Source organism: Actinia tenebrosa, unplaced genomic scaffold (assembly GCF_029948245.1).
Source record: "Actinia tenebrosa isolate PJP-AT-01 unplaced genomic scaffold, QUT_ActTen_1.0 PGA_scaffold4__44_contigs__length_22323623, whole genome shotgun sequence".
Taxonomy (NCBI): domain Eukaryota; kingdom Metazoa; phylum Cnidaria; class Anthozoa; order Actiniaria; family Actiniidae; genus Actinia; species Actinia tenebrosa.
The window spans coordinates 16,918,406-16,990,494 of record NW_028292581.1 but is presented as its reverse complement, the minus strand read 5'-3'; the positions used below and the strand labels follow the sequence as shown (position 1 = coordinate 16,990,494).

Sequence of the window (72,089 nt, the reverse complement as noted above, 5' to 3'; positions counted from 1 at the left end):
TACTTGCTGATCCAGACAATAGCAAACGAAAAGGAATCTTTCTTTAAGGCTTTACTAGAGTTTGAACAAGTTTTAAAATTATGTATTCTGATGTTGGTAAGTTTTTGTTGTCTTCATAACCTTGTCTAATATTTCAGCCATTCAACCACTTTCTTGGAGGTCTAAGACGAGGTGTGCCGCTCACTGGACTACCAGAGTGACAAGCAACATGTACAGGCAGGTCCAAATCACGTAGGCAAGGTTATAATATCAAATCAAACAAAGTTACGCAAGAAACTACACTGAACAATGGATGGAAAACCAAGAGAATATGTTACCAAACTGAATCAATGTTGCAGAATTAATGGAAGAGAATTAATGAAGACATTAATCTCATTGAAAGACATCTAGGAATTGATCGTTAGATATAGCAACTGCAGGGTATCGCCTGGAGCGATATGCCAGTCATGTGGAAAATAATGAGAAATAAGCTATGAGAGAGTCCTATAAAGATATACAAAGCACTTTGAACAAAGAGTGTTAATAAACATAGACCTAATTCTACAGCTTTTCATAAGCTGTGCGTAGTTCAAAAGTCACTAACAATTTATCCAGAATCTTAGTCATTATAGGCTTAGAAAATACCAAGTGATGGATATTTGTGGGAAACCATGAGGAGGGAAAGAGAAGAGTTTGAAGAAGCAGAATATTACTCATGTTCATTTTCTCATTTTATTTTAGACACATCAAAGGAACAAGGAGATGATCTTGATATATCCGTCAACATAAGGTAAAACTCTTGCATGTGTAATGTCTTGAGTAGATAGAATTTAATCAATCAATCTTTATTTAGTACCATCATTCCAAATAAACACAAGATAGAATAACGAAAAATAACATACTGTATCCTTGGACCTGGTTTTACGAAGGGTAGATGGTGCTATTCAACAGATAAATCCTTATCCAGTGGTTAAGTCGATGCTGTTATCCAATAAATTTGTCCACTGGATAAGATTTATCTGTTGGATAGTGCTATCCACCCCCTGTACAACCGGTTCCTGTAGTAGTCATAGGCAAGCAAGACAGTTCACATAATTTAATATGAAAGAAAAGATTGTTAGACATCTTGCAAAAATCAAGATAGTGACCTAACATTATCCAACCAGGGCAAAAAAATAAAGGATGCTTATTGTCCGAACATGATGACTGACCACAATGCACTAATCAACATGGGACTGGTCGATAGGACTGGCTTAAGAGGCATTTGCCCAGAGAAGTGCCAATCTTGGTTGGAAATTGTCTGTTGACAAGCTTTCTTAAATCATGCAAACATGGCTACAAGTTTTCCAACCACTCCTATAGATCTCGAGGAGCAGACATGGAGGATATTACACGGTGGCATGAAGATAAATTATGAAGTTTATCTTCAAGTGGCGAAAATATTTTATGTGAGCGCAACAAAGACTGAGATATTTTTTAACGAGAAAAGATAAACTTCATATCTTCAAGTCAATGTGTAATTTTCTTTTTATCATATTGTCATTCACAAACAAAAACTCGTTGCAATGTGCGTTAAAGTGAACCAGATAACATCAGGAGTGGCGTCATCGATATCTTCACATGTGAGGATAGAGAAAATACCTCACTGAAGTCCTGGATGAGTTCGTATGAAAAATACGAATGCCATATTTCCCAATAAAACACTAGTGTCTATAAAACAAATCACTTTATATTGCCTTAAGAATTAATGCAAATTTTGTATCTAGGAAAGTTAATACAAGGACCTTACCAATAATTGTCCTTTTCTTTCTTTTTCAGTAAAGTGGAAGAGGAACCTGAAGTGGAGCTTGATGATTCCCTGGTTGTTTTGGACAAATGTAAGGAAAATTGACTAGTTTGACTTTCCATTTCAACACCCTGAAAAAACCTCCGGGCTGATCAAAATCAGGGTATAGCTAGCTCACAGATGGAACTCTGATACAACCTCTGGTCTTGCGATACAATATTCTTGTTTTGTGATACTATAAACTTGTCTTGCAATATGATAAAACCTTAATATTCACGTATGTGTGAATGTTAGGGCATAGTGAACTTACTAATCAAACCCTAAAACAACCTCTGGGCTGATAAAAGTCATAGCATGGCTAACCCATAGATGGAATTGAAATTTAGCTTGTTTGATTTTATGGAGGGAGGAAAATCAAAACCTGGAGAAAAAACAAGGGAGAGACATGACAAACTCTCCTCACATGTCATTTTGAGTCCAGGAATATTGAAGCTGAGATCCCAGATGTGAGCAACTAGTGCATTTACGCTGTGCTACCAATGCTATGTTAGCCAGCATAATGACCAATAAATAATGTCTTTGTTTAGCGAGGGTGACATGACAGTAGCTCTGATAAATTTGTCACCCTCTTTTAACGTCTCTGAGTGAGATGGGACCAACGTTTTCCATGGTCATCTGAGCCACAGCAACAGTGTAACCATTTGCAAATATGATAAGTTTTCTTTTAGAGCGAAGGAAGCACCTTCTACTCAGTTATTTTAGTGTTAGTCTGGCCGAAGCTTGAACCACAACCTCCCACACAACAGAGCAATGTTCTTACCAACTGAGCTAACTGGGAGGCAGTTCGGAGGAATGTGAAAATAGTGAATAATCGTTTTTTTCTCTTCAGACAACAGTGATCTCCATGTTAAGATCAGCCCACATGCCCTGAGCCTTAGCACCCTGAAAGAAGAAGGCTTCACATACCTGTGTGGTGGTGCAAAAGCAACCTGGGGGGTCACCAGTGGCAAGGTTTGCTATGAACTCAAAGTGACAGAACTGCAAGAGGTAGACCTGCCAGATTCAGAGGAGCCAAAGCACTTTGTCAGGGTTGGATGGTCTGTGGAGGAAGCCAGTTTTCAACTTGGTAAGCAATCATCTTATCTGTTGGAGTGATTTGTCTGACAAATACACCAATCTAAATTTCAACCATTTCATTTCAACGAAGCTCAAAGTTGTTTCTATATATGTATTTGACCAATTACTGTACTATGTTGGATGTTCTCATTGTGTAGGTGAAGACACCCTCTCCTTTGGTTATGACAGCACAGCAAAGAAGTGTACCAATTCAGAGTTTACAGACTTTGGTCAGACATTTGGCAAAGATGATGTCATAACATGCTATCTGGTAATCATTACAACACTTATTTTATTGTTAAATAATGTTGTAGGCACTTTGCTGCTCAGTTCATAATTAGCTGTTCCAGATCTTTAGAAATGTGTTGTATAGGACGTTTGTGTGATGACGTCATTGGCCTCTACTACCACACTCCCTTGCACACTTTCTTTTGTTTATTCAATTAGCACCAATAGACCTATCCCGAATTCGCTTGACTGACCAGTGGATAAATCTATTGGAAAACAGCATTGACTTATCCACTGGATAAGGATTTGTCCGTTGGATAGGAATATCCATCCTTGGTACAACCGTGCCAGCTGTACAGAATGTTATTATTAGTTTGCCTTAGTCATTGAATAAATATTGTATGGATTGGTTTGCAGGATCTGGAGAGTGAAGCAAAGAAAATTTCCTTCAGCAAGAATGGTGAAGATGTTGGCGAAGCATTTGACCTGCCTGAAGAAGTGCAAGGAAAGGCTCTCTTTCCTCATGTACTAATAAAGAATACTGAATGCACCCTGAACTTTGGTTCACAGGTATGTATTTTAAGAATAAAACACGGTAGATTTTACCATTCTTTGTTTAGTAATACAGCATGCAGAAACTGACAAAAGCACGAAAGAAATGTGAACAAAAGCACTGAGCCGCATTCTGAGAAAATATAAATCCATTGTAGTTTTTAATGTTGTTTTCTCATACAAAGTTGCCTGCTCGCACAGATGGTTTCAGCAACCATGCTTTGTTTACTTAATACAGCACAGTTCTCAACCAATCAGAGTGTATCAAAGCTACAAATTAAATACTCAATAATCAATATGATAAGCCAAAAGTGTGTTTTCATCTTTGATATCTAAGTTATTTCATCTAACCATTGGGTTGTAGGATGAACCTTGGTTTGCAGCAAAGGAAGGATTCACTTTCATTCAGAATTGCCCTGAAGACTCCAAGGTCCATGGAGCAAGAGGACCAGAATCAAAACAGGACTGTGAGGTCAGTAGTGAGAGTGCTGCCAACACTATAGGACTTTAAGTCATGAAGTATTTCCGGGTCCAACCACACAAAAAGATCACTAAAACCTTGCCAAAACTTATTCCCAGAATTTATTCTCACTTTCAACAATTAGATACATAATTATAAACAGAAAATCCTGCTATGAAAAAAAAAATTAGAAAAATATCTGTAGACGTAATTATAAATGTTTTGGACCTGGAAATTGTTTTTTGTTCGAATTACGCCACACTTAACAGCTCCACAGTACATAATGTAAGATGTGTAGTTCCAGAAATCATCCATACCCACCCCACAGAGGAATTTGGAATTTCCGAAGAGTAGGGGGGTCAGAGACAACAATAATTACAGAGTATGTATGGAAGAAAATTGGAATTTCCAGGGGGTAGGGGGGTATCAAACATTTTATAGGCGCCACTCAATCACAATGAATTGCAGAAAATCTTTAGATGTTTTATTTTTAGCTAACTCTGTGTGAACTAATAAACACTGGCCCGATACTTTAGAACTCTTTTCCTGATAGCAACAGTAGAATTGATACTCTAGATCTATTTAAGACATAACTTAAAACATTTTTGTTTTGAACAGCATATCCATATTAATTCCATATTTATTTTTCTTTCATAGTTTAAATATACATATATATTTATTCATATCTAAATACATATACTACTCTATAATTATCATTTTTATTATTTTGCCTCACTTTTATTGATTACTTTTTTATAAATTTATTTATCGATCTATTTATAACTTTAAATTACGTATTGTAAAGCGTATCGAGGTTTCAGGATGCGCTATATAAATACTCTTATTATTAGTATTCATAATTTGATGGTTGTTATTTTACAGGTAATGATGATGATTGGACTGCCTGCTTCAGGAAAAACAACATATGTAAAGAATCATGTCAGTGAAAACCCTGACAAGAAGTATAACATTCTAGGAACTAGTACTGTTCTGGATAGAATGAAGGTAAGATACAGTAGAATTACTTGCCATAGTCCAGCTGCAAGTTAGTCTCCTACGCAGCCATCATTGGTTTCAGTCCCAAGATCCTCATAGGCCCTCTAATGACGGCTGCAGAGGAGACTAGCTGCAAGTATAATACTCCATTTTACAATTCCATTCAGTGACGATGAATAATAGCTTGATGACGAGGTTGGGGTTTCCACGCATAAGAAAACCACAGTTTATCTTGCGTGGCAACTTCAGTCTCGGCTTGGGACTGTTATTCGTGGTTTCGTGGTTACTGAACAGAACTGCAAAATGGAATAGACATAGTTCTCCCTCCGACATTAGTGAACCAAACATGGATGCAGCAGTTTTCTTAGTGGAATAAAAATATTGTGCCACAAACGACTACACAGTAGTAAAGCTTTATTAAATCATTTGTAAAGCATTTTAGAATTTTTTTGTTTTGTTTGAGCAATCATGACACGATACGACTGATCAAAGAGACGTTAAACATACAGTTGAGGTCCTGTCACTCACTACGCTCTCTAAATAAATTTGATTAATTAATTTTTTTAAAGATATCAATACTTCTTTGTACAGTTCATAAATTTTCCCACAAAAGTAATGGATATCTCTTTAGCATTCATCTATTTTGCTGTTGTGTTTCAGTTGTTGGGTGTTGCTAGGAAACAAGAGGTTGGTGGGTACAACAAGCACATGGACAAGGCTGCTAAATGTTTACATCGCTTGTTTGAAATTGCACCATCAAAGAAGAGAAATTATATACTTGACCAGGTAAAAACGTCTTTATTTCTTGATATCAGCCTCTTTCTACCACTACTAAAACTCTTGCAAACTATTACTGCATTTCTCATAAACATGCGAACTCTGTGTCTCTGAGCTGCACGCCGAAATTTGGTTTTTCGCTACTGTCAATCAAACCTAATCAGTCGGTACCTTTCATATTTTTGACTGCCGGCAGCAAAACGGAGACTTGGAGTTCACATGTTGATACAAATTGCAAGAAAGGGCCCCTAATGATCTACCTTGTGTAAATAGATCCTTGGATGGAGTGCGCTACTAATGAGCCACCTCACCCATGCGACCAGCATCCAAATTGCTGCTGAGTTCCTTGATTACAGACTCATTTACTCAGGTTTAGCCTCGAATCAGTGTCGGTAAATATTCACAAATACCAACGGTGAAGTAAAGAATGCACAACGTCAACAATACACTTTGAAAATATTTAAAAGATATTCTACACAAATCGAAGCTAACCCTGAGCAATAGAGAACTCGTAACTGGAGTATTGACTTCCTTATGTCCACTTATGTAGATGTGCACTATTTTTCTCACTTATGAAGGCCGGAGCTTCACTGAGCAATAAGATTCACGAGGTTCTTTTATCAAAGTAATGGAATTATTCTTGTTTTAGACCAACGTGTATATGTCAGCCCAGAACAAGAAGATGCGTCCGTTCGAAGGATTCAAAAGAAAAGCCTTCATATGTGTGCCGGCACAGGATGTACTGAAAGAAAGGATGGAACAGAGGAAGAAAGAGGGAATGGAGCTGCCATTTAATGCAGTCTGTGATATGAAACGTAAGTATGAGAAAAGATGAGACATTTATTTTTATTTTTAATTTTTATGCGAAATGTCATGGGGGGGGGGGGGGGGGGGTGGGGGAAGTTTTAATCGATACCCCTTAAACAGTCTCAGATTGGGTCTGATCTAAGTTGGAGCAGGTTTTGCGGTGAGAAGAAAATAGGAGAGTCCAGAGAAATTTCATACGAAAGGACAAAGAGGGTGGGGGGCATCAATTTTATCACTACCCCCAAAAACGTCTCCAACCTAAGTTGGGACAGGTTTTGCGTAGCCTCCTTTGCAGCCGCTGTGAGGCGCTTTCGGTTCACGTCAATCCCCCACTACCGTCTGCTCAAACTTGAACAACATTCCTTTCTTCAAAATTGACTAATTAGAGAGAGCCCCACAAAATCTTGTGGGTATGACCTTGACCTTGGTACTGTATTCGGCGTAGTCTTGAAGGTCTTTCAATCCACCAAGTCTTTCTAATATACATGGAATATCCAACTGACTTTACCAAATATTCTTGTACGGCTTTTCTTATATTCCTCTTTCTTACATATAAAACATATATTGTTAAAATTCGAAACTTTTTTGGTCGTATTTTTCGCATTTACGTGATACATGTGCAAATATAAACTGCAAACTTTCTTATCCCATTTTGCACGGGAAAATAAAAAATTTGCATATCACCTAGCAATTTGATTGGCTAATAGAAAACAATGAAGAAAGGAATGTTGTTCAAGTTTAAGCAGACGCTAGTGGGAGAATGACGGGAACCAGAAGCAAAGGAGGCTAGTTTTGCGGTGATCAGTAATGTTATTTGAAGATGGCGTGCTGGTCTTCCCAGTAATAAAGGACATTGCTGTAAGATAAGTGGATTAAACATGCTATATATTCTCTATTATTTCAGGAAGTTTCTCGATCCCCAAGGTTGGCGAGGTGTTTGATGAGATAACCTACGTGGACCAGGATGAAGAAACGTCTAGAAAAATCATAACAGAATACGTTAAAGACGGCAACTACCAACGACGACGCACCTTCAGTGGAAGTGGTAGTGGCGAGCCTGAAAATAAACGACCCCGCTATCACGATCGACCCCGCTATGGAGGACACGGTGGCGGGGGCGGTGGTGGTTATTACGGTGGTGGTTATTACGGTGGTGGTGGTGGTGGATGGGGCGGTTCACCCAGAGACTATCGGTATAATGACAACAGACGAGGTGGTGGCTTTCGTGGTTCCCCTCAGAATAGAAGAGGGGGGTCTCCTCAGTATGGGCGTGGTGGCCGTGGAGGATATAGGGATAACTACCGAGGAGGGAGAGGAGGATATCAAGGTGGAGGAGGGAGAGGAGGCTATCAAGGAGGAGGGAGAGGAGGCTATCAAGGAGGAGGATATCAGGATAAAAGGAGCTATGGTGGTGGATATGGCGGTAACAAAGGTTATGGCGGTGGGAAGAGCTATGGAGGTGGAGGAAGCTACGGCAGTGGTGGTGGCTACGGTAACCAGTCACACAAACAGCCACAGCAGCAACAGCAGCAGTACAATTATAGTGTACAACAACAGACTCCTCGGCAACCAGCCGCCACCCCGCAGACACAAGGAGCGTACAGCAACTACAGCCAATACTATCAAAACTACCAACAGTATGGACAGCAGCCGCAACAGACTGGCACACAGGCAGCTGCTACTTCCACCTACCAGCAGCAATACCCAGCGTACTACCAACAGCAGGGCACATATCCGCAGGGTGGAGGATACTCCGGTAGTTATGGCTACTAGTTTCCCTTTTTTGTCCTCACCAGTAAAGCGTCGATACCTTAAGTTACTACACTAAAGTTTGTTTTGTTTTGTAAATATCTTGTTACATCTTGAATGAATTGTGACGTATAGAAGTGAAAAGTGACATTGCAGTGAAAGCCTGATGAAGATAGAATAAGACTTGTCTAAATTACTGCATAAAGAACGAGTGATTTTTGGGATTTAGATTTATTAGAAATTTTTTAGTACGAAATGCAAGTGCCTTAGGGACAATATTCTTTTCATCTTTGTTTTATTAGTATTTAACAAGTTTAGCATACGAGTGGTTTTGATAAATCCGTGAAATACACTTAAGCTTATTTAGTGCTATTATGCTCTAATTCTTTTGTTTATCCAGTTATTACACTCTAATTAGTACACTTTGGTAAGCATGGGTGGGGTAGCGCCTCTCACCAATGCGACCCAGGTTCAAGTACCACTCGAGTAGTGTGAGTAGTGTGTTGGTTGTTGGTTCTTTCCTGTGCTTCGAGGGTTTTCCTTCCGGGTCCCCCGGTTTCCTCCCTCCGCAAAAATTATATTCTAATTCAATCTAGAAATGGCCTAGATGAAAATTACTCTGTGTAGTTCTAGTTACCCTATCAAATTGTGTAGTTATTGTTTCATTGGTTTATGAAAACCACTCAAATTAATGTTTTTTGATAACTTGTTAAACGATGACGACCTTGTAAATAACACAACTTCTACTTATGCATATCCACGTGGATTTATGAAACTAGCAAAAATATTCTCACCTGGAATCGAAATAGAAAGAATCCTCAGTCAGTTTTTGTTCTTTGATCCAAGAATAATCGCTGGTTTTCACAGCCGCCATGTTGGATGAAGTTAAAAGATTGATCATTTGTCTCTTGTTGTATCATCCAACATGGTCGCCATGTCTTTTGTTATTTTTTAATCTCTTGGGAATGATTGCAAAAATGCAATAAATTTTTCAGTCAAGTTTCAATTGTCATTTTATTTGTCGTTGTGGAAGTTTGGAATGCTTTTCGTAAGACTTTTCGCTAGCGCAGATAGTCTTTCGTAAGAAATTTGTAGTCAAAATTTAAGTCCTAACTGTATGCCGTCTTGATTATCCTTGCAGCGCTGCTGAAATTCTTCTATTGCACGTTACATCATCCCGCCCATTTTGGTGTCGTTTGACTAAATTCTCATTTATTAGCATGCATTGTTAACCGCACCGCGATGGCCGCCATGTTTTTGTCTTATCTTTCTTGGGATTATTTGAAATTAATTCTTGAAATACTCTTGGCCAATGGTAGGCTGCTATTTCAAACGCTTCTCTCAATTAAGATGATTATATATAATACGTTTTTATGATTATAACAATAGCAGAAGTCAAACCAGTGTGCGGTGGAAGTGTTGAATAGCCGCTAGTCATTTTCAAGCTTCGATTAGTGGGTTATTTCCTAGCATTTTGATTGGCTCAATTATTCAAGCCAGATTTTGTACGAAAACCTCTTTGTTTTTTTTTACCAGGAAATTCCAAATCTTAAATCAAAAATATGTTTGTCAAATTTTCACTTTTAAACCAATAGGCCTTTTACCGAATTCGCTCGAGTGTTCACAAAACTGTCGTCGCTGCAAGTGGAGGTTGTATTTGATGTGTTCATACATTAACTGTATTTTATCAAGTCCATCCTCGACTTGGAAACATTGTTTCGTGGTCACTCAAGAAAATCGGGGAAGGCTATGTTCAACTTTTTCTTGGCAAAACGAATGTGAAAATACCAATAACGACTCTAATATTTGTATTTAAAAAATGTCTAAATTTTCACCGATTGCTGTTTTTATTTTATTTTAATTTCCCGTGAAAGCTGTTTATTGAGCTTTAGAATCGTAGGAATATTGAACAATATATAGAGGATATTACAAAGAGAGATACGAATTTTATCTCCGAGTGTTGAAAAGATCTCTCACGAGTGAGCGCAGCGAAAGAGAGAGATTTTCAACACGAGAAGATAAATTTCGTATCTCCAAGCGCCCATGTAATATTCTGTTTATTATGTAATTATCCATAAAATCAACTTAATAAGCTTTTTTTTACTATAACTAACTAACTAATAGCTTAAATACACATGGTAACGATATTTTCACGTGAAAATAACGTTATTTTCACGCGTGAAGATATCAATTTTTTCGAAATAGAGAAAAATAGATATTTCATTGGTAATTATATAATAAACAGAATTCTCTGACTGGTTTTCTTGAATTAAGAGATTGAATCAACAGATTTAAAAAATAAATAAATATCGTAATTTTTGAATATTTACTATGTAACCTAGCTGCTTATCTTATCAATAAAACTAGCTTTGAAACGAGGTATCGTGTCAGAAATGATTTAGGAAATTATCCATTGACAAGTTCCTTTTACTGAACTTTTGCCTGCCTACTCTAACCATGAACACTGGAGTTTGTAAAGAATCGAAAACTAAAGAATTCGAGCTGTGTGTATTGAAAGTCTATAAAAAGCTATTCAAGGAGATGAAATGAAAGAAAAAAATAAAACTGTACACAAAATAAAATAAACTCGAGTTTTAACAATTTATTAAAGTAGAACGACAGTAGCCTGGGTGTAATGTTTTTCCACTGTTCAGACCACGTGTCATTCCCTAGAGTATCAATTCCTTGTTTAACTGTTGCACAAGAAAAGATACATGATACAATACAATACAATATTATGTGCTTTATTTGTATCTTTACAGAAGAATTGTAGAGGTTACCTAGAATAACTATGAGAGCTAAACAAGCTGTAACACAAATATCTGAAATTACAAAGAATAATGGGTGGAAAAGTAGACTAAAATATAAAGATTATCGATAAATTTCAATAGGTATCTATATATACATTATTATATATATTAATGATTATTTAATTAATTATATTTATACGTACTGTATTACTATTTACCAATATCAACTCAAAGAATCATATTTTCAAGAGAATGACTTAGTATGAAATGGTAAAAATTTCGACACCCAAGCCAAAGGTCCTGAGTTTCAGTGCCTATTTTGGAGGTTGGTCCTCCAGGAAGGAATGAAACTTCTCTCTAGCTTGACTAACAAAATATGAAACTATCTAAACCTGTGAGGTGCGTATCGAGGAGAGAATTGACGAGGTCCTGTCATTCGTGTAGGGGTGTGCATACGGATATGTACCGCGGATCTGATGAATGCAGGACGTGGGGTGTGTGATGGTACGTTCCTGATGGGTGCACCGGGGGTGGGGGAGTTAAGGAAAGGACTTCTGTGAGAGGGGCGTGCGTTTATTGGGGAAATTCTATGCATTGGTCGGGGATTGGAATGATTTGGAGAGGGGGGTCCAAATCTCGGTGAAGGGCCTGCCTGACGATAGTGGGGTGTATTGTTCTGTAGGGGACTTTGTCTGTGGGGTGGAATAAAATTGGGGGTGGGGGAGTGGGGTTGTGCAAAGGGGTTTTGGCGGTGGGGTAGTATATTGTCAGTAGGGCTTTGTCTGTACAGAGAAGGGGAAGGTGGAATAAAGTTGTTGATCGGGGAGGGAGGTTGCGGAAGAGGATCAGGCATCGGGGAGCAGCGTGGTTGTGGAAAGGGGCTCTGGCGGTAGGGTTGAATATCGTGAGTAGGATATCCCGGCTGTTCGATGGGTGACGAGAAGTCATCAAGGTAAAGACTAGAATCAATTTTTTCAAGTACTTTTCGTGCACTAGGTCTGTTCTTGGGGTTGTAATCTAGCATACTACGAAGTACCTGTCTAGTTAAACTCGACAATCCATCGAGGGGCACCATGATATTCGTATTCCGTGTCATCGCCATCCCGAGGCCAATCCTTTGACCACTCACACTGACAAATGCTCCATAATATTTCTTTCCCCCGGCTGACATACATGCCCGTGTTAGGATAGCATACATTATTGTACCAAGAGCAAAAATGTCTGCACTTTCCGTATAGTGTCCTCTAAAGACCTCTGGTGCCATCCAAGCAGGTGTTCCTAGAGCTGTTCCCATATAAACTTGGTTCAAATAAGACACGAGCGACTCGTCTGATAGCATGGCATGAGATTGTCTTAGGACTGCGAACTCTCTGGCGAGGCCAAAGTCCCCCAACTTGATGCACCCATTACCGGCCAATAATACGTTTTCTGGCTTCAGATCTCGATGAACGATGTTATTGGAGTGTAGATAACACATAGCATCGGCCAACTCTTTCATCTATCGTAGGTTAGTACCGCTATCACTTGGTCTTGCTAGACGACTGTTGAGATTTCCGCCTTCACAGTACTCCATCAAAATCAGAACAAAAGTTGATCTGGAAATCTTAGTTGTATCGAGACCGCAGAGTCGTACAATATGATCGTGTCTGCACTTGGCCAATATACCAATCTCCTTTCTCACCATGTTTACTGCCTCATTATTCTGAACTTCGATTTTTTTCAGCGCGTAAACACTGCCTGATCTGCCATTCTCTGTCACTTTGTACACTTTGCCAAAAGCGCCTTCCCCTAGTAATTTTTCTACAACGTAGTTCTTTCCTTGTAAGACAAGAACGTTGGGTGTGCGTGGGGAAGCCATCCAAGTATACGAACGTTTAAAGTTTACGACTGAAAGCCTTCTAGCACATTACGTCTAGCGTCGCTAGTAAATAAAGCGAAACCGGAAAACTTGGACTTTTCTTGGAATTTTGGAACTCAGGCCCAGTGCCTCTCGTCTTGACGAAAGCTACCGATTGTCAGCTTCGTGACGAGGGATCAGGGATCAAGCCGGAATTACGCACTACTAATCAGGGTTCACAGAAGAGGGATCGGGATCGTATGAATAAATACATGAGGAACCATACGTGAGTTTTTGGGACCATGGTCACTTTTTTGATTTTATTGTTTAAATACTCCATCGTGATTGGCTAATTCGTATGAAAATTTGTCTGGGTGATCTTGGTTGGTGTAGTTGCACAGTAACAAGAGCAGGGGCGGCGGAAGCTGAAAATCTTTGGGAGGGCACTGCAAAAATCTTTGGGGGGGGGGGGGGGGGGGGAAGGGGGCTCTGGAAAAATCACAACAATGACTTAATAACAGCATTAAAAATCGGATCTATGCATTTATATTTCATGTGAACCAACATTTTGTATGGGGGCCAGGCCCACCCAAAACAATTTGTGGGGGTGCTCCGCCGCCCCTGAAGAGAATATACTTAAATGTGTATTCCTTTCCCACTGGATCTCCAACCATCTTACCCTATGTCTTTTTCATTTACAACTTCTACTATTGCTTGCTGAATTAATTCCCCAATCTACATGTTACATCTTTATATTATTATGACTCTTGAAAACCACTTGAACAACGAAGACTGAAAATTCAAAAATAAAAGGAAATTTCTTGGAATTAGGCCCAGCAAATTATGTGCCGAATCTAATGCAAATGAGCAAAGCCTGGTATTATTTGAGTTCATTTGCACGTAGACTCGACACATGTGACATTAGACGTTTAATTAAACTGGGCCTACATAACTCAGTGGAAGTTTAGTGTTAGGCTTGCCCTGTTTCACTATGACGTCACTACTTGTTTATGTGGGGGATACAATCGCCAAATCCAATAGAAAATTCAACAAAATTTGCTCCTAGCGAAACAGTTTAATCTAAAATGGCCTGATTTTCAGACATAATATGTGTTAATATGTACTAAAAAAATATTCTGAGCATTTGCTGGCTATTTTATTTCTCTTCGTGGATTGATACGGGTTTTTTGAACAATTTTCGGTGAATTTGTGTTGATTTGACCCTGTCCAACTACCATGATCCTTTGCGTTTAAACAATAGATTGTTTTGATGTGACGTCATAGTGAAATAGGGCAATTGTGGGGTACGGTTGACTGAACAAAGAACTTCGCTTTGATTAGATAACCACCAATGGTTTTTATTTGGTACCACCTTTTCAAGAATTCTATATTCTTTTGATTCTATTCTTTCAATTTACAACACTCTTCTGATTCTGAAGTACAATATCGAATTTCATTCAAAAACGTATCAATGAAATGCCTATTGTCCGGTTGCATCAGTGAAAACAAAAGAGTGAAGCATGATTCGGCGATCCGCCGTTTTCGGGAAGAGTTTCGGATTCATGTCGTTAAAGTTTCGCATTTCATTCGGCGAATACCAAAGCTCACTTGTGCCGTGGTGAAACGGACCTCCATGGCAGAACTGACCTATGACGTAGACGAAATAAAATGGCCAATCAAAACACTCGATAGAATACATGAAAAATGGCTTCAAATATCTGTGTGGCAGAACCGACCTGAACAGACAAGCCCGTCGGGGAGGTAGTGTAAATTTATTTGTGTTTTTTGGTTTTGTTCTACTTTACATATTGCCGTTCAAAGTCACCAAATTCTTGAAGTCTGTAGATCTCTGTAGATATATAAACTTCGTAAAAAATACTCGAGACAAATTGAAACCTTTTACTTAAAAGAACTAAAAAATATATAGGTAACAACTGTATTGTTTGTTTACGACCTTAGATTTACTCTATAATGTCTGAGGTATGTTGAAGAGAGCGAATATAGAGCGAAGACTCAAAAGACTCAAAATAAAATATACGAAGTGTCTGAATTTTAATCCGCAGCCGGTCACATAACTCATAATGCTAAGTGAGCAGCAGTCCGAATGTATTTTTATAAAAATCAAGGTTACGTTATATAAACTAAAATCCAAACCTAATGTTCCTATCTCGATAAGGCATACTATATTCAAGCTCCTTTTCATGGCACTTCGATATTTTTGGTCATAGGGTAATCAATTGCTGGTCACGTAACTCAAAACACTAAATTGCCGGCAGTCCGAAACGGTTCTTTATCGAGAAAGGAACATTGGATTTGGATTTTAGTTTATGTAACCTTGATTTTTATTAAAAATATTCGTCTGCCTTGCATTTAGCTTAATAATATAGTTTGAGTTATGTGAGCTCTGTTATTAAAGAGTGTGATAACATGATAAAAAGAAAGTGATCGCTGCAAAATGTTTTTATAGTAAATCATTATTCGTGTAGGATACATTAGGATCCATTGTATAATACTACTAGGATGAGTTTATGCTGCAGCCTTCTTTGATTGAGGAGATGGTTCAGCTGCAGACTTATTCGAGTTTGAGGAAGAATCATTCATCCTCTTTCCTTTGAGAGACAGAACTAGAACTCCATCATGTTGTTTTTCAATTAAACCTGACTTCAGAGCAAGCTGCAAGACCATTTCCTGACAACAGGAATGGTTGCATGGCTTTACATCCTCATCATTCAGGCAATCAAAACAGCTTGAAAGATGATTCATGGCAGAAAGATTCTCTGACAAGTACTCACTCAGCTTCTTTTTTCTTTCTCTCTCCCAGTAGAGTGCTCCATAAAGAAAGTACTTGAATCCATGATTCTTCAGCTCTTTCATCCCATTGTCGAAACACTGATGGAAGTGGGAGGTCTTGGCTTTGTGTAATGAAGAGGAGACCATTGCTAAGAATCCCGCATCAAGAACATTGCAGTAATTCTGAAACATTTTGTCAATGTTTAGGAGACTTTTTGGTGCATTTTGGCTTGCTTTCCTCCTTAACTTGGCATCATACAACTCCCCTCTTACCAAAGAACCATAATCAGAAATGGAGTTGTGCTGGTCTTCAACAGAAAATTGGCAAGTGCTGCTTGAAGATGGAAGTAGAGACAACTTAGGAGAGAGCTTTACCATCTGACCACCAAATATGCACTTGACAAACACTGAATGGCCTTCCTTATCCTCAACGCTTACACTGTACATACCACCAGGGAGCACCTCCTTGATAACTCCAACTTTATTCAGTGTTTGAAAGGGATCTTTTTTCTTTAGCTTGGTTTTTCCCTCCTGTTGGACCTGGTAAATAACTTGATCACCGACATTAAACCTTGCAGCACCAGCCTTTGACCTTTTGATGTTCTTTTGAATGGTGTACTCAGTGGCCTCAAGAACGTCATATCTCAAAACCTGAAATTCTGAGCTATTCACACCAAGAAATTGACTTATGTTAGCCACTTCGAAGGGACCAGAACATTCTTCCACTTCTTGTTGCTCTGAAATTGTCATCATAATTCAAAGCATTTTTTAGGAATCCAACAGCAATATCAGGCAGATTACCAAAAGAAGAGGACAAGATGACATTTGAACTGATGTCAATTTCAGGAAGCGTAACTTCATTGCGACTTTCCATTCCAAATTCTTCCTCATCAAATTCATAGTAACTGAGGCTTGGTTCTTCAAGAGAAGACACCAAAAACTCATCATCGGGGACAATATGTGTAGTGACACTTGATGGCTCTCTGTTTCTGTACACACGGAATGGAATCTCATTTATGGTACTGTGCCACCTGTTATTAAGGATGTCGGCTATGCCAGATAACAATACTGGCCACAAATTGGCTTGCTTTTCTACCCCAACACATTGCAAAAACCTAGCCAAACATCTTTTCACTTGCTTATTCAAATTCTCTACTTGCCCTTGAGATTGAGGATGGTATGGTCTGCCATGGATGAGCTTGATGTTGAACTCCTGGCCAAGATTCTTTATTACACCAGCAATGAACTCACCACCATTGTCTGACTGTAGAATAGTAGGAGCTCCCTCTTTGATGAAGAGTAGCCTGAGCACTTTATATACGTCTGCTGCAGACTTTGATGGGATAGGGAACAGCCAACAAAATTTTGAAAAACAACATTTAATGGTTAATATGTAGCGATATCCCCACTTGTTGGCTGCCATGAAACTTCTGTGTTTTTTTGGAGCCATGTCAATAAGATCACACTGCAGGCGCTCATGAGGTCTAAATGTGCGAATTGGAATGGGAGGTGGCCTGCTTGTTGCTGGGAGAGGTAAATTCACTCTGCAGCTGTGACATTTGGAGAGAAAGCATTTTATGATTTTGAAACTTCCCTTAATTCCAAATTTGTATTTAACAATTTGCTCAGTGCATTAATGCCACCAGTTAGGCAAGTGGTTGAGTCCTCTGTAACTTTAATGTAATGCAATTCTTTAAGAACGACCTCCATGGACTCCTTGTAAAGCAGTTGTTTAGTGCAAGTCACCTGACCTTTAACGTAGGTATGTATCCTAACAATAGGAACACCATTTCCGTCAAACTCCACTTTGTCTTTGTCAACCTTTAATGTATATATGGGCCTCTGAGTGCAGTTACGGTCATACAGTCGTTTTCTGTGCTTGGTATAAAAGCCTTTTATCTTTGCCAGCTCATCACTGTCAAGAACATCTTTAGACGTTGATGAATGAGCAGGGGTGAAATGAAGGACAGCAGCTGCAAGCAATTCATAATCTGATTGCTCACAAGCATTTAAATTCACATTACCTACAAAAAATATGCATGTATATTAGATTGGCAATCGTTATCAAAATCTGATTAAGGTGATTGACTACTTTTAAACATTTGATTTGAGCCCATGGCGAGCATGCAAGGAAAATCGTTGAAAAAATACAAAAACTTATGGAGGAACCATATATGTTTTGAACTTCAACAGGACAAAGCACTCAATATGGGACCCTATATTTTTTTATATATCTTTGGACTTTCTAAAGGCCTGTTTACACTGGTGACTTTTGGGCAATTTATTTGTATAGTCTTATTCAGGAAATAAAGATTATATACCATTACAAATAAAGGATGTATTTCCAAAAATTGCCAAATACATTGCAAGTGTAAACAGGCAATACAGCCATATTTGTTGTATTGCAACTCGCCATTTCAAAACTTTGATTGGATTTTGGTCTTTTCTGAGCCGTCAATCATCTGGCGCCTATGCATATAACCTTTGAACTTATGCCACTCTTGTTGAAAATCTGAACGGCTCAAGAATATTCCAAGGAGTTCTAAACGGAAAACGATTTACAAGTAACTGTATTCTTTCTACTAAGTATTGTCGGTCTTATTTTTGCTCATACTCAACCTCAGGATATTTGAGCTATGAGTTCTCATTCCAGCACTGACAATGTCTCACGACTGTTGAATTAGACGAAGCATACTATAAAATTTAGCTTTTGACTTGTTTCTTCAAAACATTTGACTGCAAATTAGCTCTGTTTGTATTTGAAAGCAAATCATTTCAGTGGTTTTAATAATATTTTGAGAATTACAAATGTTTCAAGCTACTTTACGTGTAATAGATACAACATGAACGGTTGATCTGTATGGGATTTAAATCCTATGAAGTTCGAACGTGAATATTGCATCTTGCTTACCAAACGTCTAGGATCATAATCTCATCTGGTACAGATTTTTTTTAAGTAAAGAATTCATTTTAGCTAAGAAAATTCAAGTTAAAGCTTATGCAAATGAACAGGATTCTGTATCCGATTTCCAACGCTCTTCACGGTTATGATTTTGTATTGTATTTGGTTCATAATTATGCATGAGTTTGATAAGTATTATTACGAACTGTTGAAAGCTGAGAAATTGAGTTTTAATTTTGCCGACTCAGACTGAAAGCCTTCTATTAATCTGGAATCAACTCTTCTACCTTGTAATAGGCGTCAGTTTAGGCCCAGTTTAGACGTCGAATTTCATGTGCCATATTCAATCCCTATTTTAGTCAACTACAATGATTTAACTGCAGCAACTTGATTTAGACATCACATTTGAGGTGTAGAAACAGTTTGAATTTGATTTCAACAGGTTGAAGTTGAACATGCTTGGGGTTTCATTTGCATAAGCACAGATGATTGACGGCTTGGAAAAGACCACAATCCAACCAAAGTTTTGAAAAGGCGGGCCTCGATACAACGAATATGGCAATATTGTGGAAAAAATGTAATAATCAAAACCTATGGAAAAGGTGACATGCTCTTGTCGTCATGATTTCAACATGATTTTCAGTTAAAATTAAATAAACAAAATGATAGATTTTGGGCTTATTCATTACAATTGTTTTCAAACATTTTATTTCAGTTATCCAACAATATGTTTAACTCAAATCACTCTTTTGTCATTTTCACTTTTTTTTCATAAAATTATTTTCACCATTTTCCTTCCAATTTTATGTAGGTGGTAGTATTCAAAATTCAATCTCAAAATCAAGCTTGTGATGACACCCCATTTTCAGGTTCATTTTTGGAATTAGCATTTAATTCTGCATCAAATAGCTTGATGTCACCTTGAGGTACTGGGAACATTTACATGTATGACCACTATATAGACAGAGAGGTGGATATTACACTTTATCTTTTGACTTACCACTAGTAGATGTGTCTAAAAAATTCTCCTCTTCCTATAAGTAAGAAAACAATTCACAATTCAATCAAAATATGATTTATATGCAATGTTTGTATAATAGATGGCACAACTATTGTGCATGTCAGGTACATTCATGATCATTGAATGGAAATGTAAAAAAGAAGTATTGCTTTGAATCTTATAGTTTTTTGTGTTCTCTGAAATTCTTAAGATTCCAATGGCTACATTCTCAAGCTCAAATGCTTAGAGTGGAATGATTTCCATATCAGCTACTTCAAGTCATGCTTCTTCCTTCTGCAAGTTGAGAGACAAGAATATATTTCAACTCGACTGAATAATTATTGTCAGTTGAAATTGTCGGTTCATACATTGAAATGATATATTTACGACGGTAAGATGAAAAATTCCATTATGATTGCTTTGCATCTTATAATTTTGTATATTTACTGTTAGTTCTACACATCCCATTGTAGATATTCTAAGTTTAATGAGGTAGAAGTTGATGAATTATCTGAAATTCCTTTACTTATTCTTATATCTGATAACAAAATATTAAAAGCTTCATTTTTTTATGTATTTGTTTTTAGAGCAAAAACATTTCATATAGCTTCAGAATGGGCTTCTAAATAATGAAAAAATAGCTCAAAGTTTGACGTTAGTATGTTTACCAATATTACAAGACATAAATTCATAGACTATTCTTCCTTTAACAGTACTGATCTCGGCGTTGGACAAAAGCAGACTGCAGACTAGATATATTTGATAATAATTATCGTTTTGAATTTGTATCAATTTGTATTGTATTTTTCCCCCTTACAAACCTATTATATTGCAAATTATATAATAAAAATATAAAAGTATATAAAGGTACCGAACTATTCTTCGATTGCACGCTACGTCATCGCGGCCATGTTGGTGCCATTTAACAAAAGATTTCTCATAAGCACCCATTGTGAACGGCACCACAATGGCCGCCATGCTTTTGTTTTTTGGCTCTCTTGGGAATGCTTGCAATCCATCAAATTGATGGATTGCAAGCATTCCCAAGAGAGCCATGATGGATTGCAAGCATTCCCAAGAGAGCCAAAAAACAAAAGCATGGCGGCCATTGTGGTGCCGTTCACAATGGGTGCTTATGAGAAATCTTTTGTTAAATGGCACCAAACACTGTCGCCACTGTTGTCTCGTTCAGCGCGTTACAATGAAAATAGTCGTAAGTATACATCTCTAAAATACGTGTTCATTATATCATGTTCTATATACTAGTAAAGATGTTTATATATTTTCTTCTTTGCCTGGCGATATGGCTTATGATTTAGCCATTGTTATGTGGTGACTTCCGGTGCTTGTATGCAGGTAATGGGTCGGGTTTGTGTGGTATGATTTGTTTTACCATATAAATTTGAGTTCAATTGACCTTATAAAGGTCATGTCATTAAGAAAGATAATAATTATTGTAATTGACCGTACGAATTGTCAACGAAAAGCAACATACTAGTGACTATACTATCTCTTTGCTTTTCCTAAGTATACACCTTTATATAGTACATGTTCATAATCCTGGTGCTTATTTTCTATACTTGGATTTGCCTGGCAAAATGGCTTGTGGATTTACTTAATTCAGGTAATGGGTCTGGTTTATGTTTGATCTGTTACGTTGTCAGCTGTTATTTGATATACTAGCGTAGTGACAACGCTCTCGGTAGCTCTGACGGCTGTGAGTTTTACTACGGTTGTAGTCACCACATAACAATGGCTAAATCATAAGCCATATCGCCAGGCAAAGAAGAAAATATATAAACATTTTTACCACAATTGTAAATTTTCTCGCGCGCTGATTGGTTAAAAAACGTCGTAAATAAGAGGCCATACCAACAAATGGCGTCATGCAAGATTTCGTGCAGTCTATTTCCTAGAGTTTTGTGAGTTTTGTAGTAAAAAACAAATTTACGATGGTTTAGCGTGGTATGTCCTCTTATTTACCACGATATGACGCCAAACGTTGGTCAAAATTAGTTATGGACCCACTCGGCTTACGCCTCGTGAGTCCATAACATTTTGACCAACTTTTGACGTCATATCGTGGTAAATAAGAGGACATAGCACGCTCAACCATCGTAAATTTGTTAACTTTACTAGTATATAGAACATGATATAATGAACATGTATTTTAGAGATGTATACTTACGACTATTTTCATTGTAACGCGCTGAACGATACAACAGTGGCGACAGTGTTCAAACACACAAATAGTTCGGTACCTTTATATACTTTTATATTTTTATTATATAATTTGCAATATAATAGGTTTTGTAAGGGGGAAAAATACAATACAAATTGATACAAATTCAAAACGATAATTATTATCAAATATATCTAGTCTGCAGTCTGCTTTTGTCCAACGCCGTACTGATCTTCGGTTACTAAATATACTTCTTTCAAACAATAGCTGATTTGGAGAATGAGCAGGTTATCAAAATTACATACGAGCGATTTATAACGTTCAAAATTCTTGGAATCTTTTAAACCATTGTTCCTCTATTGTCATTGCTTCGTTCGTAAAAGACATGCTTAATTCTGAGACAGAGCGGCGAGGTGTTCAAAGTTAAAACGATCCCAAGTCTTTATAACATAAGATTTCTTTCTTTAGTAAGTTTTAACACTTGGACCGAATTCAGACATATAAGTTTTAGTTAAAGCCTCTTTCCAAATCTATTAAGAATTACTCGAAATTTATAAAACAACGAGAGGTGAGATTAACAACATTTAATTTTTGGATGGTCAGCTTCAGCTGAAACGGCTAACATTACAAGCTGATTATTATCCGTTCTAACCCTAAATGAAAATTCATTTATATGTTTCCATATTTATAAACAGAATTTTAATGTATACTAACCATGGTATTGCCTTCAAGAGCAAGACAAAAAGAATTCTTGATGAAACGCTTGAGGACACAATAGTGAATACTGTACGCACTCAACTGGAAGATAATCAAACGCCCTTTGGCGAACTCGTGGATACTTGTTGCACTTTTCGAAGATTGGTCTTCCTGTGCCCTCCTTATGCTTTTTGACATTCTTAAACGGATTCCAAATATTTCGCTCGATTTAATATTTTGAATGCTCAATTTATCTAGTAAGATGAGTAATCGTCCTTATTATTTTCCTTTTAGCTTCTAGTTCTTCGCTAGTTTGTTGAGTTTGGAATTGAAAATTGTCTGAACTTCAATTAATACGAAAGACGACTTCGACTACGACTTCGCGATAGAGTCAACTGAGTCAAGTATAGAGTACAATTGGAAGAAGATCTATTTGAAAACGCTTTCTCTGTTTTCAGTTTCAAAGCGGGCTGTGTGTTTTATTCCAGGAATCATTCGACCTACGAGCTCAAAACTGAATATACAAGATAATCGACCGTTTATGATACAATCGGGACGATCAACATAAAGCGTTGCGTTATGCGTGTTGATTTACATTACTGTTTATCTTGACCTTCAGGGGTCACGGCTCCTACTTCAAATGAAACTATTTATTTACACTGTGAACTAAGCAAATATTTTATAGAAATACATTTAGAAATGATATTTATTTCGTCTTCATCCAAGTCGGTAAATTAATGATTATTTATTGGAGCGAATTCTCGTTAGACCTTCGCACATTTCAACATACAATCTGAGCATTGCTTCGGCTGTTTGTAATCTTGTAATGCGTGGCGATCAATCTACTTTTTATTCAGAACGGCTTATTTATAAATGACAAAACTGGCCGAACTTCCTTCAAAACTCCATTGGAATTGTTCTTTTTTTCGTCTTTTACTATTTTTCTACTATCTACGTACATCTACATTGATTATTTTCTTAAGAAGTCACTTAGTAAATACAACTGTTGATCAGTAATATTAAAACTTCGCTCGATCGAGTTTGTGAGATTTTATTCCTGAATACCGCCGTGACTTTGAGCTGTCTGTATGGAGAATAAAGTCCTCCTGAGCTTGAAATCAGACTCTCTTCTTGAGTTCTAATTAAAATAGCTTTTTTCGATAACCGGCTCGATCTACGAGTCTTCTGAAAAATCACGTTGTACCTAATAAGCGTGTTTGTTTACTTTTTAAAATACATAAGAAAAAAAGTTCTAAGTCATTGAAATTTTATTTCAGGTGTTAATCGTATAATTTTATTTCAACTTGCATCTTTCCTTGATTCTTTAGCAGCAGTAAGGGGGACTCGCGGTCACCCCTCGGAATTACACGGATATTCCCCGTGCTCACGTAACAGCGTCCGAGTCGGGTATTACCCGCGCGCTGATTCCCTTACTGCTGCTAGTTGTCGAAACGATGGGTACCGTAAATGGAGGTTAAGATATCCTTTACATATAGATGGACGCCATCACGAGCATTAGAAATAAAACTGTGCGCAAACTGAGAACTCAGGTGTTGGATCGCCTGGATGCTGACTTTGCCTTTACAACGTTTATGGAGGGCGATACGGACGAGACAATGACATATGAAAGAGCAGAAAGGATAATCAATTTGATGCCTGAAGGTGAATACCGTTTGGAGTTAACATTTATAAAGTATTTAGACGGTGAGTGGATGATAGAAAAGGGGCGCAATCCAATACGGGCGTCAGGTAAGCAAAACCTGTTTGTGCTGAATAAAGACACCAGGCCCGGAGCACTTGAAGGAATAGACATACTGTTCTACGAGGTCGCATACCCGGTTACTGTAGTAATTTACGGCGCGTACGAGATTAAGAAACCAGACGTTAAGAAGCTTAAACCAATGCGACATCCCGGCAACTGCGTAGGGAAGTTAGTAAGAGAGTTCTTCGAAGATTCCTCTCGGGGCGGTAAACTTACCCTAAAAAGAAGAGAAGCCATCCAGAGATGGGAAGATGCTACTCGTAGGGCTGGAGCAACTATTGACAACATCAAGAAGTTAGAAACTGCGTTAGAAAGGCGCATACACGTGAAAGACATTACCGACGGCTTTATTTACCCAGGAACGCACAAATACGGAGGCAGAGGTGCTCCTATAGTCATTTATCAGCACAACGCACACGCATGGAGAGAGTTAAGGTTTCCTAAAAAGAAGGAGACAAAGGTCTATGAGAAGTCACCATTGACAGAATTAGTTCATGAGAATTCCATATGGTTAATGGACGCGGAGGGAAGTCAGTTTATGACCCAAGATGGTACTTTATACCGACCGGAAATGGAACACCTGCGCATACAAAGTGCATGTGAATCCCTTGGTGAGGACTTCTCAGACGAGGTCCTCAGCTCTCGTAGTTTGGACTTCTTGGCGGCCAAGAAGAGGAATGGGTGGAAACCTACCCCAAAAGAGTTCGGAGACATAGCCAAAGCCTGTGTAGAGCATGGTCACGGTGGTCTTTGGAACATGGAGTACGACGAAGACGAGTACGTGTCTCTGGATATGAAACACTGTTACCCTGCAAGTTTTAAAGGTCTAGGGGATTGTAAGGAATATTACGACCGTTACGGACATCCAGACTCCCAATTCTTCCGCGTTTCGTTAGACGGTCACTACGACGCCCCAGCAACTGGATTCGTACGATTAACGTCTTGGAAGTTGGCTAAAGACTTACATCCCATAATTTACGCGTGGTACGGGAAGCATCTACAAGAGAAAGAATGGATACCCATACCCCTATTGAAGTTCTTTGAAGAGCGCAAGCTTTTAAAATACACAGCGCATGAAGCCATACTTTGTCACAGCGCCTTTACCAAATGGTTACCAGAGCATAACCCTACGGCCCGAATTGTCATAGGTAAATTCACCCAGGGCGCTAAGGAGGGAGAAAAACACATGCAACGGCGCTTAATAACAGACGAAGGTGAGTTGAGTTTCCTCATAAAACGTGCCCATGACCAAAGAACCATGGTGTCCGTGGAGAAGTGGGACTATTTCATAGAAGCCGAGCAAAAAGAACGCAAATGGAATGCTTTGTGTTACTACCAGGACCATCGACCACAGTATTACCATCTGCGTGCCAGCATGTTAGCCTACGCGCACATTAACCTTCTCGCGATGCTGCTGCGGTTCGACAAAAAAGACATTCCGCGCGTAGCCACGGATTCTTTGTACGTGAAACCGCACGTCTTAGAAAAGATGAAAGAATTCTACACAGAAGACGAGTTAGCGGAAAGTGGCCAATGGCGCGTCAAAGATGAAGAAATAAAAGCCTGGAGAGCGCGCGTGGAATATCATGGAGAACACACCCGGGGCACCATAACGCCCACTGTGGAGCCGCTGCCTTCCGTTGCCGATCCTATTTCCTACCAACGCTTTTCCTATCTGTACGGTACGGGAGGCAGCGGTAAGACGACGCGCGTGTTAGAACTCTTTCCTAAGATAAAGGTGCTAACGCCAACGCACCGTTTGGAAAGGGAACTCTGCGAAATGGGCCACGACGCGCAGACCTACCACAGCTTCTTTTGTTGGAATGGACAAAAATGGGTACCAGAGGCCATCCATGACGCACCACCAGTAATACTTTGGGATGAGATTTGCACCGTGCCTTTGGAAATCCTGCAGGAGTTCGTAGACTTCCTCCGCGGAAAGTGTCAAGTAATATTCGCCGGGGATCCATGTCAACCACCTCCTATAGCCGGAGAAATGCCCCACGAATGGCTAAAGGGGTTCGTAGACCATGCGGAGGAAATTAACGCCGACTACCGCAGTAAGGATCAAGTAAGAAACCTGAAAGCGGAATTAAGGGGCCTCAGTGATGCCGAGCAATGCAAAACACTGCGCAAACGTGTACGAGCGAAGTCCTACGAGGACTTTCTATACGCATGGCATCCAAAGGATCTGGTGCTGAGCAGCAAACGCGCAGCACAGTCTCGCATACAAAAGGATTTGCTAAATATACACCGAGAGCGCTTCCCTACGCATCCCGTACCTGTTTGCTACAAACCCCACGACACCCGCATGCAAAAAAGAGACGTCTGGGTACCTGGTACCGATATCCAACTGCAGAACGCAGTAACGCACGATAAAGCCTGGGTGCCCATAGAAAAGGTGGAAAGAATTACCTCCCATCCAGACTGGCGCTTGGGTTATTGCATGACGGTCCACAGCGCGCAGGGGCTTACCATAAAAGAAACCTTATGGATCATAGACCAGCGGCTGTGTTGGAGCAACCTTATCTACACCGCCGTAAGCCGCGTAGAATATGCCAAGCAGTTGAAAAGAGCCTGGGGGCCGCAACTGCGCTACGATAAGACGCCAGAGGACGTAGCTAAGGAGAACATTGCTAAGAAACTCCTTCGCTACAAGCGGCACGACGAAGAAAAGAATATGACGTTCGACCTATGCGTGGACGACGTCTATAAGAAAGGGGCGCGGTGTGCCAAGTGTAACATACCTCTACTATGGAGGTTTGACCCAAATGACGATCAGCAGTTCTCCGTGGATCGCATAAATAATAAACGCGGGCATTGCAGAGGCAACGTAAGGCTGACATGCCTAGAGTGTAATCGGGCGCGTGGAGCAGCACTACTCTGAGTCTTTGGGGACTATGAGCAGCTCTTCCTTGACAAATCCACGACTTGGGCCATCTAGGTAATACAACACGGGTTGCCCTTCCTTGGTGACGGACTTCGAGATCTCATACGTTTCCAAAGACCAGTTAGGATCCGTGGCTCTCTTACTGCCACCTTCGAGTTCCCCCGGCTGATAGAGGTATCTGACCACTATGTCGCGGCGGAGCTTTTTTTCCTTCAGTCCGACCGCCCTCGAACTTCTGACGTAGGACTTGTGTTCCACGTGTTTCGTTTTTATAGCATCCTTGGGTTTCATTCCCGTAGCCCTGGCCGCCTCGTTGTTCAAAGCCGCGACGACCTGGGGGAGCCTCTGAGTCCATTCCCTGTTGCGTTTGGAGGGATCTTCCAGCTCTTTCCAATACTGGTACCCAAAGAGACGCTCGGCCAGGGTCTTATTGAATCTTTCGACGATGCTCTGACCCCTGTGGTACTCAGCTTCGGCTCTCCTAATCTTGGTGCTGTGCTCTTTCAGGGTCTTAGTAACCACGCCCTTGAACTCCGTCCCCGCATCCACTTGCAGCAGCTTAGGCCATTTCAAGACGCGCTTATAAATCCTACCTAGGGCTTCTGCGACTTCCCCAGAATCCTTGCTGGTTATGGGTTCAGCGTCTTTGTATCTGCTTGCGATATCAACTACGGTCAAAGCGTACCTATAGGTCTTTTTTCTCACCTTATCGTGCGGTAAGAAAAGCAAATCCGCCTGATGAACTTCATTGGGGGTATTTACGGTAAAGCTGGGCCTGGGAATGTACTTGGGCACGGGAAGATAAACCTGCCAGAGGGTTTGTTTTCTTAGCCAGTTCTTAGCCGTTTCTTCTGATACCCTGGCCGCGGTCGCGAGTTTCTTGATGGCCGACGCTCCTTTCCAATAGCCTTCAGGCCCATAGTAAATCCTCTTGAGTTTGTCCTCTGTTCGGCCCATTATATGAATTCCAAGACAAGATTGATCTTACGTCCGTTAAAATCCACCGTCTTTCCGTCCACTTTAATGGTGATGTTTATGCTTTCTACCAAATTAGACAAGTCATAGCTCAAAGAAATGGGAGTGTATTCTACTGGGTCAAATGGATTACCTTTGGGCAGAAACTTGGACATAAGAGAAGACTTTTCTCCATTGTTGTAACTATGGACTAAATCGCAATAAACTTCGTAAGAGGATGCGACTTTCCATTTCACAGGTATGGCCGCGTCGGTAATTGTCTTGCCTGAGGCACATAATAAAGATCCCAATGGGTCAGACTTTCCAAAAGTTACTGAATAATTTGACATATTATGTTTGAGGGTCATTTCGTGTGGTAATCCCGTGGTGAGAGTATAACCGTGTTTTGCTAATTCCTTGGCCAGTGTGATTGGCGTGTAATGTCCATCGGGCAGCAATACGGCTTGATAGTTAGATCCTCCTGTATGCTCAGTAACTATGCCCCCAATCAGGTTATACCAAGAATTGTACAAAGAGCAACTAACCAACCGAACTTTATGGGCTTTAATAGGAGGATTTAAATAAGTGGTAAAGTTATTTTTATCGCTTTCCAAAAAGACGATCATATATTTCAGGAAACACAGTTTCCTTCTAGAAGCAAGCTACGCTTGCTGAATTAGACTAAGTACGCCAAAGTCACGCCTCCGGCCAGCCCTGCGACTCCTACAAAGACCAAGTCACTATCTTTTTGTTTCTTAGAAGGCTGATAGTAATTCTTAAACTGAGGCTTTCTTAACCCCGTCAATGCCGCGGGGTGTGCTTGCGCATAGAGCTTAAAGGCGTAGTCTGTATTTTCGAAGTTCTTATCCGCCTGCATCTTGTCTTGGTAGTTCTTGTCCAACCAATCCCTGTAAGCTTGTCTTTTTTCATTCCAAGCTGCAACGTCTCGCTGATATTTCTCCAGCGCCAAATCGTGTCTCTTCCTTTCGGCAGCCAATTCTCCGCTTTTGTCGCCTCTAACTAATCTATCCAAATACTGACCACCATAATTAGCTCCAGTGAATGCTAAAGCTGCAATGACTCCACCTGCGACCACGCTAGCCATTATATATATATTAGAAAATCACAGGGATTTTCACGAGTTATGTCGTTGGCAGGTACTTTTCCTTCCGTAGGTAATCCTTTACCATGATAGCCCCGCCTACGGCAGCGGTCATTTTGGCGAAATTAGCGAAGCTCTTGCTTGGGTCTTCAGTAAAGTCTTCTTTGAGCACTTTCTTACCTACCCAACCAATACCCGCAACAATAGAAGTAATAATAGCTGCTTCTTCAACAGTTTTCAATAACGCGGTTGACATTATATTACAAAGCGAGAAGGAAAATCTAGGTCGCCACGGCACGTGGTGATAAATCTACTCCATTTCAGGGATCTTACTTTTTCTAACAGCTGGCTCCACAGGTGCGTGCACGGGCGCGTGATATGTTGGTGGTTCTACCTTTTTCGTAGCCCGCCATTGTAAGTAGAGGCTGCCTGCTGCTATAGCAACTCCTAACGCGCCAATGACGTACCCAGGATTAATAAAGGATTCTTCTTCTTTCTCTTCCACCTTTTCTTCTTTTTTGGCTTTGTTCTTCCTGTTCATCTCCGCGAGCTTCTTTCCCGCGGCAACTCTGCCTGGAGATTTAACCTTGGTAATCTTTTGCTCCTCTTGGGGCTGCTCTACCTTCGACTCTGGTTCACTCATTTATATCTAAGGACTTGAAGGACTTGATAAGTAACTAAGTACTTAAGGACGACTTGACTAAGTACTTGAGGCGACCTGGGCAATTCCCGCGAATGACTTAACTAAGTACTTGAGGCGACTTGATCAGGTACCTCAGCAAGTGCCGCCTGGAAGACCTTTTCAACGTCCCTGTCCTTCTTAAAGTCCTTCCAAGAGGCCGTAAGTTCCTTCAAGTCGACGTGCTGAGCTACGTGAAGTGCCGCAGAGGCGACTGCCATTAACTTACCGCACTTCAAAGACAACCACCCGCAGGTTATCTTAAGTTCTTGGGATATGACATAGTCCTCGCTAATGTCCTTCCGCAGTTGCTCCACGTCGTCTATAGGCAGCGCAAGTCCAAGGAGCTTGGTGGCAAGTCGAATAGCGGAGTCTGCTACGGCGTCCGTGGTCTTACTTGCAAGGGCGGCCTCGTACCTTTTATGGAACTTCTTGACTTCCTCTTCCGACAGCTTATTAACCTGCTCATGGGTAAATTCCTTGCCTATCATTTCCTTACACTTCCCAGAAGACACAAGGATGTTAAGTTGTTCCTTGAGGTTACTTTCATCTAGCTGTGTGGGGACTTCATCTAAGAGCTGCTCAATGTCCATATATGTTAATGGAATACGGAAACCTCAAAGAGAAGATCATTTTGGAATGTTGGTGCGTTTTTAAATGCCGCATGTATTCGTGTAACTGTTCCTTGGATATCTCACCGCCGTAGTCGCTTAAGATGGTTTCCAGGTCAGACTTACTTGGAGTATAAAATACTACGAGAGAGCCTATGTTTTCCCTGAAGGGTTTAGAGACACTGGTAAGCTGCTGGGAAAGCAACCAAACGCTGATATTGTCATGCCTACCGCTGAAGGCGAGCTTAACGAGCTCGGAGGTGCGCTTTTTTACGTCGTCCCCACAGGCAATGTCATCCAATATGAGGAGCGTCTGCGTATCTTTAGGGAATTGCTTGTGCCAGAACTTCAAATGGCTGGATAACTCGTTAGGGTCTAAGATATCTACGAAGAAGTCGTCGTCTTTCACTCCTATGCCCGTCCAGGTGCGGTTATTCACGTAGGTGGGGCAAAGCAGCACGATGTAGTCGAAGCGGTATCTAAAGGGTCCTAATAGCTGCTCCACGACGAATTGGGTCTTTCCGCAGCCGGTGGGTCCTACTATCAGAGCGTTACAAGGCATGTGATCTGGGTTCATTTATATCCCTTCTTTCGAAGGGAACTTGTTCCCTGATATATATGGAGCCAGTGGAAGCAGTGCAAAGAATTGTCGCCGACGCAAAAGATAAGAGAGACACCATTGAAATGCAAAGGGAGGAAATTGATCGCCTTAAAGAGCGCGTGCAGGAGTTGTACGATGAAATGTGCGGCCTGAAGCGTGCAGAACGGTTTGGCGCGCTGGTGACGATGGCAACGTGGGCTAAGGAGTCCGTTAAGGACTTCATGCGATATCCCCTGTAGAATGTTGACGTTTAGGTTAAATCTTTGTTAAGGATGCCTGGAAACTATTTCAAAGAGTGTCTCAGAATGTTGACGTTTAGGTTAAATCTTTGTTAAGACGTGCCCTTCAAAGGGGTTCTTATTTTTATTTATTATTATTAAATATCCTTAATTATTCTTAATAATAATAAATAAAAATAAAAATGGGATTTGAGACTCTTTGCGCAAACCCTACCTTACTATTTTAAGCCGCCTACTAACCATTACAGGCTTTCCAGGTATCCTTAACAAAGATTTAACCTTATTGTCAACATTCTGAGACACTCTTTGAAATAGTATCCGGGGCTAAGGAGTCCATTAAGGACTTTATGCGGTATCCCATATAAGGGTTATTAAATACTTATTATATATGGAGTGTGAGCGGTGTAACAAGGAGTTCAGCAGCAAGCAAATGTTAAAATACCACGTTGAAAAGAAGGTGTGCGCTAAGAAGGCACGCGAAAGAAGTTGTAAGGAGTGTAATCGCCTCTTTAGCAGCGCGCAGATGTTGGATTACCACGTAGAAAACCGCGTTTGTCTAAAGAACGTATGTGAGCGCTGCGAGGAGGATAAGAACGACGAATGGCATCGACATCGGTGCCGCGGCAATTACGACCTGCTGAGCGTGGCCTGCGAGGAGCACGGCGACGTTGCTGCACGATGTTGCCCAAAGGAAACCCAAAGGAAGTTAACGCGCCGGAAGAAGGAAATTGACCAGCGCTTTGTGGAGTTTGACTGCGTCGAAGGCGTAAGGTGGGAGGATAGAGAATATTGGGAGGCGCCCTGCGATCGCTGCGGCTGTCAAAGGAGCGGTCAACATATTTGGCAGTGTTTGTATGAAGGCCAAGGCGGTTTTGAAGAGTACTTAGATCGCTTTGAGGCCTGGCATGCCGGCAATGAGGCGGCAAGGAAAGCCCGTAGAAGTTAGAAAGGACCTAAGATAGTAAGGTAGGGTTTGTGCAAAGAGTCTCAAATCCCATTCTTATTTTTATTTATTATTATTAAGGATAATGAATAATAATAAATAAAAATAAAGACCCCTTTTAAGGGCGCTTGCATAATCTAATAATAATAAATAAAAATAAGGACCCCCTTTAAAGGTATATGCTAGCCTACGCAGCCGCATTCTTTGGAGGATTCCTAATCGCCCTTTCAATATATGGACTGTATTACTTGCGAACTACCTGTCGACTGCATTACGCCACCGATACCCAAACCGCGTAAAAAATACACCTGCCTTCATTGCGACAGGGTATTCTCCGAAGGATCCTTTGTGGGGCATTGGTGCTCCGCGGATCCTAAAGCGCAGCGGACTTTAGCAGACGCGCTTAACTACAAAGAGGAGATGGAGTGACTCTTCTTTCAATGTCAAACTTCCATCGGCCATTTACCTTACCATAGCTGCGTAAGTGGGTGAATTCCTCGCCCTGAATTACGTACCGCACGCAATCCGGCGCCCAAAGGGAATATTCCTTGCCTTCTAAGTCTTTGAGGACTAACCGTAAACGGTCGATGTCTTCGAAGACGACGTAATTTTTTATTTCGTATGCTTTACCGCAAATCAGGTCACGCCAGTGTATTTGGTTGACGATCATTATATCTATGAAATATTCTTAAATGCGTTGCCCTTGTCTCCGTAGTGTTGAAGCGTTTGCAGCACCACCGACAGGGAATACGGATGCCTTCCGCGTAGTTGCTAAGGGCACGACAGATGACGTCATAATCGTTGCTAACCATGGTCAGGTAACCATTCGCGTCATACTGCGAAATTATCTTGCGTTGGTCTGCGGAGAGTATGCCATTTCCTTTCGGCGTCTTTAATTCGATGCAAAGCCCTTCATACCTTAAATGCGCGTTCAGTATTAAGAGGTCGGGTTGACCCCTTTGATAACCCTTCTGCCAGCATTTTATGCGTTTGCTGTCAGAATCCTGCAATTCCCCTAAGCCGGGCGCTATGAGCATCTGTGGGTAGAAGCGGCGTATGTAGTCCACGACTTTCTTATGCAGGTCAAACTCATTTTCCATTTTGAAGACTAACTTGTTAGGACTATCGAACCGCCTTTCTATTTCATACTTACCTGTCTTTCTCAATGCGGGAAGAACGTCCTCGAGGACCCAATCCTGGAATGTCTCTGCCGTTGGCATCTTAGAGCTAAATATTAGTTGATACAACCCAGATTCGGTTACGTACAGGGAATTAGGCTGTGAATACGAGGGGAGGCGATTCACCTCCACTCTAAGTTCGCTAAGCTTTACCTTATACTTTTCACGAACATGCACCTTAATTGCATCTTTTGGGCGTTCGTAACCCAACGCCAGCGCCACTTCCTTTGCTTTGAAGTATAGTTTATCGCCTTGCACTATGCATTGCAGTTTGGTTTCGTTGTTTTCGAATACGCGAAGCATTATATACCAACGATATTTTTTTATCAAAAGGATGAGCGAGTGGATCAATAGGCAACGCTCTTTAGCTGATTCATTTCTACGCTCAGTTGCGCGTCAGACACGACGAAGACGTAGCAGTTTATTTTGTCGCCGTCGCCGGCATCGGTGTTCTTGGTGCGCTTGATCTCCAATGTTATGCCATCCTGCGTATTTACTAGACGTAAACCCTGACCATGTAGGTCTTCGTCGTTAATGGTGCGCATGTCAATCCACAGCGCATACTTATCCTTAAAGAATTCCTCGGGGCTAATTTGGTCGCCAAACTTGCGCATGGCCTCTCTGTACACGTCTGCGGGCTTTATTCCCTGGGAGTAAACCTTGTTTGGGACTCCGTTGATATTCACGCCGACGTTAGTAATGTTGGGGTTGTGAAAGGCCTCGGAGTTGCGCTTACCAGCCTCGTAGGGTTTGGCAAACACCAGCATTAGCCCCGTAAGACTTCTTCGGGGGAGGTTAATACTTTGGTTAATAACCTCATCCGTCTTATCCAAGAAGCTAAACGTCTTATACATCACTACGTGGTCGTAAAGGAATGCCTTTCCGGAGCTGTATTCCATGCCAGCGCTACGGGCCAGCTCTTCGCTGTACACCGTTTCGTACTGCAACTCTAAGTTAGTGATAGAGTATGGGGTTGTCGTGGTAAGTGCAGTGTTTAGCCCACCAATGATGTTATTAGCATCTGCTAAGGTTACTTCAAACTGTAACTCGGATAACTGTCTTGGGTAATACACACCGTGATTCGTGATTACTTCAAAGTCCAGTGGTATGACATACTTGCTACCATAGGCGGTCTTTATTCGCTTTGCGTCTGCCACTGCGGTTTCTCCGCTGCCGTCAGTAGGTTGCGTTTTCGTAGGTGTGCGGACCTTACGTAGAATGACACTACCAATTCCTTGTTCTATCCTTTGCGCGCGGTCAAATGCTGTTAACCATAGATCCTTATAGGTGGTATACAGATCGTACCTATTTAAGTCCAGCAAGGATTCCCCGGCGAACTTTACGCGCATCTTAGACACAATGTTGCGACCCACGTTGTTAACGATAATCCTTTCATCTGTGGGGCTTGACTGCACCGCTAGGTCAAACCTTAAAGCCAAGGTACCGGGTACTAGGACTAGGTTATCCGTTAGGCGGGGTACGCCTACGTACAGGGTTTCCCCTGGCTTAGCGCTGCTGGGGGTAAAGGTGACCCGGTGAAAGGTGCGTTCTGCTTTCAGTCCGCCAAGCTGCTTAGGTAATACGTTGGGATTTAACTTTGAGCTTATCATATATAATGGAAGTAGAAGGAACGGATTTTGACCCCCTTACCGAAGAAGGCCAAGTAGACATTAACGACGAAGAATACGAGTCTTTACTTCCTGATGACAACGTTGACGGGCGGGGCCTTTTTGACAAGCTAAGACGCAAATATGGCAGCAGGGCCCGCGAGGCCTGGCGTTCCTTAGAGGATAAGTGGCAATCAAGGAACCCAGGGCGACCTATTCCAGAATATTTGGAATTGCAAAACTTGGATTCCACGGACCTAAGAACTGAAATGCTAAGGGGGCTTTTAGACGACGTAAGGGAGAAATTTCCAAATGTGGACTTGACCCGCCTTAATTTCCAAACCGGAGATAAGGGGCAAATTCAAATCCAGTATCAAGGAAGGGATAAGTGGTATAATCTCTACCAAAGGAGAGACTCCGACAGGCTCACCAGTAATCTCCCAAAAGAAATCAAAAACGCATTAGGAAGACCTAATTTAGTGGAAAGACTAAGAGAAAACGATGAAAACACCAGCGAAGACTTTGAAAAGTTCGAGACCCTAATGCAGCGGCAACAAAAAGGCATCGAAGCGATAAGGGAAGTCGAAGGACTAAAGGAAACAATGGAGGAAAGGGAGGCAGAATACATGCGACAAAACCGACTACTCCTCGATGCTCAAAAGAGAGAACTTAACGATAAAAACCAAAGAATAATAGAAATGAGAGAACAAACAGACAAAGCCCTACGCGATAGGGACCAAGCCCAAAAGGCCTTCGAACTTGCCCTGCAAGACCTAGACATAAGCAAGGAAGAAGCTAAGAACTTACGTACCACCATAGCTGGCTCTTTAGAGGAACGGCGGCAGTTGGTTGCCGAAATTAACACTAAGGAAGAACAAATCCGGCAAAGAGATCAGGCCATCGAAGACCTGGAGGGACAAATAGAGCGGCAGCAGGAAATAATCAATGACCAAACTCGTCCCGAAGAGGAAAGGGAGGCAGCACAAAAGGAAGTAGAAACCCTTCAGGAAAGAGTCGCGGAATTACAAGCGCAAAAGGACAACCTGGAAAGAGAATTGGGACTTACCACCAAGGAAAAGGTAAAAAGAGCCCTTTTGAAGTATGGCGTTCCACTGGCATTTGCGGTCGCTATTTCGAGCGTAGTAGGAGTCATCCTATCCGCGCTTAAGGCTACAGGCGCGGGCGTAAAGAAATTAGGCAGTGGACTAACGGACTTGGGAAAAAAGATGGCAGCCGGTCTTCCTGGGCTGCTGGGTTCGGTTGTTTCCTTGGCACTTAGGGCCGGCGGCGAACTGTTGAAGTTCGTGGGGAATAACATTTGGATCTTGGTAGTAGCTATTGGGGTGGTTCTCCTGAAGAAGATTCGGGGATGATCTTATCTGGGTACGTTACTGGTGGCTTATCGTCGTCGGGTGCCCGAGGCGTCCTCGACTGAGGATAAGTAAAGATAGTATTCGCGCCGCCTTGATAATGCGGAACTAGCGGTATGGCGGTCATGGTGCTAATGGTCTTATGATTCCAGGCAGCATCAGTCGGGGGGTTCGCCTTTACTGTGGCGGCATTTATCCGAAGGTAGGCAACGCGGTTGGGGAGAACTTGTAACTTCGCATATTGGCAATTGACTATCATGTGAAAACTTACTGGTGTTAAGTCTTCTACAGTCGGTGGTGGGGGTTCCGACGAGAAATGAACTGGGTTCCTATTATTATCTTTTTTTCTGTAAGGTAGTAATGGATGGTCATTCTCATCGACAATCCTAAACCCGGCTTTACATGAATACGCCGTTGAAATACTAATAGTACACATGATTAAGCCCAGGCCCCCAACCTTCACCCACAATCCCGTGTCATACCATTGCTGTTCTAAGTAGTCCTTCTCCTCCAGGTAATGAAGGAACCAATCTTCCTTCGCGTGTGGGTTCATATATTTAAAGACTAATCACCGTAAGAGTGCTAATGGTCTTATGATTATAAATAGTATCCCTTTGATTTTCTATGCTATTTACCGTAACCTTTCCCGTATCGTCTACTCTTATCTGCAGCTTTACCTTCCCATGGCAATCGGCGACCATGTGGAAAGTCCAAACGGAAAGATTCTCGGCGCTGGTTGTGGTGGGCTCTACGGAGAAATGCGTAGTCTCCCTGTTGTTTGTATTATTTCTCATAGGCTGTAGTACACCGTTGGCATCTAGAAACCTGAAGCCGACGTTGGCGTGGCTGCTTGTGCCAATGCAAATACTACAAAGGATCAATTTTTTCCCTGAGTAGTTCAAATTCACTGACATGCCCGTGACATCAACCCAAGAGCTCTGGTTGTATTTTTTCTCACCTGTGTAAGTCGTATAAACACAATCTACTCCAGCTACGTAGGGGTTGTTCATCGCCATATATAATAACTCAGACCAATGCTTGCAGCTGCTAGGCCGGCTTTTAGTAGGTTATGGTCATATTCCTCAGGCGGCATAACCTTCTTTACTGGTTTCTTTGGTTCGGGTTTTTCTGCGTGTTCCTTTTTTAATGGTTTTTCTACCTCTTTTTTTGGTTTCTCTACGAAGTGAGTAATGCCCTTGGTAGTATCAGAGTTCACATCATTCACCCCAAACTTCATATCCTTAGTAGCTCGCTGCAGCTTATTGTTGTAACCCACGACGGAATTGGCGTTGATAACCAAATTACTTGGCATTAACCAACAACCAGGCGACAAAGCGTAATCCAGTCGCACTTTAGACTGCTGCACTGCTAATTGATATCTCTGCACCGATTTAGATATGTCATTTTCTATTATTGCAGACTCAAACAGGGTTAGGAATTCTTGTTGCGTTTCCTGTGAAGCGCCTTGGCATCCAACAATGGGGTTGCTGGTATTTACCTGCGCTCCCAGGATGCAGTACAAGAATGCCTCTATGCTGCGGTTAATCCTAGCGAAATTCCTTAAACCTTTTCCTTTCATTAACACAAACGGATCCCAAGTGCCGGGGTAGTTCGTTTGAATTCTAGTAATTAATGAATTATTGCCCTTATCACCACCCATATCACCGAACTCTAACTCATCACTTGGATATTCCTGATGCCCGTAGTCGGCTGGCTTCTCACCATTGGCACCCCAAACGTAAACTATACCCAGCCCATGCGTCTTGCCCTCCTTATAACGAAAATCTCTTTGCTGCGGTTTGAACTCATTAATTAACCTTTCTAAAGCAGCGGCGTCATATCGGTTATTCATTGGATTAAATGCTCCATCTCCTGGTAGGGGTGCGTTAAGCTCCTTCAACAACCTCCTTACCGTAAAGGCAACGTGAAACTGCATAATTGGAATGTGAAACATGTCCGCGGCAACACCACAACCTTTAGTGGCAGCCCAAATAGCAAAGTCTAACTGCTGCGGCCAATACCGCATGTTGGGCCCTGCTAACCATTCCCTGGCCTCTTTACCCGACGTATGCTTCAACATCGTATTCTTATAGATATTTCTTAGTATTACGTTAAATGATTGTTTACCCACTGAAATCTTCAGGTGCGTTACCAGCTTTTCGAAGCTGTTTACACCACCTTCAGCATCGTAAAATGGGTAATCTTCCGTGGTTAACAATAAGTTTCTAGGAAAATTGGGTGCTTTATGCTCGGGTTTTGGTGGCCTTTCTTTATGAACGGGGTGTACAATCGTCAATTGCTGCACCTGATCACCTACTTGCTCCAGCTTTGAATGTTCCAAGTCTGCATTGCTGTACATTCTGGAGCCGTTAAAGTAAATCCCATCGGATCTTCTTTCGAACATACTAGGGTCTGCATGCGGAAACATCTTCCTAAATGCTCTCCAGTTGGCATAATCCCTGTTGTCGTGATGTGGCTGCTCCTCTATGTTATTTCCAAAAGCGTCGTACATTAGTATATAATGGATGTTATACCATCAGCACCTCCACTTTATCCTGAACTTCCTAAGGAGGGACCTAACGAATTAAACGCCGGGAACTTCCGCTTGAATAAGGCAAATCTAATCCTCGCTTACTTGGAAGGGCAAACAAAACACTATGAAAAAGTCCGAAAAAAGTACGTCAGAGCCCGGAGTACGCTACATAAGATTTCGATAACTTCAGGGTCCATATCCGTAGTGTTAACAGGCACCGGCGTTGCTACTTCGCTTACTGGACCGGGAATAATTGTTGGAGTTCCTTTGGCCGGCGTTGGGGCAGCCTGTGGTATTATTTCGGCTGTTGCTACGGGCATTATGAAACAGTTGTCAAGCAAAATATCCAAGCATGACACGACAATAGCTCTGTCAAGGGCTAAAGTAAATACAATTACCGATCTTGTCTCAAAGGCTTTGCGTGACAGAAAGATAGACGACGTAGAATTCTCGCTTATTCTGGCCGAAGAGGAAAAGTACGAGAAATTAAAGTCGGACATAAGAAATAAAAAAACAGTCGTAAAAAATCTTTCCGAGGAATCTCGCAAAAAGATCTATCAGGAAGCGAAAGAAGAGCTTCAAAGAAAGCTTGCTCAGTAAACATCTGCTTTGAAAAAAGCGTGACAGGATTTCGTTTACATATCGAACGACAGTCTGGAAATTACGCGTAATCTTATGCCATAAGATCCACTATCTTCTTGGAATCCATCCTAACAGTGGGTGGTTGGGGTCTATTTTGTAAAATATTTCGTAGATTGCGTCAGGGTAATAAGGAATATCCTTATCCAACCGACAAAACATCCACTCAGCCCTTTGCATATCTGGGACATGAGGAATAGACTTACCGGTAATTTCAGACAAAAGATAGGGGATAGCTTTGTAATATTTCCCTAGCTTTAATTTTTTCAGCGTTTTCCGTAGACTTTGTGGGGTTGGCTCTTCTAAATGGTCTATGATTTTCTTCTTTACTTCGTTGTCTAAATATACCGGTCGATAACCTTGGATATGACTCATCCAGTCCCTAAAGTATTTTATTCTTTTGTATGGGGTCTTCTTACGACCTCCATTGGCATAATACTGCTCTCTGGTAGCATTTGGTACGGCATTACGAATGTTTTTACCACACTCGTAACACTGTGCTGACGTGTCGTCTTCTATTTGCATTTTCTTACCACAACACCAGAAACCCTTGGGCTTGGGTATGTTAACTTTGGGTCTTAGACAAATTATACAGAAGTCATTGGTGAACTTTTTACATTCATGCATCGTATATCCAACAAAATATCTTAACCTCCATTTACGGTACCCAGCAGCAGTAAGGGAATCAGCGCGCGGGTATACCCGACTCGGACGCTGTTACGTGAGCACGGGGAATATCCGTGTAATTCCGAGGGGTGACCGCGAGTCCCCCTTACTGCTGCTTCTTTTAATATGAATAATTCGAAGATAAAACTATGTGCGAGTGTGCGCATGCACAGTGGGCCCCCACGGCGCCCTACAAGTGCTAGAAACTGATCCCACATGGAACATCAGCATTTCGTTTCCTCATATAAAATAACAAAGTAATCTGTATGGTATAAGAGCTTTGTGCTTGCTATCTAGTGTCGTGTAACATTCGTAATCAAATGACGTAAGACGATCGATAAACGTTTAAGAGGGACTGTCTGTAAAAATCAAACATACGGCGGAAAGGCTCAAATTTTCGAATTCACTCTACTTTTGGATTTTAGTAGTGCATGATGAAGGAAGAAACGCTGTGTGGTTAGTTTTGAAAAATACTTTTTTGTTTTCGAGAAATAGGGAAAAATCGGTTTGAGCTCCAGGGACGATTTTCGCTGCCAAAAGATGGCTGAAAATTGCTTACTTTCGCTTGGTCCGTGTATCAAAACTATTAATCCAAATAGCCTTCTAATACTTTCTGCCAAAAGTACAACTCTTATTTGCTCAATTAAGAGTAGTTTCATAAAAATCGAACAACTCAGAATTATTTTACACAATAAAAAGCAATGGGCACTGAGTTACAATGCTGGTCAGTGCATCTCGAAAACTGCGAGTTTCCCTATGTGCCATCCTTCCAAATCTTATGAAATTATAGTCAACAACTATTGGGAAACTACTCTTTTGAAAAATGTATTTTTTATTTTGGGGAAATAATTGTGCGCTTTTTGCGAGAGCTTTTATTTTGACTCATTAAATATACAATTTATCAACGCGCTACTGACTAGTAGTTCTTGGAAGAAATATCCAAAGGTGGATCCCTGGCCTTATACTGTTCTGTATATTTCCTATTGAAATCTGACAAGTTACTGATAGATGGTATTTTCGGAAATCGGTTGCATAAAACAAGCCAACGCCACGGTTGCCAATTCTAATTTCTTGATAACTCCGATGAATGGAGCAACGGAAAAGACCTTTTCGTGTTGAAGGTTAGTATGTTAATGTTTTCTTTTATTTGTATAGACTAGATTTGAAAAACAATGATGTTTCAAGGGAATTTATTTCGAGAAGTCTTTAGTCACGCAATCGCCAAACAATGATTTCTGCATATTTAATGAGTCAAAATAAAAGCTCTCGCAAAAAGCGCACAATTATTTCCCCAAAATAAAAAATACATTTTTCAAAAGAGTAGTTTCCCAATAGTTGTTGACTATAATTTCATAAGATTTGGAAGGATGGCACATAGGGAAACTCGCAGTTTTCGAGATGCACTGACCAGCATTGTAACTCAGTGCCCATTGCTTTTTATTGTGTAAAATAATTCTGAGTTGTTCGATTTTTATGAAACTACTCTTAATTGAGCAAATAAGAGTTGTACTTTTGGCAGAAAGTATTAGAAGGCTATTTGGATTAATAGTTTTGATACACGGACCAAGCGAAAGTAAGCAATTTTCAGCCATCTTTTGGCAGCGAAAATCGTCCCTGGAGCTCAAACCGATTTTTCCCTATTTCTCGAAAACAAAAAAGTATTTTTCAAAACTAACCACACAGCGTTTCTTCCTTCATCATGCACTACTAAAATCCAAAAGTAGAGCGAATTCGAAAATTTGAGCCTTTCCACATATTTCTGATTTTGTTTGATTTTTACAGACAGTCGCTCTTAATTATCGATCATCTTAGTGAGCAAGTGAGTGAGCGAGTGACACATTTGCATATTCAGACCCCTCACAATAACTCGTTTCTACGCTTCGCGTATCCACGAGTTAAAAACGTGGTCAACGTGGTCTCAACTATGTCTCCCCTTCCCCCAAGGGAGGATATTCAATGAGTCGGTTTCACCATGCATTCTGATTGGCGGATAAAAGTACGTCTTCTATTGGCTAAGAGGTATTAGGTCAGTTCTGCCATGGAAGTCCGTTTCGCCACGCTACATACAGTGAGCTCAAAGTACGGGTCAGAACTAGCGAGGTAGTATGTGAATACAGGCAAATTTCATGGCTTAAGACGCGAAGACTAATCTCTAATGCGACTTTCTCGGTTCTATAGGGATGTGAGAGAAGGGTTATGACAAAAATTTGGCGCTGGAAAGGAAATTCGAAGACGTACGAGGTTTCAAAGACTCTTGATGGCTCGCTTTTGGGCCTCGAGTTTCCAACCTTCTCTTATTTCTTACTGGTGGGGGAAAAAATCTTAAAACGGGCTAAATTCAAAAAATAACCACGCAGAGCCAAAGAAGTGCTATTTCTCAATGATCGAGTGAAATTTCGAGGCTTTATTTTACGTTTCAATGATTTTATTGAAATTTTTGATGAATCTCCATACATTTCCTTATAACAGGACACTACAGAAACCAAGCTTGGGCTACCTGTGATTCCCCACTCTATATGTTACATGTGTGGACTCCCTGTGTTTGGATCCCTAACCTCTGCATGATCAAAAGAGCCATTTCAAAGAAACGTTTCTGTATTGTATCAATTATACACCTCGATGCATATGCATGAATTCCAAGGTCGATTTTTTTCTCCCCGCTAATAACTGAACTGAGCTTAAATATGTATAGCCTAATAAGATGAAATCACCGGGTAGAAATTCCGATGGAATTAGTAGCTAAACAACTCGTATATATATAGACTCCGGCCTTGCAGGATATTCCCAATGCAGTTCAATCCAGAAGACAAAACAATAGAATCATACTGTCACGAGAACTGTAATTCATAGTTTTGTCCTCTGAGTTGAAAGGCTCTGGAAATTGCTGAAACCGGTCATAAGACGAAGCATGCAACTCAAGGAGCGTTCTTTTGCACTGAGTTCATTTATAAGTGGTGCTAAAATGGAAAATTCATAAAGTATGTGAGTGGTTTCTTCTTCTGTGATCCTGATGTTACTAAGGTTGTAACTTTTGAAGTACTCGTTTTGCGGTGGGTCTGTTCTTGGGATCGTACGCCAGCATAGTACGAAGCAGCTCCTTCGTAGAGTTTGGTAATCGATCCAGCCGCACCATATCATAAGGATTTGTTCTCAACGCCATGCCAAGGCCGATCTCTTGGCCAACTCGGGTAGTATTGACAAATGCTCCGAAGTATTTAATGCCATCACGGGTTATGTATACTCGCTTAACAATGGAGTGGAATATCGTACCGAGCGAAAAGATATCTGCTTTCTTTGTATAGTGTTCGTCAAACACTTCCGGTGCCATCCAGTAAGGTGATCCTGCGATTGTTTCCATGTAATATGTACTTTGGGACTTAAGGACTTGATTGTTTGATCGTTTGGCATTAACTTGCTTGAGAGCTGCATACTCTCTGGCGAGACCAAAGTCCCCCAACTTGATGGAATCTTGGGCCGTCAGTAGTACGTTTTCTGGCTTCAGATCTCGATGAACGATTTTATTGGAGTGCAGATAATCCATAGCATCGGCCAACTCTTTCATCCATCGTAGGTTAGTTTCTCGGCTATCACTCTGTCTTGCTAGACGACTGTTGAGATTTCCGCCTTCACAGTACTCCATCAAAATCAGAACCGAGGTTTTTACAGGAATCTCGATTGTGTCGTATCCGTAGAGTCGTACAATATGATCGTGTCTGCACTTGTCCAATATACCAATCTCCTTTCTCACCATGTTTACTGCCTCGTTATTCTCAACTTCGATCTTTTTCAGCGCGTAAACACAGCCTGTCCCCTCATTCTCTCTCACCTTGTACACTTCGCCAAAAGCGCCTTTCCCTAGCGCTGCTTCTGCGAAGTAGTTTCTTGGGCCAACTTTAACTGTATCCATTTTCGAAATCTTGAATTATTGAGCTTTTGACTTGAATTTGTAGGTTTATCGAAGTGTTCTCGCCCTTGCCTGTGGTGAAGTAGAGGATTCGAAACGAAAAATGAAAAACTTATAATTTTCTTGGAATAGGTATAGCACTTCCTAGAATTTTTTAATCTCTTCCATTCGCGTCACGTGACCTTAACCTAGTCTTCTCTCAAATAATATTACAAGAATTCCACAACTTTACCAACGCTTCAGTAATAATGTCTATCTCGATGCTAATGACACAGTGCAATGTAAAACAAGAGCATTAGGGGAAGTGGCAAGTATAGAAACATTTCAAAAATTTATTAGTTAAAGCCTTCTAGCACATTACGTCTAGCGTCGCTAGTAAATAAAACGAAACCGGAAAACTTGGACTTTTCTTGGAATTTTGGAACTCATGCCCAGTGCCTCTCGTTTTAACGAAAGCTACCGAGTGTGAAGTGACACAGGGTCAATACCTGTAACACTTGTATGTAGCGTGGTGGTTGTGTCCTCGATGGCAGAGATGTCTTCTGATCTATTGGCCAATAAGATGCGTTCTAGTATCTACCAATGATATTGCATGGTGATCGTGTCTTCGTATCGTCATCTCCCCTGGGGACCCGGGCTGGCAAGACTACGGACACGTTAACCACGCTACACTTACCAGAGAAAGTAGGCGACTAGTCACAACTCTTGAAAATAATGTAAACATCGAAGCACTCTCAAGAATAATTACCAGGTAATGTATTGTGTCTTTATCTGTGATTATTATAGACATAATCTTGAGCGTAACCTAAGTTAATGTTCCTTTTCGTTACGCCTTTCACTCTGATCAAGATGGAGGTGTGAAATCCTCGCTAGGTTAAGCTAGCCTGTTCGATATATTCGCTTTAGATTATGGAAAAAAACAACTAAAACTCCAAGTGGTTTACTTAGTTGAAGCATTATCTGAAATTCAGATTGTATTTAGATTTTATATTTAATATGGTAGGCCTCCTAAACAAGGGGAAGGATCGTCCCGGGTTGCGATTGTCTTGCTATTGTGTTTATGCTTTATAATCTCGATCTTTTGTCTACAGCATCATTTTTTTTTTCAATTGAAGCTTATCAGAAACGATTTTCTAGTTCTTATATTTACAATCGAAAGTGGGTCTAATTCATATTGGAATCGAAGTGCTGAGTACTCAACGTGGACCAATACAATAGTTTGATAGCTTTCATTCAACATTTTATGAATTTTGTGTCAATACTATATGATAAGAACTCCCATGACTGATGTAGACATTATAAACTTAAATCTGCTATTCATACTATTTTTACGTTATCATTCCGGCATATATTGTCTTTGGAGGGAATTTATGGATGAAGTCCTGGTATAACACTGAGCCCATGAGGCAGAATCACTTGCAAATGAACTACCTGTGTAAAACCAAACCTTTCTGGTTAGGAGGGTAACACAGGTAAAGCACGAATTGGAGTTTAGAAGTTGATTTTTATGGAGGGACAAAAACTGGAGGACCCAGAGATAAGCCCTCAAAGCACAGGAGAGTTCTTACAAATATCTTTGCTCTCTACAAAACCAAGCAAGGCAAGGCTCGAACTCAGGTTGCGTTGGTGAAAGGCAAGGCTCAAACTCAGGTTGCGTTGGTGAAAGGCAAGGAATTAAATACTGGCTGCTATAACACCCCTACTTCCCGCATATTTGATCTCACTAGCAGCTATATGTGGAATGAGAATAAATCAAGGCACAGCTTAAGTATGAGCTTACCAATATGCTTATACCACTTTTGCCTTGTATAAATTTATTAACCTATTACCATGGAAGGGCAGTTCAGCATTCCTTCATGTGTTTGTATCATGGCTGGAAGATTTCATTTATTATTTGAAATTTAAATTTGAGTTTGTTTTGAAACTACTAAAATGAAGGTCATAATCTTTAAATCTTAGCATTGGCTAGGAATTGGTCATTCAAATATTTGTGAATGGGGTTTTTGAAATAATAGCTGAAAACACTTCTTTGCACATCGATGTTTAAAATTCGCTGTCTGCATAGATATGAAAACCACAGCAATAGGCAACTAGAAATGAAGTAAGTTTACAATTATAACTTTTTCTCCATATCTAGAGGCTGAGAGCAGGATAACGTGGCAGGACAACAAATTAATGAAACTACAAACAGTAGTGGTAAGTAGGAACTTTTTTCATTTAAGGGATTTCACATTTTTTTAAGGCTGCTGCCAAAGAAAATTTACTTGTTCACCTAGCTTCAAAAAATGAATAGACATTTTTGAGAGCTTAAGTGTGCTAAGGTCTGGCTTAGTCCCATATTTCCTGAAGCACATGTATTTCTGTTTGTCACAAAACGTATCAGATTTTACTGAAAATTTGCTCATTGGGTAGTTCCAGAAAATATCCATACCTATACCATGGGCGACACCGATTTTCTTACCCCCTAGCTTTTGGAAATTCCAAAACGGCTAAAGGCCCCTGGCCAAGGAACTCCTTATTTGTTTATCCCCCCCTGTTCCCATTGGAATTCCATGTCACTATATATACCCTTAGAATTATTAGATAGCTTACTATGAAAGAGATTGTTGCCAATTCTTTGCAAGAAGAACTGAGATGAATCAGGGAATGGAAGTCGAAAAGCGAAGTGCATATATTACAAAACTTTGTTTAGAGGTCTTAAAACTTCAAAATCATAAAAACAACAACAAATACTCTTGTTCTTTTCATAACTTATCATCAATATTTAAAGTGCACCTAAACCCTGATACGATACTTTCAGTATTGATTGTACATGGTCATGGTGTTGTCACCTTAGACAGAAAGCGGGCAAAAGCTTTCATTGGGAACAAGTTATCCCATGCCAGAAAGCCAAGTGCTTACAAAGGCAAAGTAAGAAAATGTTTTGTATATTAAATACTTTAGAGTGGTTGGGGTATCATTACTATGTATACTTTGATTGGTCCAGAGTTTTATGTTGTCAGAGTACAGATGTACACATTATAATATGACAATCATGGTTATTTCAAACAATGAGCTTCCTTTCAGTTGCCATGCTGCACAGAAAAAAGTAACTAATAATTTTTTTGATTTTATTTTTATATAAAATAATTGCTTTATTTAACTTTTCTGCGCATTAAAGAAAAACGATAAAAAGTCATATACTCAAATCAAATTGTCTTTTTTCGCACCACATTTTTAAGCCATCTGTGCATCTGGACGAGTGCAGACTTAATACAAGATGTACATGCAATCTGCTTATCTTTTTTTTTTTTTATAGAACAATTACCACAGCAAAACTAGGGGTACGTCTAGTGGAAAAACCAAGGTGTGCAACATTGTAGTCTGTCATAGATATAACCTTTTAAAATGATATATAGATCAATATATGTTTTCTAAAAAATGACCTGTCTGTTGATTTTTGAATTATGTACAATTATTGCAAAACAGCCTGTGAATGTACATTATAACCTTAAACATTCAGGGACTATTAGGTATATTTTTCCATTGTCTATATAAAGAAAATTTCTTTTCAATTTATTTATTCAAAGCCACATTACATACGTGTATTACAAGCCCTTGTTATCGAGCATTTTCATAAATGATATCAATAAACAAATTAATATTTATTTGTTTATTTACATAACTTTATCCATGACAATTATCTAATTTCCAAAGCTATATTGGAAGGGGTAAGCACAACAGAGATTGGCTCCAAATTAAATGCACCCTAACGAAAAATTAAATTACATATAGCAAAAAAATACGAATAATGATAAACTCTAGTGAAAAAATCAGGTGAAGATTTACCAATTATACTTAGATGTAATTTAAAGGCTAAGATTATGGCAAAAATTAGTCTGATCTATTTTTCATTAATTACATCTTAAGTAATTCTAAAGTAAGGGGCAGTTAAGATGAGGATATCAGTAGTACTGGATCTAGGATTTTGTAATCATAATATTCAACTATAAACATTACATTTTGTCTTTAAAGGTGGTGTCAGCTCAGGATACCCTGAAGAAAAGAAATCTTAACGTAAGTTTATTGGTTCAGTATCCTTGAAAATATTGTCTTCCCTATGTAATCAACCAACATATGCACAGCCCCCTGCCTTTGTTTTGTGTTAACCTACATAATTTATTATTATCATTATTATTATTATCGTTATTTTAATAATATGTTTTTAAATATTATTATAATATTCATAATAATAAGTATAAAAATAAAAATAATTATTTTTATTTTTATTATTTTTATTATTATTATAATTGTATCATCACTTTATAATCCCATAGCAACTATTGTATTATTTTCAATTTTCAAATTTCTTTCCTGTCCAAATTAAAGATTAATCTGGATGGCTTCCATTCGCATTTTTTGTATCTGCCAATCAAATCTCAGGGGAAACAATAGAAATTGACTTTGAGCCAATCAACGCGACATCTGCTTACGACCGGCCGGCCTTTGTTTACTTTTTTTCGATTTTTTTTCCAAATGGTGGAAGTTGTTAAATTGGGATCTTCTTTTTGAAGACCTTTTTAGCGTTAAAAAACGATGATATAATTAATCTGCAATAGTATTACATGTCTGTCCAATTTGGAAATAATTGAATTTAAAAAATCCTTGAACTGCCAAATATTGGACTCGGCCTATCGGCCTCTTCCAATCTTGTCAGTCCTCTGAATTTTTTTCATCCAATTATTTTCAAACAGGACAGCATGTATGTAATCCTATTACCTATACTTATTAGTATTATTATTGATAATATAATTAATAATTATTATTTTATAATAATAATAATAATAATAATATTAATAGTAACAACATACATTTATGCTCCCAATATATCTCATATACATGTAGGGCTTAAAGCAAATAACTGATCATGAAGAAGAGGGACCAAGCAACAAAAAAGCTGCTCTTGAAATTGTAAGTACCTGTATCTTTTATAAAATTTAACAACTTTCTTTGTTGTATTACTGCTATGGGTGTCCAACTTTAGCTACCTCTACAGAGTTTTTTTACGAAATTAATACAAGCACTAAATTTTTCCTCAAAAATTCAGATAAAATGCAATCTTAAATATTATTATTTAGAACTCTTAGAAAAGCTATCATAGAATTCGAAGGCTCTATAACTAGATTTACATATTGTAGTAATGTAATTAGGCACCATCCACTGTTTTCTCTAAAAAAAAAAAACATCAAGCAGGCTTTGAACAAAAACATCTCAAATGCCCTTAGTAAATACCAAAAGATTTAAATTCAAAATAGTTTCGTAAATAGACTACTTTTTAAATATAATTTAGCAGTACATGCAGTCTTAGATTTAGTACCTATTTTAGTTTTTTGTTAACTTAACTTTTATCGTATATATTTGCTGTAATTATTACTGTAGGTTTTTAGATCTTCATAGATTTTATAGATTTTATATGATTTTCTTACTATTGTTGTAACCTTCAATATTTTGTTTATTGATTGAGTAAAGACCCATTGTTATTATCATCATCGTCATTATTATTATTTGAGTATTCATTACTATGCTACTATATTGAAAATCATAAATTATATTATTTGAAAAAATAAAAAGGTGGCCATATGATTGGATGCACACGTCTGTCCTTATAGCTTCAAGATTGCTTTTTACTATATATGAATATGATTATGAACAGACCATTTTATTTCTTGTAGGAAACATGTCAAGTAGAGAATAATGAGGTATCAAATTCAAATTCAAATTACAAAGAAATTGGAATATTTTAATCTGTGAATCTTTATATAAGGCGATAAACAATGATTAATTTTGTATAAAATGTTAATTAATCAGTTGCAATATTCTTTTAATTTAATTTTTTTTTTTTTTTTTTTTTTTTTTTTTACATCAACGATTTTCAATTATGTTGTGAATGTTTGATATTTTCATTTTTATTACAGCAACATGATGGGCAAAGTGACTACTTCGAAAGAAGAGAGCAAAGGATAAAGGAAAACAAGTTGGAAATGTGGAAAATTGGCCTGGTAAGATAATATTTATTTAGTCAGCACATAGTTGAGTGGTCAGAGCATTGGTTTCACAGCCCTGCGGTCCAAGGTTCGATTCCCACTCTGGCCACTAGATGACATTGTATTTGTTAATTGGGTCCCTGTTTGGACAAAATACAATTTCTCTGCCATGCTTTTTAAATAGTGAGCCAACTGGTTTGTCTCCTACCCAGTTGGGATTTTTAACAATATTATGTTTATATTACGGTTTCTAATTTGTCTCCCCAAATTAGCTCTTCAAGAGCTAAATACATTGAGATGTAAATAAAGTGGATTTATTTATTTAAATTTTTTTATTACTTCAACAACATTTGATTTGATCTTCTAGCTTTCTGGTGAAGCCCAAGGGTAACAACGATTAGACATGTGTATATAATATATATCTCTACATACGCATTACTTACAAAAAATGTTATCAACAATATTGTATATGGGCACCCATGCATTGCATGTAACATATTATTGTTGTTCTGATGTATTGGAGATACTTACTGTTTCCTTTTGTTTATTTCAGCTTACCAAATCAGAGGCAACAATTGTTGCTCTGTTCTTCTTGGGAATACCAAAATTGCAAGATGTGCAAATGAAGGTTTTGAAGCAAGCTTGCTTAAACAACAATGTCCCCTTCACAAAACTCTCCAAGAAGAACCATTTGTGTGAACTTCTTGGGGAGTTTTTATACGAAGAAGAAATAATAAGAAGAAAAAATGACGATGAAGGTTTTACTTATAGTAACCTTAAATCCATGATCACAGATATCTGAGTCTGAGTTCACAATTTTATTTTATTGCTGCTTTTTTACCAGTTTTTCCATGTGCATCCCTTGGTAGATTGTAGAATGACAGCAATTTTTGGGTCAATTGAATGCTCTGAAACATATTTTTTTATAATTGTTGTGCGATGACAATTTTCTGAAAAAAGGTTGACATAAATAGCACATGAAATTCATATCTGCGCAAATGAAAAAATCCACAAATTAAATGCTTTCTTCTGAGGTCTGAAGCAGCAGTAAGGGGACTCGCGGTCACCCCTCGGAATTACACGGATATTCCCCGTGCTCACGTAACAGCGTCCGAGTCGGGTATTACCCGCGCGCTGATTCCCTTACTGCTGCTAGTTGTCGAAACGATGGGTACCGTAAATGGAGGTTAAGATATTTTGTTGGATATACGATGCATGAATGTAAAAAGTTCACCAATGACTTCTGTATAATTTGTCTAAGACCCAAAGTTAACATACCCAAGCCCAAGGGTTTCTGGTGTTGTGGTAAGAAAATGCAAATAGAAGACGACACGTCAGCACAGTGTTACGAGTGTGGTAAAAACATTCGTAATGCCGTACCAAATGCTACCAGAGAGCAGTATTATGCCAATGGAGGTCGTAAGAAGACCCCATACAAAAGAATAAAATACTTTAGGGACTGGATGAGTCACATCCAAGGTTATCGACCGGTATATTTAAACAACGAAGTAAGGAAGAAAATCATAGACCACTTAGAAGAGCCAACCCCACAAAGTCTACGGAAAACGCTGAAAAAATTAAAACTAGGGAAATATTACAAAGCTATTCCCTATCTTTTGTCTGAAATTACCGGTAAGTCTATTCCCGAGGTTTCTGATATGAGCAGAGCCGAGTGGATGTTTTGTCGGCTGGATAAGGATATTCCTTATTATCCTGACGTAATCTACGAAATATTTCACGAAATAGACCCCAACCACCCCCTGTTAGGATGGATTCCGAGAAAATAAAAATGCAAAACTGGCGTTTATTTTGCCAGAAACCCCACTGGGGAATGCATCGCGCAGAACACCAAGCTATCCCCAGTGGGGTTTTTTGCATTTTGGGCTTACGGGGCTTATTTCATCCCGCGCCAGAGGCCCTCTAGTACATACACATATATCTTTCTTACGACCCACCAGAGGGTGAACTCCGGACAGCGTCCCGAGACACCCCCTGACTTTTCCAATCGCGAAACCCCCCATCGCGGGGTTGAATCGCACTTTCTACCCCTCCCCCCACGGTTGCTGTGAGTGGGGGAGGCTTTTTTTTCACTCACAGCAACCGGTCCAAATGCATCTACAGCGAGGCTCGAACTCGGGACTTTAGGCCTCCCCAGCTCCAAAGTCCACGATCACAAGCGAACGCCAGACACATCTGGACGCTTATGTATGTGAAAATTATTATATTTAATTTGCATAATTTCTAGACTGACGTTCGATATGTAAATAGAATCCTGTCACGATATTTACTGAGCAAGCTTTCTTTGAAGCTCTTCTTTTGCCTCCTGGTAAATCTTTTTGCGAGATTCCTCGGAAAGATCTTTTACGACTGTTTTTTTATTCCTTATATCCGACTTTAATTTCTCGTATTTGTCTTCTTCGGCCAGAATAAGCGAGAATTCTACGTCGTCTATCTTTCTGTCACGCAAAGCCTTTGAGACAAGATCGGTAATTGTATTTACTTTAGCCCTTGACAGAGCTATTGTCGTGTCATGCTTGGATATTTTGCTTGACAACTGTTTCATAATGCCCGTAGCAACAGCCGAAATAATACCACAGGCTGCCCCAACGCCGGCCAAAGGAACTCCAACGATTATTCCCGGCCCGGTAAGCGAAGTAGCAACGCCAGAGCCCGTTAACACAACAGATATGGATCCTGAAGTTATCGCAATCTTATGTAGCGTACTCCGGGCTCTGACGTATTTCTTCCTAACTTTTTCGTAGTGTTTTGTCTGCCCTTCCAAGTAAGCCAGGATTAAATTTGCTTTATTCAGTGGAGGTGCTGATGGTATAACATCCATTATATATACTAATGTACGACGCTTTTGGGAATAACATTGAGGAGCAGCCACATCATGACAACAGGGACTACTGGAATTGGAGGGCCTTTGGGAAGATGTTTCCGCATGCAGACCCTAGTAAGTTCGAAAGAAGGCCTGATGGGATTTACTTCAACGGCTCCAGGATGTACAGCAACGAGGATTTGAAACCTACGCTGGTTAATCAAATAGACGATCAACTGAAGCATTCGCCAATGCATAAGCCAACGCCAGCGCCAACGCATGTTGAACCCGGCTGGTCAAAGGAATTATTGCTGGGTACCAGTACTTATCCGATACCCGCAGTTTCATTTGATAAACACCCAAGCTTGGACCTAACGCTGAACATGCGGATCTCTAACAAGCATTCCTTTCCGTTAAAGGTGCGAGATATCTTCAAAAACGTGCCCATTGTTCATACCACCGCTAAGGAATCTCATGAATGGTTAAGTGGTCCTAACATGCGTTATTGGCCGCAGCAACTAAACTTTGCGGTTTGGTGTGCCACTAGCGGCTGTGGTGTAAGTGCAAACTTGATGAAGAATTCAATATTCATGTTTCATTTTCACTTCACGGTTAGAAGAATACTGCATGAGATGGGCGTTACTGCATTGCCGGGAGATGCCACGTTTTATCCAAGAGATAATAAATACAACGTTCCGGCCTATAACAGGCTTTGTAAGGAGTTCGGTGTTGTAGGGAAGGATTTTAGATGTACTACCGGTGCTAACAATGGCTTGGGGCATATTTGGGCTTATTGGGGGATTGGTGGACACGAGCTAAGTGATAAAGAAGTTCATGCGTTGCGGCTACAGTGGAACACTGGGTATCACAAAGAAACTCACGACAGTAGCACCTTCTTCGAACCAAATGCTAAGACCACTAAGGAAGTCAGAGACGGACCTCTGTTCAAAGACGAGGGTGGTAAGTATGCAGGGGCCAATCCACTGATTATTAAGATTACCAACGACGAGCAAACGAAGCAATACTTTAATTTCATACCCCCAGAAGGTAAAGGACTAACTAAGGCCGGCCTTGCCCGTTTGAATCGCAGCATAGAAGCTTACGTGTATTCTATTCTTGGAGCCCAAGTAAATACCCGATCAAGCATAGTGGGGAATACCGGCGCCGCAGAAGAAACGCGAGCCGAAGCCTTGATCTTATTCGAAAGTTCAATCCTGGAGGGCGACATTAGCAAGGGCGTACAGCGTTACCAACTAGCCATACAAAATTCTAAGGCGAGGTTGGACTACGCAGTAGCCCCGGGTTGTTGGTTAATGCCCAGTAATTTATCTATAAATACTGGCTCTGTAGTAGGATACAACAATAAACTGCAGCGAGCTACTAAGGATATGAAGTTTGGGGCGAATGACGTGAACTCTGACACTCTTAGGAACATTCCTCACTTCGTAGAGAAGCCAAAAAAGTCACACGAAACGAAGCTTCCCGTAGTTAAGAAACCATCAAAGAAGGTTTTGCCTACGATACCCGAGGAATATGACCATAACTTATTAAAAGCCGGCTTAGCAGCTGCAAGCATTGGTCTGAGTTATTATATATGGCGATGAACAACCCCTACGTAGCTGGAGTAGATTGTGTCTATACGACTTACACAGGCGAGAAAAAATACACCCAGGCATCTTGGGTTGATGTCACGGGCATGTCCGTGAATTTGAACTACTCAGGAAAGAAGTTAATCCTTTGTAGTATTTGCATTGGCACGAGCAGCCACGCCAACGTGGGCTTCAGGTTTCTAGATGACAACGGCATACTGCAACCCATACGCGTGAAGACGAACAACAGAGAGGCTACGCATTTCTCCGTAGAGCCGCCAACGACGGGCGTTGAGAATCTTTCCGTTTGGACTTTTCACATGGTTGCCGACTGCCACGGGAAAGTAAAGCTGCAAATGCGCGTAGATGACACCGGGAGCGTTTGCTTAAATAGTATGGAAAATCAAAGAAATGCGGTTTTTAATCATGCCACCATTAGCACTCTTACGGTGTTAAGTATATGAACCCACATGCGAAGGAAGATTGGTTTCTTCATTACTTAGAGTATAAAAAATGTACGGGGGGTGATAGTTGGCGCGACACTGGGTTGTGGGTTGAGGTTGGAGGCTTGGGATTGATTATTTGCACTATTAGCATTAATACGGGGGACAGTTGTAATGCTGGCTTTAGAATTCTAGACGAGACTAATACCCCATTACCACCTTATAGGATAAAAAATGATAAGAGGAACCCAACTCATTTTTCATTCGAACCCAACCCACAAAGCGGAGAAGACTTAACGCCCGTGACTTTTCATATAATAGCTAATTGTCAATATGCAAAGCTTCAAGTTCGCCCCAGCGATGCCACCCGGGGTGGTAAATACCCCGGCATCCTCCGAATAAATGGGCAATATGAATGGGTGGACGCCGCTTATAATCATAAGGCCATTAGCACCATGAGTGTGCTTCCGCTAGTTCCGCATTATCAAGGCGGCGCGAATACTATCTTTACTTATCCCCAGTCGAGGACGCCTCGTGCGTCTGACGACGATAAGCCACCAGTAACGTACCCAGATAAGGCTAACCCCGCATCTTCTTCAGGAATACCACGCCGATAGCTACTACTAACAACCAAATGTTATTCCCCACGAACTTCAACAGTTCGCCGCCGGTCTTTAGTACCAAACCTAAGGTGCTGCCAAGCAAGCCCGGAATGCTTGCTGCCATTTTTTTACCCAGCGCCGTTAACCCTGCCGCAAGTCCCGTAGTTACCTTAGCCAGCCCTGCACCCATTTCCTTACCCACCTTGGCTAGGTCGCCGCCTATTTTTTTACCCAGCGCCTTTGCCTTCGCACCTACGGCGCTAATTGCATCCATAATAGCAACCACCGCACCAGCAATACCGCCCGCAAATGCCAACGGCACACCAATCTTTAATAACACCTTCAATACTTTTTTTATTTTTTGCTTAGTGGTGGTGGCCCCTCGCTGCCGCCCTGCGGTAGCAAGCCTCGTCCTTGCCTCCTCAAGCCTTTCCAGGGTTTTCTCCAATTCCCTTTGCGCAGCTACCCGCTCTTCTTCGGGGCGCGCTTGCTCAGCTATTATTTCCCGCTGCGCGTTGGCGTGGTGCTCCAAGTCTTCGACGGCGCCGCTTAGTTGTCGAATTTGCTCGTCTTTGTGAGCGACTTCATCCCGCAGCTGTATTGCGCGTTGCTCGACTTTGAGTAAGACGTCAGCGGTCTTCATGAGTTCCTCGTCCTTTTCGTCTAAGCCTCTTATGGCGTCCTGAAGGGCTTGGAAGGTTCCCCTTCGGTCTGCTTTAGCTTCATCGAGCCTTTCCATGAGAACCGCATATCTTTCATTCATTACGTCTCTTTCCTCTTTTACAGCTTGTAATTCCCTAGTTAATTCTCGCGGGTCTCCCCCACGGTCATACGTCAAGTCCTTAATCCTATCCACGAGCCTTTCTATTTCCGCGTTCTTTTCCCTTCTAAGGGAGGCTACCTCCGCTATCTTTCCTTGCTCCAGGTCGGATATTTCTTCGTTTCTACTTTCTATTTCCGCAGTTAGGTCTTTGATTTCTTCCCTTGCGCGTTGAAGTTGCATGACTTTTTGATCTTCAGTCTTTCCGCCTGCTTCGGGCGGCAGTCGCGCAAGGGCGCCAAAGAACCTTTGCCTGCCGACGTTTATCTGCTCCTCAGACATTTGCTCCTGTATTGCTAAGTTAGGACTTCCAATGGCCCGCCTTAACGTTTTAGGAATCTTGGGGTCGGGAAAGAAATTTCCCCGCTCGTCTCTAATCAAGTAAATTTTAGAGCCGCTTTTCGGAAGCCTACCAAGGATGATTTCTTTACCATATTCCTCATCTTCATCAAACACCATTATTGCTTTCTTAGGATCCCAATCGGGTAGTAGTCCCCTCAGCCTATCAAAGTCGTCCGGTTTATCTTTGTCCATGGATTCGTCCATTTGTTCTTGGACTTTTTGAAGCCATTGGGAGTCGGGGGCTTCAGGAACTAGGTCGTCCATTTGTAGATATTCCGGAATAGGCTTGTATGGATTCTTGGACTTATACTTTTCCCTTAAGGAGCGCATAGCGTCGCGGAATCTACTGCCATACCTGTTAAGTAACTTACTAAAGAGGCCTCGTTTATCCACGTTGTCATCAGGAAGCAAAGACTCATACTCATCGTCGTTAATGTCTACTTGACCTTCTTCGGTAAGGGGATCGAAGTCTGGATCCGTTCCTTCTACTTCCATTATATATGATAAGCTCAAAGTTAAATCCCAACGCATTACCTAAGCAGGTTGGCGGACTGAAAGCAGAACGCACCTTTCACCGGCTTACATTCACGCCCAGCAGCGCAAAGCCAGGAGAAACCCTGTATGTAGGCGTACCCCGCCTAACGGATAACCTAGTCCTAGTACCCGGTACCTTGGCTTTAAGGTTCGGCCTAGCGGTACAGTCAAGCCCCACAGATGAAAGGATTATCGTTAACAACGTGGGTCGCAACTTGGCCTCTAAGATGCGCGTAAAGTTCGCCGGGGAATCCTTGCTGGACTTAAATAGGTACGATCTGTATACCACGTACAAAGACTTATGGTTGACAGCCTTTGACCGCGCGCAAAGGATAGAACAAGGAATTGGTAGTGTCATTCTACGTAAGGTCCGCACACCTACGAAAACACAACCTACTGACGGCAGCGGAGAAATTGCAGTGGCAGACGCAAAGCGAATAAAGACCGCCTATGGTAGCAAGTATGTCATACCACTGGACTTTGAAGTAATCACGAATCATGGTGTGTATTACCCAAGACAGTTATCCGAGCTACAGTTTGAAGTAACTTTAGCAGATGCTAATAACATCATTGGTGGGCTAAGCACTGCGCTTACCACGACAACCCCCTATTCCGTTACCAACTTAGAGCTGCAATATGAGACCGTGTACAGCGAAGAGCTGGCCCGTAGCGCTGGCATGGAGTACAGCTCTGGCAAGGCATTCCTTTACGACCACGTAGTGATGTATAAGACATTTAGCTTCTTGGATAAGACGGATGAGGTTATCAACCAAAGCATTAACCTCCCCCGAAGAAGTCTCACGGGGCTAATGCTGGTGTTTGCCAAACCCTACAAAGCCGGCAAGCGCAACTCCGAAGCCTTTCACAACCCCAACATTACTAACGTCGGCGTGAATATCAACGGAGTCCCAAACAAGGTTTACTCCCAGGGAATAAAGCCCGCAGACATCTATAGGGAGGCAAAGCGTAAGTTTGGCGACCAAATTAGCCCTGAGGAATTCTTCAAGGATAAATATGCGCTGTGGATTGATATGCGCACCATTAACGACGAAGACCTACATGGGCAGGGTTTGCGTCTAGTAAATACGCAGGATGGTATAACATTGGAGATCAAGCGCACCAAGAATGCCTCCGCGGGCGACGGTGATAAAATAAACTGCTACGTCTTCGTGGTGTCTGACGCGCAACTAAGCGTGGAAATGAATCAGCTAAAGAGCGTTGCTTATTAAAATATTTGTCTAATATACCATGTTGCGCGTATTTGAAAATAACGACACCAAACTGCAATGCATAGTGCAAGGCGACAAACTGTACTTTAAAGCAAAGGAAGTGGCGGCTGCGTTGAATTACGAGAACACCAAGAAGGCTATTAGAGACCACGTTTCTGAGAAGTACCAGAAAAGATGGGCTGACGTGCAAGGGGTCCCAAACCGTTCCCCTTCTACTATTCACCCACATTCCGTGTTTATCTCCGAGCCTGGGTTGTACGAACTGATATTTAGCTCTAAGCTACCCAAAGCTGTGGAGTTTCGTGATTGGGTCATCGAGGAAGTCCTTCCTACGCTAAGGAAAACAGGTAAATATGCAATAGAAAAGCGGTTTGACGGTCCAAACAAGTTGGTATTCAAAATAGAAAATGAGTTTGACCTGCATAAAAAGGTGGTGGACTACATCCGCAGGTTTTACCCCCAAATGCTCGTGACCCCTGGTCTAGGCGAACTGCAGGATTCGGACGGCAAACGTATAAAGTGCTGGCAGAAAGGATATCAACGCGGTCAACCCGACCTGCTCATCTTGAATGCACACGTGCGATACCGTGGATTCTGCGTAGAGCTGAAGGCCCCTAAAGGCAACGGGGTATTATCCGAGGATCAGCGACTACTCTTACAGAGGTATAAAGAAAACGGCTATAAGGTAATAATTGGCAACGACTACGATGTCATTTGCAGGGAGATCACGGAGTATGCACAAGGAATTCGCCTGCCATGTAGGTGGTGCTGCAAGCGCTTTAAAAGCGCGCAGACTCTGGCAACGCATTTAAGGATATTCCATAGGTATAATGGACAAGGATAAATTCGCCGAGTTAAAGTTCATACAAACACACTGGAGGGATTTAACCGTGGGGGAGATTTACGAGATTAAGAATTACGTGGTCTTTGAAGACTTGGACCGCCTGCGTTTGGTCTTAAAGAATAAAAAAAGAACATACACCCTTTGGGCGCCCGATAGGATAAGGTACGCCATCGAAGGGCAGGACGTTACCCATGTCATGAGTCATGGTAAAAAGGATGGCAGGTGGGTATTTGACGTAGTCAATTATGAGCCTGAGAGTCCTCTGCATAATTGAACTTCATACCTCAGTTCACTAGTACGTCTGCTAAAGTCCGCTTCGCTTTAGGATCCGCGGAGCACCAATGACCAACAAAGGATTCTTCAAGGAATGCACTGCCACAATGAAGGCAGGTGTATTTTTTACGCGGTGCAGGAGTGGGTGTCGGCGGCTTACAAATGCAGTCTGCGGGGGGTTCGCATGTAATACAGTCCATATATTGAAAGGGCGATCAGGAATCCTCCAAGGAATGCGGCTGCGTAGGCTAGCATATACCTTTTGTAGAAGGTTTATTACACAACAATGTTTACGGCGTTCAAATCGCTTGGTTTTACACACAGAAAAGTAAAATCCTAGAAAAAAGACATTAAGTTAAACACTTATAACACCACGAACAAACGAGGCACATTTAGCTCACAAACAATGCGAATAGAAGACAAAAAACAAGATGAAAATTAAGAGAGAACAAACACTTACCAAACGATGAACGACTCACAATAAGCACATGGCAGACAACACGGCGCGCGGGGTTAATCGGTTAGGGAACCACACGGACACTGGACATACTGAAACGACGGATATACGCACTAACTCAAAACTGTTGAGAAATGCCTCAACACCTTTAAAAGGGGTCCTTATTTTTTATTGTTGTATTGTTGATCCCTAACAAACAATAAGAAAAATAAGATCAGGATTTGAGACTCTTTACACAAACCCTGCTTTACTATTAAAGGCCCCAAGAAATGCTATTGCGTATCATATATTTCAAAGAGTGTCTCAGAATGTTGACGTTTAGGTTAAATCTTTGTTAAGGATGCCTGGAAACTATTTCAAAGAGTGTCTCAGAATGTTGACAATAAGGTTAAATCTTTGTTAAGGATGCCTGGAAACTATTTCAAAGAGTGTCTCAGAATGTTGACAATAAGGTTAAATCTTTGTTAAGGATGCCTGGAAACTATTTCAAAGAGTGTCTCAGAATGTTGACAATAAGGTTAAATCTTTGTTAAGACAGTTGAAGATATGTTCCTCTTCTCTAACACAACCACAACGATGGCACTCCTGCCTCCAATACTCCCTTTTAGTCCACGGAACGCCTTCGGCGCGTTCAAAAGAGGGGAAAGTACGGACTATCTTCTTATGGTAATCTATGCGATTCCTTAAGTAATCCTCTTTATGCGGGCAGCGACACATCAAATCCGCACATTGGTAGCAATCCACGCCTTCCAAGTCGTAAGCGCGGGAGAGAAACCTATAATTCACTTCATGCGTTCTCCGGTGCGTCTGTAAACGTTGACGACTACTAAGTATCTTATTACAGAAACTACACTGTCTGGTTCGATTACAGACGCCCCTTTTCAGATGCTGCTGCATTTCGAAGGGGTTGTGGAATTCCTTATTACAGTCCTTACAAAGCCCACAAATGCGTTTATCCTGATGTTGTTGCATCTTTTGAACGGTGCTGAATTCCTTACCGCAATCCTTACAAGCGCGGCTAAGGGGTTTCTTTGTACAAACGCCGCGACGAACGTGGTATTGAAGTCTTTGTTTGGTGCTGAACACCTTCTTACACAACAAGCAGTCCATATATACTTAACAATATCTTAGCCTCCATTTAACATCCTTAACAAAGATTTAACCTAAACGTCAACATTCTGAGACACTCTTTGAAATAGTTTCCAGGCATCCTTAACAAAGATTTAACCTTATTGTCAACATTCTGAGGCATTTTTTGGAATAGCTTATGGGCGACTTAACAAAGATTTAACCTTATTGTAAACATTCTAAGACACTTTTTAAATAGTTTCCAGGCATCCTTAACAAAGATTTAACCTAAACGTCAACATTCTGAGACACTCTTTGAAATAGTTTCCAGGCATCCTTAACAAAGATTTAACCTTATTGTCAACATTCTACAGGGGATATCGCATGAAGTCCTTAACGGACTCCTTAGCCCACGTTGCCATCGTTATCAGCGCGCCAAACCGTTCTGCACGCTTCAGACCGCACATTTCATCGTACAACTCCTGCACGCGCTCTTTTAACCGGTCTATCTCCTCCCTTTGCATTTCTATGGTGTCTTTTTTATCTTTTGCGTCGGCGACAATTCTTTGCACTGCTTCCACTGGCTCCATATATATCAGGGAACAAGTTCCCTTCGAAAGAAGGGATATAAATGAACCCAAATCACATGCCTTGTAACGCTCTGATAGTAGGACCCACCGGCTGCGGAAAGACCCAATTCGTAGTGGAGCAGCTATTAGGACCCTTTAGATACCGTTTCGACTACATAGTGCTGCTCTGCCCCACCTAAGTGAATAACCGCACCTGGACGGGCATAGGAGTGAACGATGACGACTTCTTCGTAGATATCTTATACCCTAACGAGTTATCCAGCCATCTTAAGTTTTGGCACAAGCAATTCCCTAAAGATACACAGACTTTACTCATATTGAATGACATTGCCTGTGGGGACGACGTAAAAAGACGCACTTCCGAGCTCGTTAAACTCGCCTTCAGCGGTAGACACGACAATATCAGCGTTTGGTTGCTCTCGCAGCAGCTTACCAGCGTCTCTAAGCCTTTTAGGGAAAACATAGGTTCACTTGTCGTATTTTATACTCCGAGCAAGTCTGATCTGGAAACCATCTTAAGCGACTATGGAGGCCAGATAAGCAAGGAACAGTTACACGAATACATGCGGCACCTAAAAACGCACCAACATTCCAAGATGATCTTCTCTTTGAGGTTTCCGTATTCCATAAAGATCTGCGATCTTTAACTCCTAATGTATATGGACATTGAGCAGCTCTTAGATGAAGTCCCCACGCAGTTAGACGAAAGTAACCTCAAGGAACAACTTAACATCCTTGTGTCTTCTGGGAAGTGTAAAGAAATGATAGGCAAGGAACTTACCCATGAGCAGGTTAATAAGCTGTCGGAAGAGGAAGTTAAGAAGTTCCATAAGAGATACGAGGCTGCCCTTGCAAGTAAGACCACGGACGCCGTAGCAGACTCCGCTATCCGACTTGCGACTAAATTGCTTGGACTTGCGCTGCCCATAGACGACGTGGAGCAACTGCGGAAGGACATTAGCGAGGACTATGTCATCGCCCAAGAACTTAAGATAACCTGTGGGTGGTTGTCCTTGAAGTGCGGTAAGTTAATGGCAGTCGCCTCTGCGGCACTTCACATAGCTCAGCATGTCGACTTGAAGGAGGTACTAGGTTCCTTCGGAACTTCTTGGAAGGACTTCAAGAAGGACAGAGAAGTCGAAAAGGTCTTCCAGGCGGCACTTGCTGAGGTACATGATCAAGTCGCCTCAAGTACTTGGTCAAGTCGTTGTCAAGTCACCTCAAGTACTTAGTCAAGTCGTTGTCAAGTCATTGCCAAGTCATTGTCAAGTCGTCATCAAGTTACTTGTCAAGTCCTTCAAGTCCCTTAATATAAGATGAGTGGCACCGAAGAACAACCAGAAAAGGCTCCCGTAGAAGATACCAAGATTACCAAGGCTAAATCTCCGGGCAGAGTCGCTGCCGGAAAGAAGCTCGCGGCGCGTTAAGAGTCGCTATAGCAGCAGGCAGCCTCAACTTACAATGGCGGGCTACGAAGCCAAAAGTAAAGTGGGAGGCCGCAACATATCACGCACCTGTGGAGCCGCCCGTGAGAAAAAGTAAGATCCCTGAAATGGAGTAGATTTATCACCCGCGGCGACCTAGATTTTCCTTCTCGCTTTGTAATATAATGTCAACCGCGTTATTGAAAACTGTTGAAGAAGCAGCTATCATTACTTCCATCGTTGCGGGTATTGGTTGGGTAGGTAAGAAAGTGCTCAAAGAAGACTTTACTGAAGACCCAAGCAAGAGCTTCGCTAATTTTGCTAAAATGACCGCTGCCGTAGGCGGGGCTATCATGGTAAAGGATTACCTACGAAAGGAAAAGTACCTGCCTACGGTGTAATATATATGGCTAGCGTGGTCGCAGGTAGAGTTATTGCAGCTTTAGCATTCACTGGAGCTAATTATGGTGGTCAATATTTGGATAGATTAGTTAGAGGTGATCGCAGCGGAGATTTGGCCGCCGAAAGGAAGAGGCACGACTTAGCGCTGGAGAAATATCAGCGAGACGTGGCGGCTTGGAATGAAAGAAGACAAGCTTACAGGGATTGGTTGGACAAGAACTACCAAGACAAAATGCAGGCGGATAAGAACTTCGAAAACACGGACTACGCCTTTAAGCTCTATGCGCAAGCACACCCCGCGGCATTAACGGGGTTAAGAAAGCCTCAGTTCAAGAATTACTACCAGCCTTCTAAGAAACAAAAAGATAGCGAGCTGGTCTTTGTAGGAGTCGTAGGGCTGGCGGGAGGCGTAGCTTTGGCGTATTTAGTCTAAGCTGCGCTTAGCCTCTAGTGGCGCCTTTGGCGCCTAGAATATAATGATCGTCTTTTTGGAAAGCGACAAGAATGACTTTATCACTTATCTGAATCCCCCCATTAAAGCCCATAAGGTTAGGCTGGTTAGTTGCTCTTTGTACAATTCTTGGTATAATTTAGTCGATGCCTTGGTCACTGAGCATAAAGGCGGCGGCAATTATCAAGGCGTAATGCTGCCCGATGGACATTACACGCCAATCACCCTTGCTAAGGAGCTCGCCAAGCGCGGTTATACTCTCACCACGGGATTACCGCACGAAATGACCCTCAAACATAATATGCCAAACTATTCAGTAACTTTTGGAAAGTCTGACCCATTGGGATCTTTATTATGTGCCTCGGGCAAAACAATTACCGACACAGCCATACCCGTGAAATGGAAAGTCGCATCCTCTTACGAAGTCTATTGTGACTTGGTCAATAGTTACAACAATGGAGAAAAGTCTTCTCTTATGTCCAAGTTTCTGCCCAAAGGTAATCCATTTGACCTGGTAGAATACACCCCCATTTCTTTGAGCTATGACTTGTCCAATTTGGTAGAAAGCATAAACATCGCCATTAAGGTGGACGGAAAGACGGTGGATTTCAACGGACGCAAGATCAATCTTGTTTTGGAATTCATATAATGGGCCGCGTAGAGGACAAACTTAAAAGGATTTACTATGGGCCTGAAGGCTATTGGAGAGGAGCGTCAGCTATCAAGAAACTCGCGACCGCGGCCAGGGTATCAGAAGAAACGGCAAAGAACTGGTTAAGAAAACAAACCCTCTGGCAGGTCTATCTTCCCGTACCTAAGTACATTCCCAGGCCCAGCTATACCGTAAATGCCCCTAATGAAGTTCATCAGGCGGATTTGCTTTTCTTACCTCACGACAAGGTAAGAAAAAAGACCTATAGGTACGCTTTGACCGTAGTTGATATCGCAAGCAGTTATAAGGACGCCGAACCCATAACCAGCAAGGATTCTGGGGAAGTCGCAGAAGCCCTAGGTAGGATTTATAAGCGCGTCTTGAAATGGCCTAAGCTGCTGCAAGTGGATGCGGGGACGGAGTTCATGGGCGTGGTTACTAAGACCCTGAAAGACCACAGCACTAAAATTAGGAGAGCCGAAGCTGAGTACCACAGGGGTCAGAGCATCGTTGAAAGATTCAATAAGACCTTGGCCGAGCGCCTCTTTGGGTACCAGTATTGGAAAGAGCTGGAAGATCCCTCCAAACGCAACAGGGAATGGACTCAGAGGCTCCCCCAGGTCGTCGCGGCTTTGAACAACGAGGCGGCCAGGGCTACGGGAATGAAACCCAAGGATGCTATGAAGAAGAAACACGTGGAACACAAGTCCTACGTCAGAAGTTCAAGGGCGGTCGGACTGAAAGAAAAAAGCTCCCCCGCGACATAGTGGTCAGATACCTCTATCAGCCGGGGGAACTCGAAGGTGGCAGTAAGAGAGCCACGGATCCCAACTGGTCTTTGGAAACGTATGAGATTTCGAAGTCCGTCACCAAGGAAGGGCAACCCGTGTTGTATTACCTAGATGGCCCAAGTCGTGGATTTGTCAAGGAAGAGCTGCTCATAGTCCCCAAAGACTCAGAGTAGTGCTGCTCCGCGCGCCCGATTACACTCTGAGCATGTCAGCCTTACGTTACCTCTGCAATGCCCGCGTTTGTTGTTGATACGATCCACGGAGAACTGCTGATCGTCATTTGGGTCAAACCTCCATAGTAGAGGTATGTTACATTTGGCACACCTTGCCCCTTTCTTATAGACGTCGTCCACGCATAGGTCGAATTTGACCCCCGCATAGCGGGGATCCGTACTCTTTTCTTCGTCGTGCCGCTTGTAGCGAAGGAGTTTCTTGGCGATATTCTCTTTGGCTACGTCCTCTGGCGTCTTATCGTAGCGCAATTGCGGACCCCAGGCTCTTTTTAACTGCTTGGCATATTCTACGCGGCTTACGGCGGTGTAGATAAGGTTGCTCCAACACAGCCGCTTGTCTATGATCCATAAGGTTTCCTTTATGGTAAGCCCTTGAGTAGTATAGGGAATGGGGGTTCCAGCGCAATCTCAACACGGGCAAGATCCGTGTCAAAAATCCACCTACGGACGACCCCCACTCCAAGTGTGGTTGAGGGCAACAGCGCACTTAAATATGTTAGTCTATATATGGAGTGTGAAGAATGTAAGAAGTTCGTTAACGACTTTTGCATAATTTGTCTAAGACCTAAAGTTATCGTACCTAAGCCAGAACCCTTTGGGTGTTGTGGTAAAAAAATACAAATAGAAGACGACACGTCAGCACAGTGTTACGAGTGTGGTAAGAATATTCGTAATGCCGTACCAAATGCTACCAGAGAGCAGTATTACGCCAATGGAGGTCGTAAGAAAACACCTTATAAGAGAATAAAATACTTTAGGGACTGGATGAGTCATATCCAAGGTTATCGACCGGTATATTTAAACAACGAAGTAAAGAAGAAAATCATAGACCACTTAGAAGAGCCGACCACACAAAGCCTACGGAAAGCGTTGAGAAAATTAAAGCTAGGAAAATATTACAAAGACATCTCTTACTTTTTGTCTGAAATTACCGGTAAGTCTATTCCCGAGGTTTCTGATATGAGCAGAGCCGAGTGGATGTTTTGTCGGCTGGATAAGGATATTCCTTATTATCCTGACGTAATTTATGAAATATTTTACAAAATAGACCCCAACCACCCCCTGTTAGGATGGATTCCGAGAAAATAAAAATGCAAAACTGGCGTTGCCAGAAACCCCACTGGGGAATGCATCGCGCAGAACACCAAGCTATCCCCAGTGGGGTTTTTTGCATTTTGGGCTTACGGGGCTTATTTCATCCCGCGCCAGAGGCCCTCTAGTACATACACATATATCTTTCCACCAGAGGGTGAACTCCGGACAGCGTCCCGAGACACCCCCTGACTTTTCCAATCGCGAAACCCCCCATCGCGGGGTTGAATCGCACTTTCCACCCCTCCCCCCACGGTTGCTGTGAGTGTGGGGAGGCTTTTTTTTTCACTCACAGCAACCGGTCCAAATGCATCTACAGCGAGGCTCGAACTCGGGACTTTAGGCCTCCCCAGCTCCAAAGTCCACGATCACAAGCGAACGCCAGACACATCTGGACGCTTATGTATGTGAAAATTATTATATTTAATTTGCATAATTTCTAGACTGACGTTCGATATGTAAATAGAATCCCGTCACGCTCTTTTCGAAGCAGATGTTTACTGAGAAAGCTTTCTTTGAAGCTCTTCTTTCGCTTCTTGGTAGATCTTTTTGCGAGATTCCTCGGAAAGATCTTTTACGACTGTTTTTTTATTCCTTATGTTCGACTTTAATTTCTCGTATTTGTCTTCTTCGGCCAGAATAAGCGAGAATTCTACGTCGTCTATCTTTCTGTCACGCAAAGCCTTTGAGACAAGATCGGTAATTGTATTTACTTTAGCCCTTGACAGAGCTATTGTCGTGTCATGCTTGGATATTTTGCTTGACAACTGTTTCATAATGCCCGTAGCAACAGCCGAAATGATACCACAAGCTGCCCCAACGCCGGCCAAAGGAACTCCAACGATTATTCCCGGTCCGGTAAGCGAAGTAGCAACGCCAGAGCCCGTTAACACAACAGATATGGATCCTGAAGTTATCGCAATCTTATGTAGCGTACTCCGGGCTCTAACGTACTTTTTTCTAACTTTTTCATAGTGTTTTGCCTGCCTTTCCAAGTAAGCCAGGATTAAGTTCGCTTTATTCAGACGAAAGTTTTCGGCGTTTAGTTCGTTAGGTGTAGTATAGGGAACATCTGGGTACAACTGAGGTGCTGATGGTATAACATCCATTATATATACTAATGTACGACGCTTTTGGGAATGATATTGAGGAGCAGCCACATCACGACAACCGGGATTACTGGAACTGGAGGGCCTTTAGGAAGATGTTTCCGCATGCAGACCCTAGTAAGTTGGAAAGAAGGCCCGATGGGATTTACTATAACGGCTCTAGGATGTACAGCAACGAGGATTTGAAACCTACGCTGGTCGATCAGATAGACAATCAACTGAAGAATTCTGGTTATATCGAACATAAGCCCGTGCAAGGTTGGTCAAAGGAATTATTGCTTGGTACCGGTACTTATCCGATACCCGCGGTTTCATTTGATGAACATCCAAGTTTGGATTTGACATTGAACATGCGGATCTCTAACACCCATTCCTTTCCGTTAAAGGTGCGAGATATCTTCAAAGAAGTTCCCATTGTTCATACCACCGCTAAGGAATCTCATGAATGGTTAAGTGGTCCTAACATGCGTTATTGGCCGCAGCAACTAAACTTTGCGGTTTGGTGTGCCACTAGCGGCTGTGGGGTAAGCGCAAACTTGATGAAGAATTCGATATTTATGTTTCATTTTCACTTCACGGTTAGAAGAATACTGCATGAGATGGGCGTTACTGCATTACCAGGAGATGCTGCGTTCTATCCAAGAGATAACAAATACGACGTTCCAGCCTATGACAGGCTTTGTAAGGAGTTCGGTGTTGTAGGGAAGGATTTTAGATGCACTGTCGGTGCTAACAATGGTCTAGGGCACATTTGGGCTTATTGGGGGATTGGTGGACACGAGCTAAGCGATAAGGAGGTTCATGCATTGCGGCTACGGTGGAACACGGGATATCATAAGGAAACTCACGACAGTAGCACCTTCTTTGAACCAAACGCTAAGACCACTAAGGAAGTCAGAGACGGACCTCTGTTCAAAGACGAGGGCGGTAAGTATGCAGGGGCTAACCCGCTGATTATTAAGATTACCAACGACGAGCAAACGAAGCAATACTTTAATTTCATACCCCCAGAAGGTAAAGGACTAACCAAAGCCGGCCTTGCCCGTTTGAACCGCAGCATAGAAGCTTACGTGTATTCTATCCTTGGAGCCCAAGTAAATACCCGATCAAGCATAGTGGGGAATACCGGCGCCGCAGAAGAAACGCGAGCCGAAGCCTTGATCTTATTCGAAAGTTCAATCTTGGAGGGCGACATTAGCAAGGGCGTACAGCGTTACCAACTAGCTATACAAAATTCTAAGGCGAGGTTGGACTATGCAGTAGCCCCGGGTTGTTGGCTAATGCCTAGTAATTTATCTATAAATACTGGTTCTGTAGTAGGATACAACAACAAACTTCAACGAGCTACTAAGGATATGAAGTTTGGGGTGAACGACGTGAACTCTGACACTCTTAGGAACATTCCCCATTTCGTGGAGAAGTCAAAAAAGTCGCATGAAACGAAGCTACCCGTAGTTAAGAAACCATCAAAGAAGGTTATGCCTGCGATACCTGAGGAATATGACCATAACTTACTAAAGGCCGGCTTAGCAGCTGCAAGCATTGGTCTGAGCTATTATATATGGCGATGAACAACCCCTACGTAGCTGGAGTAGATTGTGTCTATACGACTTACACAGGCGAGAAAAAATACACCCAGGCGTCTTGGGTTGATGTCACGGGCATGTCCGTGAATTTGAACTACTCAGGAAAGAAGTTAATCCTTTGTAGTATTTGCATGGGCGCGAGCAGCCACGCCAACGTTGGCTTCAGGTTTCTAGATGACAATGGCATACTGCAGCCTATGAGAAATAAGACAAACAACAGGGAGCCTACGCATTTCTCCGTAGAGCCGCCAACGAATAGCGCCGAAAATCATTCCGTTTGGACTTTTCACCTAGTTGCCAACTGCCACGGGAAAGTGAAGCTGCAAATGCGCATAGACGATACTGGAAAGGTTACAGTAAATAGTATAGAGGATCAAAGAGATACCACGTATAACCACGCAACCATTAGCACTCTTACGGTGCTTAGCCTTTAGAAGGGAATTTATTCCCTGTATATATGAACAACCCACACGTAAAAGAAGGTAAGGTTTTCCATTACATAGCAAATGGGGAGAACTACGTAACCGACAAATGGCAGGATACGGAATTGTGGGTGGAGGTCGGGGGCCTCGGATTAGTTGTGTGTACCATTAGCATCAATACGTGGTATTCGTGTAATGTTGGGTTTAGGATCGTCGATGAGAATGACCATCCATTACTACCTTATAGGAAAAAGATAAATGACAGGCCTCCAGCTCATTTTTCCTTCGAACCAAATCCAGTTAGTTTAGAAGATTTAATATCAGTAACTTTTCATATGATAGCTAATTGTCGATATGCAAAGCTACAAATTCGTCCCAGCGATGCTGGTTCAGGCGGCTCAGGCGGAGTTCGACTGAACACCATAGGTATTCCTCCACTTGATGAGATTTGGAATCATAAACCCATTAGCACCATGAGTGTGCTGCCGCTAGTTCCGCATTATCAAGGCGGTGCGAATACTATCTTTACTTATCCCCAGTCGAGGACGCCTCATATGCCCGACGACGATAAGCCCCCAGTAATACACAAGGATAAGATTAACCCTTCATCTTCTTCAGGAGTACCACTCCAATAGCGACGACCAAGATCCAGATGTTATTCCCCACGAACTTCAACAGTTCGCCGCCGGCCCTAAGTGCCAAGGAAACAACCGAACCCAGCAGCCCAGGAAGACCGGCTGCCATCTTTTTTCCCAAGTCCGTTAGTCCATTGCCTAATTTCTTTACGCCCGCGCCTGTAGCCTTAAGCGAGGACAAGATCACGCCTACTACGCTCGAAATAGCAACCGCAAATGCCAGTGGAACGCCATACTTCAAAAGGGCTCTTTTTACCTTTTCCTTGGTGGTAAGTCCCAATTCTCTTTCCAGGTTGTCCTTTTGCGCTTGTAATTCCGCGATTCTTTCCTGAAGGGCTTCTAATTCCCTTTGTGCTGCCTCCCTTTCCTCTTCGGGACGAGTTTGGTCATTGATTATTTCCTGCTGCCGCTCTATTTGTCCCTCCAGGTCTTCAATAGCCTGATCTCTTTGCCGGATTTGTTCTTCCTTAGTGTTAATTTCGGCAACCAACTGCCGCCGTTCCTCTAAAGAGCCAGCTATGGTGGTACGTAAGTTCTTAGCTTCTTCCTTGCTTATGTCTAGGTCTTGCAGGGCAAGTTCGAAGGCCTTTTGGGCTTGGTCCCTATCGCGTAGGGCTTTGTCTGTTTGTTCTCTCATTTCTATTATTCTTTGGTTTTTATCGTTAAGTTCTCTCTTTTGAGCATCGAGGAGTAGTCGGTTTTGTCGCATGTATTCTGCCTCCCTTTCCTCCATTGTTTCCTTTAGTCCTTCGACTTCCCTTATCGCTTCGATGCTTTTTTGTTGCCGCTGCATTAGGGTCTCGAACTTTTCAAAGGCTTCGCTGGTGTTTTCATCGTTTTCTCTTAGTCTTTCCACCAAATTAGGTCTTCCTAATGCGTTTTTGATTTCTTTTGGGAGATTACTGGTGAGCCTGTCGGAGTCTCTCCTTTGGTAGAGATTATACCACTTATCCCTTCCTTGATACTGGATTTGAATTTGCCCCTTATCTCCGGTTTGGAAATTAAGGCGGGTCAAGTCCACATTTGGAAATTTCTCCCTTACGTCGTCTAAAAGCCCCCTTAGCATTTCAGTTCTTAGGTCCGTGGAATCCAAGTTTTGCAATTCCAAATATTCTGGAATAGGTCGCCCTGGGTTCCTTGATTGCCACTTATCCTCTAAGGAACGCCAGGCCTCGCGGGCCCTGCTGCCATATTTGCGTCTTAGCTTGTCAAAGAGACTTCGTCCGTCTACGTTGTCATTAGGAAGTAAAGACTCGTATTCTTCGTCGTTAATGTCTACTTGGCCTTCTTCGGTAAGGGGGTCAAAATCCGTTCCTTCTACTTCCATTATATATGATAAGCTCAAAGTTAAACCCAAACGTATTACCTAAGC

General features: G+C 41.5%; 4 protein-coding genes across 4 annotated transcripts in view; 2 read left to right on the top strand and 2 right to left on the bottom strand.

The window, feature by feature from the left end:
• Nucleotides 1-9,449, top strand: part of LOC116303734 (uncharacterized) — a 13,058-nt gene extending 3,609 nt beyond the window's left edge. The window contains exons 2-11 of the mRNA XM_089037202.1: nt 721-769; nt 1,798-1,856; nt 2,655-2,891; nt 3,040-3,152; nt 3,527-3,679; nt 4,026-4,133; nt 5,004-5,126; nt 5,778-5,903; nt 6,544-6,709; nt 7,606-9,449. Of these exons, the coding sequence (XP_088893328.1) occupies nt 721-769; nt 1,798-1,856; nt 2,655-2,891; nt 3,040-3,152; nt 3,527-3,679; nt 4,026-4,133; nt 5,004-5,126; nt 5,778-5,903; nt 6,544-6,709; nt 7,606-8,474 (2,003 nt within the window). The 3' untranslated portion in view covers nt 8,475-9,449. The remainder of the gene's footprint in view (nt 1-720; nt 770-1,797; nt 1,857-2,654; nt 2,892-3,039; nt 3,153-3,526; nt 3,680-4,025; nt 4,134-5,003; nt 5,127-5,777; nt 5,904-6,543; nt 6,710-7,605) is intronic.
• A 1,588-nt stretch (nt 9,450-11,037) lies between these two features.
• Nucleotides 11,038-13,148, bottom strand: LOC148907290 (uncharacterized). Its single transcript, XM_089037204.1, has one exon. The coding sequence runs from the start codon at nt 12,696-12,698 to the stop codon at nt 11,583-11,585; it is 1,116 nt and encodes a 371-aa protein (XP_088893330.1). The 5' UTR covers nt 12,699-13,148; the 3' UTR covers nt 11,038-11,582.
• Nucleotides 13,149-42,784: 29,636 nt separating this feature from the next.
• Nucleotides 42,785-44,449, bottom strand: LOC148907289 (serine/threonine-protein kinase 35-like). Its single transcript, XM_089036569.1, has one exon. It carries the CDS (start codon nt 44,286-44,288, stop codon nt 43,398-43,400), a length of 891 nt encoding a protein of 296 aa, XP_088892695.1. The 5' UTR covers nt 44,289-44,449; the 3' UTR covers nt 42,785-43,397.
• A 1,343-nt stretch (nt 44,450-45,792) lies between these two features.
• On the top strand, nt 45,793-51,548 carry LOC148907288 (uncharacterized). The gene is made up of 9 exons (XM_089036841.1): nt 45,793-45,907; nt 46,431-46,481; nt 47,086-47,195; nt 47,584-47,631; nt 48,300-48,341; nt 49,170-49,235; nt 49,997-50,023; nt 50,240-50,323; nt 50,862-51,548. Exons 1-9 carry the CDS (start codon nt 45,793-45,795, stop codon nt 51,108-51,110), a joined length of 792 nt encoding a protein of 263 aa, XP_088892967.1. The 3' UTR covers nt 51,111-51,548.
• Nucleotides 51,549-72,089: the final 20,541 nt, after the last annotated feature.

Coding starts and splice junctions, on each gene's coding strand:
- LOC148907289 (XM_089036569.1), bottom strand. CDS start 44,288: ATGGATACAGTTAAAGTTGGCCCAAGAAACTACTTCGCAGAAGCAGCG.
- LOC148907290 (XM_089037204.1), bottom strand. CDS start 12,698: ATGAAAGAGTTGGCCGATGCTATGTGTTATCTACACTCCAATAACATC.
- LOC148907288 (XM_089036841.1), top strand. CDS start 45,793: ATGGAGGGACAAAAACTGGAGGACCCAGAGATAAGCCCTCAAAGCACA. Junction 46,482..47,085: donor TGAAACTACAAACAGTAGTG/GTAAGTAGGAAC, acceptor CGATACTTTCAG/TATTGATTGTACATGGTCAT. Junction 49,236..49,996: donor AAAAAGCTGCTCTTGAAATT/GTAAGTACCTGT, acceptor TATTTCTTGTAG/GAAACATGTCAAGTAGAGAA.